Consider the following 72089-nt stretch of genomic DNA (forward strand, 5'->3'; position numbering starts at 1 on the left):
TGAAGATAATGATTGTATGGTGTGTGAAATTGACAGTGAAAAAGTGGAAAAAAGGTGAAAAGAAGAATAATATGCAAAAAAATTGAAAAAAAGTATGTGAATGTAAAAATTTATTGTGAAAATGTGTGTTGTGTAAGTGAAAATATATATATATATATATATATATATATATATATATATAAACATAAAAAAATCTAAAATAAAATTGTAAATGTAAAAAAAAACCTAAGCAGGAAGTGATAAAGTGTGAGTGGAGTCACAAAGGACTCCTGCCTACCTTGCATGTGTAAAGAACAATGTGAAGCCAGTGATGTGGTGTCTCTCCCATGATGAAGGATTGAAGAGTGATTTCCTGGCCAAACCCCAGCTGATGTACCCGAGATCTGAGGTTGCTCCCCACGTGCGTCATACCACACTCTGTTGGCTGGATTGGATCACACGTCCAGGGGGATTTCAGGGCATGGATCCGCACCCGCCCGCCCTAAAGCATAAAGTGGATATAAAGCGCCCATGCCTCCCAGTGCCACTAGGGCGCAGCTGGCAGTGCGCTGTGCATGGCGCCGATGCTCAGGAGAACACCCCCCCGCCACCACCCAATAGGGGCAGGGAGGGGGAGGCACTGCTGCACATCGAAGCTCTGGACCAGATAAACAGAAAGGAACACCCCCCCCCCCCAAAAAAAAACACATTCAGCTCAAGACTGGATTAGGACTGGTGATGTAGGCAATTTTTCTGTGTATATGTAAACTAATGCAATATATTAAAAAGGATATGGACTGATGGCTTAGAGGCGAAAAGTGTGACCCGACCTGTCTACCGTAAAAGGTTTCCATTCCTGGCTATATGAAATAGAAACAAAGAAAAAGAATAGGACTTTAAATGAGGCTTAATGCTGCAAAAATGAGTGTATGGAGTAAATATATTATAAAACCTTTATTGTATCAAAAGCAATTGCGTGGTCTAGAAATGCATGATAATGTTATCGAAATATACATACTCCTGTACAAAGGCTGACATTTTGGTAAAAATATACCATGAACACATACACTGTATACAAAGATGATACATAATTTATACATATTCATAACTGAGTACATGCTGTATAAAAGCCGAACTGTCTTGGCATATGAATAGAAAAACTACTAATTTCGTGAATCACGTTAGTACCTTGCATGTGTAAAGAACAATGTGAAGCCAGTGATGTGGTGTCTCTCTCATAGTGAAGGATTGAAGAGTGATTTCCCGGCCAAACCCCAGCTGATGTACCCGAGATCCCCACCTGTGTCATACTACACTCCGATGGCTGGATTGGACAAAGATATGGATCACACGACACAACACACTCACATAAATATATATATTTCTATATAATGTACAATTTTTATTTATGTAACAGGGATAAGGATTTTTTTTTTTTAAGAAACTCTATCAGATTTTTACTTCTGTCTGTCTTCCTGTTGCAGATTTTTGTTCGTTTCTGGTCTCGTAGAATTGTTTTCACCAGTGGCACCGCTAGGGTGGCTTTTGGGGCCATAGCCCCGAATCTGGACCTCATAGCCCTGAGTCTCTTCAAGGGTCCCCAAGGGGAGGGGAGGCTCTCTGGGCACCATGATGTAAGTGGGGGGAGGCTCTCTGGGGTCCCTGATGTAAGGGGGGGGCTCTCTGGGGATACACACACACACACACACACGTATATTACTGTATATACATGTGTATACCTGCCCAATCGCATGACTTTCTTTACTACCCTGCTATGGGCTCTAGCCTCAGATCTTTTGTAGACCTAGCAATGCCCCTGGTTGTCACTGTGACAGAAATTGAAAGGAAATCTCAATACATGGGTCGCTGAAGTTTCTTCTGTTATATTTTATTTTATTATTTTTTACAGCATATGAGCAGAAAGGTGATTTACTAAGACTGGAGAACACAGAATCTGGTGCAGTTGTGCTTAACCAATCAGCTTCTAGATTTTAGTGTCCACGTTTAATGAAACAAGCTGAAGTTAGAAACTGGTTTCTATGCACAGCTGCACCAGTTTTAGTAAATCTCCTCCAATGTGTCTGACTGCCTTGCTAGTGATCTTTCCTTAAGATACACTGAATGTTTTTCCTTAAAGCGGTTCTTCACTGCATCTGAGCATCACAAACCAAAAACGCTATTTAATTCATTTTTAATATTCAATGCAAACTCCCCCATCCACCCATGTCTCTATGCTTTATTTTGTTGAGAAATCACTCTGAAAAACACCCTCTTGCATTTCTGGTCCTGGCCATCTTGAGTACGGGCAAATGATTCATGTAGCATTTACTTCTTAGAATCCATCTACCCTTAGTTCAAGAATGCAGGCAGGAGGGAGTGCTTAGCGGAGAAATCCCCTCCTCGACTTCTGGGATATATGACATCATTTGTCTAGACAAGAAACCAACAAGTAACTGAAGAAAAGTAAAAAAAAAAGTTTAAAGGGGTTGTAAAGGTAAATGTTTTTTCACCTTAATGCATTCTATGCATTAAGGTAAAAAAACATCTGACAGTGCCTGCCCCAGCCCCCCCCCCCCCGTTTTACTTACCTCACCCCTCGAAAATCCCACGCTCGCCCCTGCCATCCTTCCTCGCCACTCAGCCTGGCCGCTGATTGGATCGATGGAATGCAGCGCAGCCATTGGCTCGTGCTGCTGTCAATGACATCCACTGACGCGGAGCGCCGGGAGGCGGGGCCGCGTGATACAGCGAGCGGCTATATTAATTTGACAAAAAGCTAATAAATAACAGCATTTAACAATCACAAAAACTCTCAGCAATTAATTTTAGAATGGAATTTCACTCTCTTCAGACCTGACATCCTGTAGTTCATTTAGCCACAGCAGGATACCTGGCTGGTCCAGGGACCAAAATCAAACACAAAGCAATAGCATGGCTGCAAAAGAAACATTGTAGTAGTAGTAATAGTATTCTCTACTTCTATTCTTGAAGCATTACCAAATCGTGCCTCATATTCTGACAGTTCATGCTCAACCCCCAAGACACTATCAGGTATTTTGTGATCAATTGTACCAGCAACCGGAACGCCGCACACCAAGATGCTAAATATTCTTTATGTACAAAAACCCTAACTAGAAAATAGAGTATATTTTGAAGGTACCATGTGTGTGTGTATATATATATATATATATATATATATATATATATATATATAAAATGTATGTATGTATGTATGTGTGTGTGTGTGTGTGTGTGTGTGTGTGTGTGTATATATATATATATAATTAATTTGACAAATGTTAAGAAATTAAAAAGACATATAAAAAGACCTAAGAATTGCATGTCAGCACTACAAATACATGGGTTTATGTTACGTTACGTATCGTCATTCATCGTTCTCACTCCACTGGGCGATGGAATGCTTGCTGTTACTTTGATGTGTTTCACGGGTCTATGACCGCTTCATCAGGAAGATAACTACAGTCAAGCTCTATAATGATAGAAGATGCATTAATCAAAACATCCATATAATAAAGTTGGTTTAACAGGTTTGTCATTCCTTATTGCAAATGAGACTGTTACATACCTGTATTTTATAACTACATCATTAACCACTTCAATACATGGCATTTATACACCTTCCTTGCCAGACCAATTTTTAGCTTTCAGTGCTCTCACACTTTGAATGCCAGTTACTCAGTCATGCAACACTGTACCCAAACACAATTTTTATCATTTTTTTCATACAAATAGAGCTTTCTTTTTATTTAATCACCACTGTTTTTTATTTTTTTGCGACATAAGTGAAGAAAGAGCGAAAATTTTGAAAAAAAAACACTTTTTTTTTAGTTTGATAAAATGTTGCAAATAAGTCATTTTTGTTCATAAATTTGGGCCAAAATGTATACGGCTACATCCCTTTGGTAAAAATAAACAAAATTAGTGGATATTATTTAGTCTCTTTGAAAGTATAGAGTGTACAAGCTATGGTGCAAATCATTGAAAATTGAACACATCTGATCACACCTGATGCACTGACGGCCTATCTCATTTCTCGAGGCTCTGAAATGTCAGGAAAGTACAAATACCCCCCAAATGACCCCTTTTTTAAAAGTAGACAGTCCAAGGTATTTAGTAAGAGGCCTGGTGAGTTTTTTGAAGTTATTTTTTCCCACAATTCTTGGGAAAAAGAAGAATGTTTTTTTTTTTTTTACAAAATTGTCATAATAAGAAGTTATTTCTCATACACAGCATATGCATGCTTCCAATTACACCCAAAATACATTCTGCAACTCTTCCAGAGTGTGGAGATACCACATATGTGGGAATTTTACGCAGGCTGGCCACACAGAGAGGTCCAACGTGCAGGGAGCACCGTAAGGGGTTCTAGGAGCATAAATGACACCTCTAATTTCCTAACGACCTATTACGTTTGTGAAGGCCCTGGAGCACCAGGGCAGTAGAATTACCCACAAAATGACCCATTTTGAAAAGCAAACACCCCAACGTATATTCTATGATGCATAATGAGTCTTTTGAACAGTTAATTTTTTTCCACAAGTCTTTGGAAAACGTGGAAAGAAAATGAAAACATATTTTTTTTTTACACAAAGTGGTCAGTTTATAAGATAATTCTAACTCAAAGCATGTACATAGCAAAAATTACACCCCAGAATACATTCTGCTACTCATCCTGAGTATGGCAATACCACATGTGTGTGTGACTTTTAAACAGCGTGTCCACATACAGAGCCCCAACATGCAGGGAGCGCCGTCGGGTGTTCTAGGAGCATAAATGACACCCCTATTTTCCTAGCGACCTATTACATTTGTGAAGGCCCTGGAGCACCAGGACAATGGAATTACACATGAAATGACCCCATTTTGGAAAACAAACACCCCAAAGTATATTCTATGAAGCATTATGAGTCTTTTTAACGGTTAATTTTTTTACACAAGTCTTCAGAAAACGTGGATAGAAAATTAAAATCTTTTTTTTTTTTACACAAAGTTGTCCATTTATAAGATATTTTTAACACATAGCATGTATATAGCAAAAATTACACCCCAAAACACATTCTGCTACTACTCCTGAGTATTGCTATACCACATGTGTAGGACTTTTACACAGCCTGGCCATATACAGAGGTCCAACATGGAAGTGGTACCTTCAGGCGTTCTAGGAGCATAAATTACACATCTCATTTCGTTACTACCTTTCACACTTTTGAAGGTCCTGGAGCACTAGGACAATGGAATTATCCACAAAATGACCCCATTTTGGAAATCAAACAACCCAATGTGTATTCTATGAGGCATGGGCTGCAAATAGGTACTCGGGTACTCTGACGGGCTGGTGACAGGTACTCTGTTACTCCGACAGGCTGGTGACAGGTACTCGGGTACTCCGACGGGCTGGTGACAGGTACTCTGTTACTCCGACGGGCTGGTGACAGGTACTCTGTTACTCCGACGGGCTGGTGACAGATACTCGGGTACTCCAACGGGCTGGTGACAGGTACTCGGGTACTCCAACGGGCTGGTGACAGGTACTCGGGTACTCCGACGGGCTGGTGACAGGTACTCGAGTACTCCGGGCTGGTGACAGGTACTCGGGTACTCAGATGGGCTGACAGGTGCTCAGATACTCGGATACTCAGACTGTGACAGGTACTCAGGTACTAGGAGTACTAAGATGGGCTGGGACAGGTACTCGGGTACTCAGATGGGCTTTAACAGGTACTTGGGTACTCAGATGGGCTGGGACAGGTACTTGGGTACTCAGATGGGCTGGGACAGGTACTCGGGTACTCAGATGGGCTGTGACAGGTACTCAGATGGGCTGTGACAGGTACTCAGATGGACTGTAGCAGGCACTCAGATGGGCTGTGACAGGTACTCGGGTACTCAGATGGACTGTGACAGGTACTCGGGTAGTCAGATGGACTGTGACAGGTACTCGGGTACTCAAATGGACTGTGACAGGTACTCAGGTACTCAGATGGGCTGTGACAGATACTCAGGTACTCAAGTACTCAGATGGGTTGTGACAGGTACTCGGGTACTTAGATGGGCTGGGACAGGTATTCAGGTACTCAGATGGGATGGGACAGGTACTCGGGTACTCAGATGGGCTGGGACAGGTACTCGGGTACTCAGATGGGCTGACAGGTACTCAGGTACTAGGAGTACTAAGATGGGCTGGGACAGGTACTCGGGTACCCAGATGGGCTGGAACAGGTATTTGGGTACTCAGATGGGCTGGGACAGGTACTCGGGTACTCAGATGGGCTGACAGGTACTCAGATGGGCTGTGATGGGTGAAAACAGGTACTTTGATGGGTGGTGACAGGTCCTCTTTATTGGGGGGTAATCAGTGTGATTTGTGTGTACACTAGGCGGTAACGAGATGTTACCGCAATCTCCTTCTCACACACGATCAGTGACCGGCTGTGATTGGACACAACCGGTCACGTGGTAAAGAGCCAATTTTATCGGGGTTGGGCTGTGTCAGGGTGACAAGCCGCATTCCCCGATCGGTGCTCTGCACGTGCCCTAGGCGCGTGCATGAGCGCTGTAACGGCACAGTACATGTGACCGGCTGTGATTGGACACAGCCGGTCACATGAATCGGGGGGGGATGGGGATGAAAATCCCACAGATCGGGGATGGGCCTTGTCCGAGGGACACAACTCATCCACGATTGCCGCGCTGTGGGCCCCTTGAAATACCGAGGCCATCATATGACGTCCACCCAGGATGGGAGATCCCATCTGTGGATGTCATATGACTATGGCCGGGTATTGAAGTGGTTAATAAGCATAGTAATAGCCACCACCATCAATTGCAATCCTCTGGAAGGAATTGATCATTTCCTCTGAGACTTGTTCACTAAAAGTGCTACGTAGGGGACCAGGCTTGTGTACTGATTCATCATGCCTGATGAAGGCCGGGAGCTTTGAACAAAACCGGAGTGGCCGGGACTTGTGAATGATCAGCTGCACAGATAGATGCCAGGGACACACATGGATATGTAATACATGCTTTTTACTACTGCTGCTATGTGAGTTTGACACCACACATTAAACCTGATGTGTTTAACCCTATGCTACATTCAGTTCAGCGCCACTTCCTTGCTTTTATTTCAAGAGTCCCCTTCTGCTCTGACAGCTGGCTGCCAAAGCTGACTTCCTAGCCATAACCTACTCATAGGTCTAGCTTGAGTAGCATATTGAGCTGTTCATCTAGGTGTATTTTTATTTTATTCCAAAGACTTACAATTTTATTAGAACATTGATATCCCCTGCAGGTGCACCAAGGGCTCCAAAAATTACCTTTATTTTATATGTACGTTATTAACCATATTAATAGCCACCTCCATCAATTGCAATCTTCTAGAAGGAATTGATCACTTCCTCTGAGACTTGTTCATATAAGGGGCCAGGCTTGTGTACTGAATGATACTGTATCCTGTTAAGGAATACTAAAAATAGAATGGAAAAGGACATAGTGGTTGTTCTTCTCAATATAGACATGAATACCAATATATGTCTACTATTATCACCCAGCGAATTCAATTCACAATAATAACCACAACATACAAAGCCATTCACAACTCTGCCCTGAGCTACATCACCAATCTTGTCTCCAAATATCACCCAAAGGTCCTCTCAGCTCTTCTCAAGACCTCCTACTCTCAAGCTCTCTTGTCCTCCTCCTCCCATGCTTGTCTCCAGGATTTCTCAAGAGCCTCTCCCATCCTCTGGAACTCACCTCAACCTGTCCGGCTATCCCCTACTCTTGCTACCTTCAGGGGGATCCCTAAAAGCTCATCTCTTCAGGGAAGCCTATCACGTCTCCAACTAATCTTTTACCACTTCCATCAGCTCATTCCCCACAGTTATATCCTTTTGTACCACCTGCCCCACCCTATTAGATTGTAAGCTTTTCTGAGCAGTGCCCTCTTAATCCTCTTGTATTTTATTGTATTGTATTGTAACTGTTTTGACTTTTATCTTGTAAAGTGCTGCATAAACTGTTAGTGCTATATAAATCCTGTATAATAATAATACTATTGGGGAAAATCAGTTTCCCATCATCTCAGGAGATATCAAGTACATTAGTTGGGAGCCCGTTTATTCCCAACTATACCCCTACTCCCCAAATTGAGGCTTTTTTTTTACAGATTTTCCCTAATAGTAGATATATATTGGTAGGGATGCACTGAAATTTTGGCCACCAAAACATTTCGGCCGAAAATGGCCGCTTTGACAATTTGCCGAAAGAGAAAAACGTCTGATATTGGAGCCGAAAATTAGGCCGGCATCCGCCCCGCCCCTGGTGCCACCCATCATGGGGTGTCCTATAGCGCAGGAGAGCCACCGTCGCCTGGTTGATTAGAGCACCGGGAACATCACAGCTTTAATTTCAATAGCTGTGTGTTCCCCGCCGTGCACCGTCACATATAGCCCCTTTCCTCTTGTCTGGGAAACTTTGATAGACAGATCACCCATCCCAGGATTTAGCGAGTGTTCTGTCTATCAAAGTGCCCGGACAAAGAGGAGGGGCTGTATGAGATGGCACATGGCGGGAAACACAGCTATTGAAATGCAAACTGTGATGTTCCCGGCGCTCTTATCAACCAGGTGGAGGCGGCTCTCCTCACTCTTCCCTTCACAGGCTGCAATGAGGACACAGGCAGAGGCTGCATCTGATGGGCACTGGTGAGGCTGCATTGATCTCTTGTATCATGTTTGCAGTCTCTGACCACCTCCTGTACCATGTCCCCAGTCTTTGACCATCTCCTGTACTATGTCCTCAGTCTTTGACCATCTGCTGTACCATGTACTCAGTCTCTGACCATCTCCTGTATCATGTCCGAAGTCTCTGACCATCTCCTGTACCATCTCTGCAGTCTCTGACCATCTCCTGTACCATCTCTGCAGTCTCTGACCATCTCCTGTATCATGTCCCCAGTCTCTGGCCATTTCCTGTACCATGTCCCCAGTCTCTGACCATCTCCTGTACTATGTCTCCAGTCTCTGACCATCTCCTGTATAAAAATGTTTTTTAAAAAAAGACGTTTTGGTAACGGTCATTTTCGGTATCAGTTTTGGTTTCCGGCCTAGAGTCTTTTTCCTTTTCGGTATCGGTTTTGGCACCAAAACCCATTCGGAGCACCCCTATATATTGGTATTCATGTCTATATCGAGAACTACCACTGTCCTTTTCCCTTCCATTTGTAGTATTCCTAAACGGGATACAGTATCATACATTACATAAGCCTAGTCCCCTATGTAGCACTTTTAGTGAACAAGTCTCAGAGGAAATGATCAATTCCTTTCAGAGGATTGCAATTGATGGTGGTGGTTATTACTATGGTTTTTAATGATGTACATATAAATTACAGCTATGTAACAGTCTCATTTCCTATAAGGAATGACAAACCTGTTGATGCATCTTTGTTATATGGATGTTTTGATTAATGCATCTTCTATCATTGTAGAGCTTGACTGTAGTTCTCTTCCTGATGAAGCGGGCATATACCCGTGAAACATGTCGAAGTAAAAGCAAGCAATCCATCGCCCAGTCAGGCGAGAACAATAAATGGCTATATGTAACATGAACCCATGTATTTGTATTGTTTATTGAGGATGTGGTACCAGACACTATGGGGTTTATTTACTAAAGCTAGTGAGTGCCAAATCAGTCACATTTCTATGATCAGCTTCCAGGTTTTATTGCCAAAGCTTAATTGAACAAGCTAAGCTTAGAAGCTGATTACTGTATTTATCGGCGTATAACACGCACCTTTTTCCTCTTAAAATGAGGGGAAAATTGTGGGTGCGTGTTATACGCCAATTCCCACAGATTTCCATCGATCTCCGCTGACTGTGAGCGGAGCAGAGCGATAGCCACCGAGATACACATAGCTGAGTGTACTCGGCTCTTCTCGGCTCCACTCAGGCCGCGTACACACGCGGGGACTGTTCGCTCAACTTTGTCCGCTGAACAGTGTTTCAGCGGACAGTTCGCTCCATACACACACACACACTACTGCCCCATACACACACACACACACACACACACACACACTACTGCCCCATACACATACACACGCACACACACACACACACACACACACACACTACCCCTCCCACACACACAAACACTACCCCCCCCACACACACACACTCTACACACACTACTGCCCCATACACATACACACACACACACACACACACACTACCCCCCCCCCACACACACACACACACACACACACTACCCCCCCCACACACACACACACACACACACACTACACACACTACTGCCCCATACACATACACACACACACACTACCCCCACCCCCCTATACACCCACCTTCACCCCCACACTACCACACAAAACACCAACCCCACTCAACCACCAACCCACATAAAAATCAATTAAACATCAATAAGAATAAAATTCAATATGCACATCCCTAACGCAGGCTTTAAATTAAACGAAAATAAAACGATAACTATCTTACCGTCGCGTGTAGCACTCGCTGCTTCCGTTCGGACAAGCGTACGGCCTCGTGGTAACGCTTTATGTATAGCGCATGCGCTCAGGCTCCGCCTGCGTCGCCCGCCCCTGACGTTCCTTGTGACCGTGTTTCCCTGCCCCTTTTACCCTCGTTCCGCTGTGGGTGAATGAGAGGAGAAAATGGCGGACGCAAATTCTAGGAGCAGCGTGAGCAGCGCGGAGGAAAGCCATGGGCCCCATGCTTCAGGAGCAAGGAGGAGATATAAGGCCACCAATATGGCCTTTGAAGAGATGGTGGAGATGGTGGCTATCTTAAAAAGGGAGGATTATGATGGGGAACATGGCCCGTACCCAAAACCTAATGTCCGGAAAAGCGCCATCTTGGATGAGGTAGTCACAGCCTTGGAGACCAAATTTGGGGTACGAAGAGGCAAGGACCAGCTCCGGAAACGATGGTCCGACATCAAGTCCAGGGAGCCGGACCAATATTACCGCATCAAAAAGGTCCTGAAAAAAGTGAGTAAACTCCGCGTTTCTCGTGACTGTGGGACATAATCGTTCGTGTAGGCATTGAAAATCTGGCGAATTTTATCGTAATCGTTCGTGTAGATAGTGTATGTAAATCTGGCGGATTTTATCGTAATCGTTCGTGTAGGTAGTGTATGAAAACTGGCGGATTTGATCGTAATCGTTCGTGTAGGTGGTGTATGTAAATCTGGCGGATTAGATCGTAATCGTTCGTGTAGGTAGTTTATGTAAATCTGGCGGATTTGATCGTTCCTGTAGTTAATAGTTCATGTAATGAGCGCATATGGTTGTTCGTATATGTGGGCGTAAATAGCATGAATTTGTGTATGGTGTAAATTTATCTGGTGTTGGATTAGATTTTAATTAGTTATTATTTTTTTGGTATTGTTCATGATAAACTGAATTGTCACGCTCAGTTTATAGGATATAAATTTTTACTAAAGTTTCATAAATTTATTCAGTGCAATGTAGACTCAATTAAAAAAATGAGATAGATAGATAAAATGCTGGTTCAACCTCTGGACTAGGAAACTTTTATAAGTGTAGTTTGGGCCATCATAGAACATTTTTGACATAATCACACACAGGTACTCCAGGCGTTGATTCGAGTGTGTCCGTCTGTGAAACTTGGACAAAAGATATACAGTATCACAGTTTGGTTAAAGGCTAGGTTCACATTGCTGCAATGTACGAGATCAAATGTGATTTGCACCGCACTGCAGTGCAAATCACATGTGATCTCTGTGTGATGCGATTTCAGCCATGCATACAGTATGGCTGAATTTGCATCGCATCCGGACCAAACTTGTACATGGCCCTTTTTTTAGTCCACAGCCGAATCGGATCACATGGGTGTTCACACCATGTGGTCCGATTCCTGTCCGAGTTTAAAGATTGCACTGTGAAATGAGAACTAATTTGGAGGTGTCAATAAAACTTTACACTGATACTCCCAGCAGGTCACATAGGGCAGTGCGAACTGCGCATGCGATGCGTGAAACCACAGTAGATTTGCAGCGTTCGCACATCGCAGCAGTCTGAACACAGCCTAACAAAAAAAAGTCATTTTAAGGATGTATTAAACTAGGATCTTGTAATAACCAGCTAATAATTGTACACCACTTCAAACCAATGTTTCATATTCAAATTTCTGAACTCAAATATCACTATGCTTAAAAGTGTTTTTTATTTTTTTTTTATTTTTTTTCATTCTCATAGGGGAACAAAGACTCAGACAAGAGGCGGAGCAGCCCAGGACCCCCCAACCTCGCCAGCCTGATTGGGCACTTAGCCCCAGCCCCGCATCAGTATTGGAGCTGCCCAGCCCAGAGGGAGCAGCCAAGCTCGGTATCCTCCGCTGGACCAAGCTCCGTAGCTCCACTGGATGAGCCCAGCCCAGGGCTAGATGTGGAGGAGGAAGAGCAGGTGGAGTTACACACCCCACAAAGTGAAAGTGAGTGTCTGACAACCCAGCTTAAGGTAAACAATTAATGGCTGTATATTTTAACCAATTTTTTATCTACACATGTTTTTAGGTGATGATCTGGTTGTGGTAGGAGAAGCCGCGGAGCCATTTTCAGCTGACAGTGCCCAGAGGCTAATTGGTGACATCATGGCCTGGAATGGGCAGATTGACCAGATGGAGAACCAGATTCTCAACATCCAAAGAGAACTGGTCACTATGAGGCAGGGAATGAAGAACATGATCGATGTTTTAGGGAGAATCTAAGCCCCTTTTCCCTAAAACACAATCGATCATGTTCTTCATTCCCTTGTAAAAACGTTTTTAATGTTTTCAAAACAGAGTTTTTAGAGGCCAAATTTTGAAGATGCACACAGTGTGTCAACATGTGCTATGTGCCATCAGAGGATCGCAATGGACGCATTTGGTGTTTGCAAACCCTTCCTCATTCTAGTATGTGAGAGGAAGGGATTGCACACACCAAACACATCCATTGATCACTCATGATGGTACATAGCACATGTTGACATTACCAATTTTTGGTGTGCATCTTCAAAATTTGGCTTTACCCCTTGTTTTATGTAAATAGTTAAAAATCTGATTTTATTTGTTTATTTTTGTGATAATTGTATTTTTGATATATCTATATATTTCTATGTTTACCAAAAAAGAAAAAACAAAAAAAAAAAAAAAAAAAAGAATAAAAAAAAAAAAAAAAACAATTTCCCAAAAAAAAAAAAAAAAAAAGAATTTATAAAAAACACAAAAAAAGATCTAAATAAGAGGCACTGGTTGGAATGTGCACTATTAAAAAATCAAAAAAAAAAAGATGTGTGTGTCTACTTCTTTCAATACTCAATACCAGTTTGGGAAGTCATTTTGTGTTTTCTGTCACAAAGGGCCTTATTTCCTATTGTCAAAAACCACTTTGCTATACAAATGCACTAGGACAGGAATATGCAATTAGTGGAAATCCAGCTGTTGCAGAACTACAAGTCCCATGAAGCATAGCAAGACTGACAGCCACAAGCATGAGACCCAGAGGCATGATTGACTTGTAGTTTTGCACCAGCCGAAGGTTGGCCAATTGCATATCCCTGAATTAGGACAATGTAGGATACAAGCAACGTGAAAAGCAAACAAGAACCAAACTTCAAAATTTGAACAGACAAGACATATTTCAAGAAAAAAAATTTTTTATTGGTCAGCTGGCATTGGAATAGCCCCCCTACCATTAAAATAGCTGACACAGCGGTCACGCACCTCACGTGCTGTTTGGGGGGCTAAGCCAGGAAGGGCATGATCCAGCCCTGTCAGTTCTGGAAGCCTGAGTCCGGCCTCAGGCCCAATAGGCTGCAGGTACTGGTTACCTGAAAATTTCCTTAGAAAATTGTGCAGAATGCAGCAGCACAGAATAACATAGTTCAGTTTATATTCTGCCAGGTTGATGGCTGTCAGTAACAGACGGAACCGGCTGGCCATAATGCCAAAGGCACTCTCCACAACCCTTCTTGCTCTGGCCAGCCGGTAATTAAAAATCCTCCTCTCCGGGGTGAGGGTCCTTTGGGGGAAGGGTCTCATAAGATGTTCACTCAGACCGAACGCTTCATCAGCCAGAAAAACAAACGGGAGCCCCTCCACATTCTCGGCATCTGGTGGCAAGTCCAGGCCACCAGTGGTAAGACGGTGGCAGAACTCGGTCTGCCTAAAGACTCCTCCGTCAGACATCCGGCCGTTCTTCCCCACATCCACATAAAGAAAGTCACATTGTGCCGACACCACCGCCATTAGCACCACACTATGGAACCCCTTATAATTCCAATAGTAGGACCCCGAATGGGGTGGGAGCACAATCCTCACATGTTTCCCGTCGATGGCCCCTCCGCAGTTGGGGAAGTCCCAACGGGCAGCGAACTGGGAAGCCACAGTCTGCCATTCCTGTGGCGTTGAAGGAAGCTGGGGAGTCAAACACATGAAACAAAAAAAAATTAGTCATTAAATAAAAACAATTCATAACAAATAAAATTCAAAAACATTTTGGAACAACAGTTAAACAGAAATATTGCAAATTTGTTTTCTGCCAAAAAAAAATAAAAAAATTAAAAAAAAGTAGGCGGACCAATTCACAGATTAATCAGCCCTCTGATGGACCAGGGGACATAAATTAGGTGGGTAAGTGGGGTGGGGGGACTAATTACTAAGTATACAACACCTGCAAGCAATTTGAGTGGGGTGGGGGGGACTAATTACTAAGTATCCAACACCTGCAAGCAATTTGAGTGGGGTGGGGGGACTAATTACTAAGTATACAACACCTGCAAGCAATTTGAGTGGGGTGGGGGGACTAATTACTAAGTATACAACACCTGCAAGCAATTTGAGTGGGGTGGGGGGACTAATTACTAAGTATACAACACCTGCAAGCAATTTGAGTGGGGTGGGGGGACTAATTACTAAGTATACAACACCTGCAAGCAATTTGAGTGGGGTGGGGGGACTAATTAATAAGTATACAACACCTGCAACCAATTTGAGTGGGGTGGGGGGACTAATTAATAAGTATACAACACCTGCAACCAATTTGAGTGGGGGGAATAATTAATGAGTTGACAATCCATATCTATATATCTCTATATCTCTCTATATATATCTATATATCTATATATCTCTATATCTCTCTATATATATCTCTATATATCTATATATATATCTCTATATATCTCTATATATCTATATCTCTATATATATATATATATATATCTATATATCTCTCTATATATCTATATATCTCTATATCTATCTATATATATATATATATATATATATATATATATATATATATATATATCTCTATATATCTATATATCTCTATATATCTATATATATCTATATATCTCTATATATCTCTCTATCTCTCTCTCTCTCTCTCTCTACACACACAGGGTGTATACACAAAAAAGGTAAAAAGCTAAAAAAAATGACACAAAAAAAAAAAATATATATAAAAAACCCATTTAAAAAAAAAAAAATGCATGCATTCATATAAAGGGGACATTCACATCATATTCCTGTCATGGATATTAAAAGTCATGATGAAATGAATACAAACATACAATGCATATAATGCATATAATGCAATATTAAAAGAACAAACTTACCTTCATATATTCCTTCTGCAGGACCCGAATAATGGCAGAACAGGTCTCTGGAATAATGATCCCCAGAGCCTGGGGGGAGATGCCTGTCGAGAACTTGAGGTCCTGAAGGCTTCTCCCTGTCGCCAAGTAGCGCAACGTGGCGACGAGCCTCTGCTCCGGAGTGATGGCTTGCCGCATGCAGGTATCCTGCCTGCTGATATAAGGGGTCAGCAAAGCCAGCAGACGGTGAAAAACGGGGTCCGTCATCCTGAGATAATTCCTGAAATCATCAGGATTATTCTCACGGAGTCATATGCGAGAATTGGTCACGCTGGCGCAACCAATTCTTTGTCCATGAACTCCTCCTCACCCTGTTCACAGACTGGGCTCGGGTCAAAGTATTAACCCCAACACCAAGCCCCAATATAGCACGAACTCGTTCCCGAGTACGTCCACACTCCATGGCTTTGAAACGGTCGGCTGGACAGACAAGCTCAACTGAACGCACTGAAGAACAGCCAGACCTATGAAGAACGACCTGAAACCCAGAAACGAGCGGACCAGAAGCGCCTAATAACAGGTACAACTGATCCACGCGTACCGAAAGACAGATACAAACCTCACAGGTAGACTGCGCCGCAGTGAACGGACAAATTAAGCTGAAGTCTGAAAAGCGCGAATCGTCTCTAACCAAACTTCTACTAACGCAAAGTCAGCAGAAGGAGCCCAAAGGGTGCTTTGCTGTGTCTTGGACTTCCTATTTCTAGTCCCGTCGTACGTGACGTACGTCATCGCGCACGGTTTCAGCGGACTGTTCGTTCGTCGTGTGTGGCCAAGTCCGTCCATGCTAAGTTTGAGCGGACTGTCCGCTGAAACTGTTTGATGAACAAAGTTGCGCGAACAGTCCCCGCGTGTGTACGCGGCCTCACAGTCACTCCCGCCATTGGACCTGTGTTCTGTCCATCATAGGGCGGGACTGGACATGACTGTGAGAGGAGCCGAGAAGAGCTGAGTACACTCGGCTATGTGTATCTCGGCTCCGCCCAGTCCCTGCAATCTCGATCTCAGCGGCGTTCGCTCCGCTACGGCAAGTCTCGTCGGTGCCAGTTTTAAATTCATCCAAGCAATGGACACTGGGGGCAAGGCTGCACTGGGGCAAGGCTGCAATAGGCACTAGGGGCAAGGCTGTATTGACAAGGCTGCAATGGACACCGATAAGGCTGCATTGATGGGCATTTAAATGTAAATTTTTTTCCTTAAACTTCCCTCCTAAAAGTTTTTTTCCTTAAAATTCCCTCCTAAACTTGGGGTGCATGTTATACGCCGATAAATACGGTAGTTTCTCTGCAAAGGTGTGACTAATTTTGTACTCTCTAGATTTAGTAAATAAACCCTTATGCCCCGTACACACGAGCGGACTTTTCGACATCAAAGGTCTGACGGAACAATTCCGGCAGACCATTCGATCGTGTGTGGGCTGCAGCGGACTTTAGATTTGTAAAAATCCGGCAGACTTTAGAAATGGAACATGTTTCAAATTTTTCCGCTGGAACTCTGCCGGACCCAGTTCCTACCGAGAAATCTGCTCGTGTGTATGCTAGTCCGACGGACAAAAACCGACGCTAGGGCAGCTATTGGCTACTGGCTATGAACTTCCTTATTCTAGTCCGGTTGTACGTCATCACATTCGAATCTGTCGGACGTTGGTGTGATTGTGTGTGGCCAAGTCCGTTCATTCGGAAAGTCCGTCAGAACTCCGTCTAAAGTCTGTCGGACCTAGTGCCTCAAAGTCCGGTCGTGTGTACGCGGCATTATGTGTCTAAGATGTAGGAAGTTCCTCAATGGAATTTCTTCTTCCCATTATTTTATCTTGAGCTAAATATTCCTCCTTTATCAAAATAGCCTTCAGAACAAGTTCCATTCTAACATGTTTTGCACTAGGCCCAGCCCTTTCTATTTTGAGAAACTGAATGCTGGAAGTTGTCCCCTCCCCACCAAAAAAAAAAAAAAAAAAAAGCAGGAAGTATGCAAAGGAGTAGTCAGCATTGCTGCCTGTGGTCTTCCTGTGGCTGATTTTTTCCCCCCTTTACTAACTTACACAGTCTTGTACTGCACTGTGTCTTTGTATGGCGGTAGTCATCTTGGGATAGACAGGTCTTTACTTTCCATGTAACAGCTTGCAGCAAGGGGAACCGTTAGCAGCACAGTAGTTACATCACCAATTCTCACCCCAAATCTGGTGGCACTAGCAGTCAGAGACAGCAGTCCTTAAACTGACCATACACCAACAGATTTATTTCATTCAGCCTGTGGCCCCATCAGATGGCGTGGCACCAACAGGGCCACCTACTGCTTGAGTTTCAGCTGATCCTTTAGGAAGGAAGGAAATTTCACTCACTGTATGGCCAACTTTAGATATTACATTGCAGATATTCAGCTATGAGGCGGCACAGGAGTGCCCAGAGGTGCACTGCTATTTTTAAGAAGGGATTCCAGACATAAGGTACATTTTCAGAGTACTGCTTAGGCACAATTAACACTTAGCCCTTGTACACACAGTCGGAGATTCCGTCGGAATGTGTCCTATCGGACCGTTTTGTTGGATATTCCGACTGTGTGTGGTATGTATCGGACTGTTTCCGTCGGAATATCTGTCCGACCAAATTTTCCAACTTGCTGGAAATATTTTCCGACAAACTGCCCCGATCGGACATACTCCGATCATGTGTAGAGAATTTCCGATCGGACAAAGTGCCACGCATGCTCAGATCAAATTCCTACATCAAAGCTATTGGCAACTAGCCTGAACGTAGTCCCATCGTAACGAAATAACGTCATCACATTCTTAAAGATCAGATTTTCCGACAACTTTGTCCGACCGTGTGTATGCAACAGTTTCGGACAAGATCCGTCGGACAAAATCCGACAGATTTGGTTAGATTTTTCCTATACCATAGCAAATCTTTACTTTGAGTTCAGGTCCACTTTAAACACTTTCTTTTGTGGACACACTTTAAAGTGGTAGTAAACTCAGTGACATCATCATGGCCCCCGGCCACTCATGTAGCTGGATGCCACAAACATGGAAGGGAGACCAGGGGAAGATGGAAGCCCTGTCAGCGGTGACAGCTTGCCGCTGGAGGGCTTCATTTTCAGGTAAGTCTCACATAATGTGCTAGTATGCAATGCATACTAGCACATTATGACATTGCCTTGCAAGGAATGTTTTTTTTTTTTTGCAGTTTACTACCTCTTTAAGGATCTGTTTTGTTCAGTGAAGTTGTGTTTTCACTCTCATCCACGCTATCTTCCAGTCTCCATTCTCATTAGAAAGAGATTCTAATTTGTATATTGCTTGTATAGATGACTAACTTGTGTTAGTAATAAATCATAGCTGCAGTGGGGGGATTTACAAGCACGGATCCCCCTGTATAGATTTTGATAAAGCAACTGAAAGCTACAGGTATCAGATCAAGCTTTGGAGCATTTTCCCAAGTACAGGTACCTGGGCAAATTCTCGGTATCGGTACTGATACTAGTATCATTATCGGTACAACCCTGACCCCCTCCTATGGACTTGTTCCAGACACAGAATCAGATTTGTTGTAGTAAAACTATTTATTTTCCCAGACCTTCAACTGTACTATAAAACATTGTCATATAAACTCTATTTATAAAAAATATATATATTTGACATGTAAAAATAATATATTTTTTAATTATATCCTTTTCTCCTAAGTGGGAGGATCCAGGTGGGGCTTTGTCCTGACCATCTGAATCAGCAAACTTGGTAAAAATGCCGGATGCATGTGGCATGGGGATTTGCTCATTTACCAACTGAAATCAGGTAGTGCCTGCTGTGTTGTCTCTTTAGTTAACCCATAATACCCTAATGCCCCGTACACACGAGAGGGATTAAGTCTGACAGACCTCCAAAGGAGTTCCGACGGAGTTCCGACGGAGTTCTGGCGGACTTTTCGACCGAACGGACTTGACCACACACCATCACACCAAACTCAGACGGAGTCGAACGTGATGACGTACGACTGGATTCGACGTAGGAAGTTCATAGACAGTAGCCAATAGCTGCCCTAGCGTCGGTTTTAGTCCGTCGGAGTAGCACACACACGAGCGAATTTTTCGAAGGGGACCGGGTCCGGCGGAGTTCCGTCGGGAAAATTTGAAGCATGCTTCATTTCTAAAGTCCGTCAGACTTTTGCGAAGCTAAAGTCCGTTGCAGCCCACACACGATCGGATAGTCTGACGGACTCGGTCTGATGGACTTTGGATGTTGAAAAGTCCGCTCGTGTGTACGGGGCTTAAGAATCCTTGATCAACATAAAAGTTACCAACCATGACATGAGTTGTTAAGATCCTGGCCGGTCTGGTCCCATGCTGAGTTGTTAGTGGCAGATTCAGTGTGTAGGAATGTGCCGGAGAGGCAGCTGACAATGGAAGCCCCCTAGTAACTCTATGGGTGATGTCACTTTCCAGGCATTTCACAGCCATTGTCATTTCCCTCCTGCACACCGCATCCGCTGCTGGAGACCGGACCTAATCAGGTTCAGAAAAGGTATGTATAGCAATTTTTTTTATAAGGTTGTATATATTGGTTTTAAAATGAGAGTAGATTTAGAGTTTTTGGCTGAACTTCAACTTTAATTCTTCCATCAAGCACCCACTTCCTGCATATCGCTATCCGAAGCTGGCCCTGTTCACACTGTTATGGGTGTAGTTTGGGAGACCACTCATAATAACTTCCTGACTTTTGTCTTTACATAACTTTCAAACTTTATATTACACTCAATATGAGTTAGGGGCTTTAAAGAATATGTGTAGGGATCATAAAATGTAACTGTTGTTCTGTTTGTCCATCCCCTACACCACTACCCAAACCAGCTTGGCTGTTTCCTTTCAATTCATAGTGGAAGCAGCCCTTCTGCTAGACAGTCCTGAACTTTTACAATCCTCACCCTAATATAAACAGTAAGCCTCGGCCAGCAATGCGGCAAAATCCATTACCTCCTTTTACTGCTTGCATCGACAACCCCCTTTTGGTCTTTACTTATTGTTAACATGACTATAGGTGATGCTAGCCTATAGATTGACTAGTAAACTGAAAGCCTTCCAAAAAATGCATTTTCCTACCATGGACCATTCTAGCATCATGTGTTTACAGCTTCTGCCCTAATTTAACTATGAATTTTGCTTTCACTCTTTCCTTCACTCATATACAGGTTCCTGTATTGTCTAAACAGGGAACTTCTTTTGGGTGGCAGGCATCCCAAGACTCTGTTTGCGAGGTTTTACTGAGATTTGTTGGGCGACAATCGCACCGTGATTTGGGCGCCATTGAAAGTAACGAGAATAGCAAACGCGCTCCGTGTTTTGCGGCGATTCCGCCTACGATCTGGAACGCCATGGTGTGAAGGGAGCCTAATAATGGAGAGTGCAAAATCTGGTGTAGCTCTGCATAGAAACCTTCCAGTTTTTTTTTTGTCAAAGCTTAATTTGAACAAATTGATGTTAGACATTGATTGGCTACCATGCACAGCTGCACCAGATTTTGCACTCTAGTTTTAGTAAATCAACTTCTTTACATCAGCGTTCTTCGAACCTCCCATGAAGCATCAAAAACAAAACAAATGATATGTACTCCTACCCAAGCTTAACCGCTTCCGGACCGCCCACGTACATTTACTGCGACATGGCGGCCACATGCGCAAAATCGCTTACCTGTATGCGATTTTGTGTACGTGGTTTAGGGGGCTCGCACACATGCCCACTGTGATTGAACACAGCAGGAGCTAATCAGCAGGTCCAGCGGCCACAACCTGATGATTGTTCACAGGAGAGATGGATCAGCCATGTGCCAAACAAAGCACACCGCTGATCTGCCACAGAGGAAAAGTGAGAGATCCTGTTTCAGCTAAGCTGAATCATAAACTCTCTTTTCCTTTCAGTGTAACACTCCCCCCACAGTTAGAAACACCTCCCAGGGAATAAATGTAACCCCTTGATTGCCCCCCTAGTGTAAACCCCTTCCCTGCCAGTGTCATTTATACAGTAATCAGTGCATTTTATTAGCTCTGATTTATGTATACATGTCACTGGTCCCAAAAAAGTGTAAAAAGTGTCCGATCTGTCCACTGCAATGTCACAGTCCTGCTAAAAATCACTGATCACCGCCATTACTAGTGAAAAAAGATAATAATGATAAAAATGCCATAAAAATTTCCCCTAGTTTGTAGACGCTATAACTTTTACGCAAACCAATCAGTATATATGTTGTTTGGATTTTTTTTTACCAAAAATATGTAGAATAATACATATTGGTCTAACTTGATAAAGATAAAGTGGAAAGTAAAAAATAGTTTTTTTTTTCAAAATGGTCTGTTTTTTTTGTCTATAGTGCAAAATATAAAAACCACAGAGGTGATCAAATACCACCAAAAGAAAGCTCTATTTGTGGGAAAAAAAGGACATCAATTCTATTTAGGTGCAACATTGCACGCCCATGCAAATGTCAGTTAAAGCGACACAGTGTTGTATGGCAAAAAATGGCCTGGTCAGGAAGTGGGTAAAACATTCTGGGGCTGAAGTGAAAAAACAATGTTTCAGAGAATTCATGTGGGAGAGCTGGAGGGCCGCCAGTTTGAGACCCCTGGTCTATAGTGTTGTACATCCTTTTACGTGTGTTTCTTCCCATTGGAAACACAAAGAAAAACTTGTCACAGGGTCATAGGGAAATGTAGAATTTTTTTTAACCTCTTGACGCCGACAGCACGCAAATGTTCGGCCTCTCGGTGGGTGGCACTAAGCTGCTGCATATTTGCAAAAACATGCTATCAGGAGCTTTCCAATCATGTGACAGCCAATCAAGGTGGTCAAATGCACATAAACCCTGCCCTGCCTCCTGGAATCTTAAACCCCTTAACTACTTCAGCCCCGGACCAATTAACAGCCTAAGGACCAGAGGTCTTTTTACAATTTCGCACTGCAGTGCTTTAACTGGTAATTGCGCGGTCATGCAATGTTGTACCCAAACGAAATTTGCGTCCTTTTCTTCCCACAAATAGAGCTTTCTTTTGATGGTATTTGATTGCCTCTGCGATTTTAATTTTTTGCAATATAAATGGAAAAAATATATTTTCTACTTTTTGTTATAAGAAAAATCGAATAAACTCAATTTTAGTCATACATTTAGGGCAAAATTTATTCAGCCACACGTCTTTAGTAAAAAAAATGTCAATAAGCGTATATTTATTGGTTTTCGCAAAAGTTATAGCATCTACAAACTAGAGTACATTTTCTGGAATTTACACAGCTTTTAATTTACGACTGCCTATCTCATTTCTTGAGGTGCTAAAATGGCAGGGCAGTACAAACCCCCCCCAAATGACCCCATTTTGGAAAGTAGACACCCCAAGGAAGTTGTGGAGAGGCATGTTGAGCCCATTGAATATTTTTTTTTTGTCCCAAGTGATTGAATAATGACACAAAAAAAAAAAAAAAGTTTACAAAAAGTTGTCACTAAATGATATATTGCTCACACATGCCATAGTTATTTGTGGAATTGCACCCCAAAATATATTCTGCTGCTTCTCCTGAGTACGGGGATACCACATATGTGGGACTTTTTGGGAGTCTAGCCGCGTGCGGCACCCCGAAAACCAATCACTGCCTTCAGGATTTCTAAGGGTGCAAATGTTTGATTTCACTCCTCACTACCTATCACAGATTCGAAGGCCATAAAATGCCAAAATAACACAAAACCCCCCCCAAATGACCCCATTTTGGAAAGTAGATACCCCAAGGAAGTTGTGGAGAGGCATGTTGAGCCCATTGAATATATTTTTTTTGTCCCAAGTGATTGAATAATGACACAAAAAAAAAAGTTTACAAAAAGTTGTCACTAAACGATGTATTGCTCACACATGCCATAGGTATATGTGGAATTGCACCCCAAAATATATTCTGCTGCTTCTCCTGAGTACGAGGATACCACATATGTGGGACTTCTTGGGAGTCTAGCCGCGTATGGCACCCCGAAAACCAATCACTTCCTTCAGGGTTTCTAAGGGTGCAAATTTTTGATTTCACTCCTCACTACCTATCACAGTTTCGAAGGCCATAAAATGCCAAAATAGCACAAAACCCCCCCCAAATGACCCCATTTTGGAAAGTAGACACCCCAAGCTATTTACTGAGAGGCATGTTGAGTCCATGAAATTTTTTATATTTTGCTACAAGTTGCAGGAATTTTACAATTTTTTTTTTTTTTTTGCACAAAGTTGTCACTAAATGATATATTGCTCACACATGCTATGGGCATAAGTCAAATTACACCCCAAAATAAATTCTGCTGCTTCTCCCAAGTATGGGGATACCACATGTGGGGGACTTTTTGGGAGCCTAGCCATGTACGGGACCCCGAAAACCAAGCACTGCCTTCCGGATTTAAATATAAAATGCTACCAAAAAAAACTGTTAGCGATCGCAGGGATCAGGCCTGACTCTGCGATCGCTGCAGTTATGTGTTTAGTGTTTTGTAAGTGACAGTGATCGATCGATACTGCACTTGGGTGGGCTGGGCAGAGGGGCAAAACGCAGGTGCCAGCAGGTATCTGGGCTGATCCCACTAACAATGCGTTTTTTTTGGAACCCTAAACTGCTGGGGATGCTAGTATAGATCTGATCAGATCAGATATTGATCTGTTCAGATTCTATACCACTACGGGAGGTTTATGCTTTGCACGTGGGTGTTAGCGGTACTGGCACTAACCTAGCGCTGCCTGGGGCGACGCAGACCCTGACCCTAAAACCTAAGTGATATCACCCGCCGGGTGATCAGGGGGTTAAACCTTTATTGGGTAATAAATGGTGGGTGCCCTGATGCTATAAAAAGCAAACTAACTAACCAGAGTTACCCGTAACACTTATACAGTGATCACTGGTGAAAGGGTTAACTAGGGGCAATCAGGGGGTTCAAATTTTTATTGGGTAGTATATCGGGGTACCTAGCGCTATAAAAACCTGGTGATGAACCCAAAAAAATAACTAGCTACCTAGTGACATCAGTGACACTAATGCAGCGATCATAAAAACGATCGCTTAGTGATACTGGCAAAAGGGGGTGAAAGGGTTAACTAGGGGCAATCAGGGGGTTAAAACCATTATTAACCATTTGCGTGCCTGTGTGTGCCTACATGTCAGTGTAGTGTTGGTGCACACTTACTTTCTGTCTTCTCCTTGTAGTCCGGTCAAAAAGACCGCCCCGAGGAGAATGATATCACTTCCTCCTTCCTGTGTTTACTATACACAGAGGGAGGAAGCTTCTCATTGGCGAGGAGCGATCGAGAGGGGATGGCCAGAATCCAACGGCCATCCCCTCATCTCAGATCGCTCCTGAAGCGAACCGGACCGCCGAATCCAGCGGGAGGGGGTCCGATTGGCCCCCCCACCCGCTGGAAGGCAAGCGCGTACATGTACGTGCTTGTGCCTGCCTGTGCCATTGCGATGACGTACAATGGCAATACGGCGGTCCTTAAGTGGTTAAAGGGCTGGGGAGCCGCCTACATCAAGGGGTTGAAAAGTGAGTCCACACTTGCGTCTTTTTTATTTCTTTATTATTTTCCCAAAAGAAAAATGTGAAAGTTAGAGTAAAAATGTGTTCTTACATGAAAGGTATAAGTGGGGTACAGAAGAAGGTAAGTGTCCTAACAGATAATGTAGGACTTTTCTCAATGTGCTTCGAAACATATCAAAAACTATACAGTATGGAGAGTTTTCCGATAACTTCTGCCCATCCTCATCGGAAGCAAATTACTTCTTATCAGGACTGTGTCTTCCTGCTCTCCATCCAACGTCACAGGTAGGTATTCTGCCGAAATCTTCAGGTATACAATGGTCAAGGTAGAGAATGTTATCAAGCAGCAGAGATGCTTACATTATGAGTGACCTACATCGGTTTGTACCTACATACTTTTTTTTGTCATCCTCCACTTCATCCTCATTTGCATGGACCAGAAGTCTGTTTTAAAGGGTTGGCAAAGCACAACATAAACACACACAAAGCAGGTCGCTAAAGGCAAAGATCATTGTCAGAAATGTGTATTCAAAAGTATTCCTAATAATACTGTTAAGAGAGCTCTACACAGCCATCAATCATTGCATTCACCTCCTCCCAAACTTGCTGCCGGCATTGATGATACATAGCATAAGGATAGCAGAGAAAATAAATCAAATATAATAGGACATTATGTGGACAGAAGTGAGACATATAAAGGGCAGTACCAAGTTATTCTGCAATAAGATTACATACAGCCAGTTTATTCTGAGTTTCTCGTGTAGCATGCTTCAGCTCATCACAGTATATACCATATATCAAAGTCATTTACAGACCAATAGTAATCAAATCTTTTCTAGTTTTAAGTAGAGTGAGGAAAGTATTGTACCACCTGTATTAATTGTCTGCATCCCAGTTGCTGAGATTGGCCCTCACTTTGTCTCTGATACCTGTCACCCAGATCAGAAATATAATGAATTCTCCTCAAAGGGGATGCAGCAATAAACATCTGAAAGGAGATTTATCCCTTCTTCACTCTACTAGAACTTTTTTTTCTTCTTGTTCTCTGTGTCTCTATTTTGGAGTCCCCCACACACTTCCTGTTTTGTTTGACACACTTTAAAACAGACTGTGGTTCTTGGGCTTAGGCCGCGTACACACGGGCGGATTGTCTGCCCAACTAAGTTCGTCAGACAATCCGACAGACAGTCCGTCCAAATTTTTTTATTTTTTTTTATTTTTATTTATTAACAGTTTTATCAACACATACAGTACAACACACATATACCAACCCCCCCCCCCCCCCCCTTAATCCCCTGTGCAGCCTTCCGACCAATACTAAATCTCATTCCATATTTCCAACTATAACAAATATTACATGTCTAAGACATCCATGACAGTACCGTTCGACCCGCATACAGAAAAATACCATACTCATATCACTCCCCCGCCCAGTATAGCAAGCCTGAAATCAAAAACCCCAGCCCCAACACAATGGATTAATTCACAGTACCATTAGCATCTAGCCAACATTGCCACACTTTCTCAAATTTTTTGGGGCATCCCCTGCTCAAGTAAGTAGCTTTATACATTGGTAGTGATTTGTTAATTATACTTTTCCAGAATGACACCGTGGGTGGCTCTGGACTCTTCCAACACAACAGAATAGCCTTACGGGCATAGAACAAAGAAAGAGAAATCATAATTCTTTGTGCCCTTCTGGGCGCCAACTCCTCCACCAGCCCGAGTAAACATGTCGCTACCGTAACAGGAATCGGCACCGAAAGCACCGTCTGTATAGTGTGTGTCACCCCCTTCCAGAATACCTGTATCTGCCGGCACTGCCAGAACACATGGTCGAAGTCAGCATGATTGTCCGGGCAGCGCCAGCACAGTCCATCCAAATTTTGAATGAACGGACTTGACCACACACGATGAACAGACAGTCCGCTGAAAACTTGCGCGATGACGTGTACAGCACGTATGACGGGACTAGAAAAACGACGTCCAATACACTGCAATGCAACCTTCGGCCATGTAAATCCTTTCTGAGCATGCGCCATACTTAGTCCGTCCAACTTGCCTACACACGAGCGGACTGTCCGTTGAAACCAAGTTTGGACGGACAAAACCAAGTTTGGACGGACAAAATTACGGAAATTCTGAAAGACAAAGTCCGTCAGACTGTCCGCTGAAAAAGTCCGCTGAAGCCCACACACGAGCGGATTGTCCGCTGAAACACGGTTCAGCGGACTAAGTTGGGCAGACAATCCGCCCGTGTGTACGCGGCCTTAGACTCTTAATTTAATCTTGGTGAGCCTGTCACTGTTTATATTTAAATAAAATTATGATTCAGCAGCAGTAAAAAATAATGATAAAAATCCTTAAAGAGGAGCTACAGTCTCTTCCCAAAATATTAGGTTGGAGTCTACAAATACTATAGCTGCTGACTTTTAATATAAAGACACTTACCTATCCAGGGATCCAGTGCTGTCCTCACGTGAGCCAATTCTTCAATCGGCTTCAGATCCAGGTGCCAGAATCTTATGGTACCTAAGTGAAACCGGCAGTGAAGCCTTAGGGCTTCACAACCAGCTTCCCACTGTGCATGCATGAGCCGCACTGCAATTTGTGAATGGTCCCGCAGTCTTCTGGGACCTGTGATGTGTCCCAGAAGGCTGTGGGGAAAGGGGGGGGGGTGAACTTCCCCTTGGATTGCTGTGGCAATCTGGCTGGAAGTGAGAGCGGGTACCTGTCAAAACCAGCTATAGAGTGATGATTACATCTGTTTACATTTATTTTGAATGAAAGCAGTGTAAGTATCCAAATGTGTTTTGGTGACGGTGACTTCACACTAGGGCTGGAGTGTGAGAGGCGGTAGATGCCAATCAGTTAATATGCTAACAAGAAGAGTGAACACAAGATGAGCTTATTACTGTGCTGCTTCCCCCTTCACAGGCTCGATGGCTCCAGGATAATCTGGGCTCAGAGGAAGTGGGTTGAATAAAGGTAACCATCAGATTGAGAAAATCTATCAGCAGAAAGAAAGTAGGAAAATAATATCAGCTGTATCCATTTAACTCTTCTTGCAGTTTTTTAATAATCAGTGAATTGACTGCATACAGTGATGTCTCCAAGCCACAAGCAATCTTCCATTTATGTGTTTCACCACTTCTGGAGAAAGTACTGAAGGGGAGGTCTCTGGATTGAGGTTAAATAATGCAGTAAAAGCTTGTTTTATCATATCTTTTAATGGGCTATTTATTTGATCTATTTGAGTTCAAAATCAACTTTTTTTTCTTATTATTTTCTATTGAATTTTTTTATGTGTACAAAAGTAAAAGCACCAGAACATATATAAATTGTAAGTAGCACAGCAACAAAAGGCCTCCAGGGCTTACCTCTTGTACAGACCCCCCCCCCCCCAAAAAAAAAATGCAATACAGTCCTCACCATGAACCCCGGTTCTGAGTCCAACACATTTCAAGATGACCAAGGTAAAGTTCCCATTTACACAGAAAGGGCCATCTGGATTACAATCTATTGCCAGATCAACAATGTTGTTACATGTCAGACGTAAAAGCAATACATGTCATTGAAAACTACAGAGCTAAATAATTAAGTCCACACAAGTCCTCCCAATATTACCCCCCACATGTAACAGTGCCAATCATACCACTCAAATGGCTTGGTACATTCAAAGAACAATGGAAACCACAGACAGCCAGCATTGCCATATCTTATTGAACTTCTTTGGGCAACCTCTATTTAGGTCAGTGTTTCTCAAATCCAGTCCTCAGGCCCCCCCAACAGGTCATGTTTTTAGGATTTCCCTCAGATGAAACGGCTGTGGTAATTGCTAAGGCAGTGAAACTGATCAAATCACCTGTGAAAAATAATGGAAAACCTGAAAACATGACCTGTTGGGGGGGCCTGAGGACTGGATTTGAGAAACACTGATTTAGGTACATGGCCTTATAGAATGGAATTGCTGTGAATTGCCTAATCCTTTCTAAATAGTCAACGATGGGGCAGTAAAACCAACTTTTTAAAGAATCAAATTCTGACTTTTTGGGTTAAACTAAAAAAAAATGATTTGGGGTAAATCTTTAAGGTAGAACTCTTGTTAGAGCAATTAGTAGTCAGCCATTGCAAGCAGCACCTTCTAAAAATGCTAGATGCATGGCTATCATGCTTATGCTGTGCCTTCATCACTTTGAGTCACTGATTCAGAACAAAAAGAGAGAAAAAGAAAATCACAGCTCCACACCTGATTTATTGATCGTGACCACCAATAGTAGATTTATGCAGTTGTAGTAAGAAGCCAGTGGAACCTGGCATAAAACACACAACAAAAGCAAAATACACAGAGCACAAAAACTGCATACCAAGGATTAAAGTATAAAACCCATAGAAAGTCACTAGAGGTAATAATCCATTGAATCAAATCGGGAATATCAATCCACTGGCCACAGTGACAGACAGCACTAAACCCAAAGCACACTGGAACCACAATCCAATGCTAGCCAGTGGCAGTAGGCTTTTGGAGCTGACAGAGGACAACAAGGCTCCAATCAATGGATAGAAAAGAAAACTCTTTATTAAAAAAGAATATCCACTTATACATGGTGATGTTAAAGGCAAGATTGTTTATTTTGTATAAAATAACAAACATGTTATACTTACCTGCTCTGTGCAGTGGTTTTGCACAGAGCAGCACGGATCCTCTTCTTCTCGGGTCCCCCACCCTCGCTCCTGGCCTCTCCTCCCTGCCATGGGCCCCCAGAACAAACCGCATGCTATGGGGAACCCAAGCAGGCTCGCTCCAGGGCTGCGACTCTGCATGTCCATTCAGACACAAAGCCGCGACTCAGCCTCACCCCCTCTCTCTTCTCATTGGCACACTGTCAGTGATTGACAGCAGTGGGAGCCAATGGCACCTGCTGCTGTTTCAGCCAATGAGGAGAGTCCCTTAAGAGCCAAGACTCTTGTGCACATCACTGGATTGTGATGGGGCTAAGGTAAGTATTAGGGTGGGCTGCATGAATGCACAGATGGTTGAGCTTTGGCGGTGGCCGCTGAGTCCTTCTCTGACTTTAGCTTACCTTCCTCCCCTCCAATGTGCTGCTTCCTCCTGCCATCTCGAGGCTACATCTGCCCTTTACCTCCCTGGCCAGGAGTGATCAAATTAACTCACCTGGGACCCTCCTCAGGCATATGAGCTTTTTAAATATGTAGATGGATATTTTTTTTAATAAAGTGTTGTCTTTTCTATCCATTGATTAGAACTGTGTTGTCCTCCGTGTCAGCTCCAGAAGCCTACTGCCACTGGCTAGCATTGGATTGCGGATCCTATGCGCTTTAGGTTTAGTGCTGCCTGTCACTGTGACCGGTGGATGGATATTACTAACTCTCATGGACATTTGATGTAATGGATTATTATTACATACATGGATGTTTCTAACAGTGATTTTTAGTTACTGTCTATGGGTATTATACTTTAACTCGTGTTCAGTTTTTACACTGTGTGTATTTTGTTTTGGCTTTGTGATTTAGAACAAGTACAGAGATAAGGAATTACAATTTCTTGAAGTTTAATTGGCTTTATGCTTATTTGTGGCCTGTGACTAGGCCGTAGTGGAGCGTGATAGAGCTAGATGACTATCGTTTTCATAAGCAGGCTAGCAATGGCAGCTCCCATATTTCTTATAATTCAGGACAAAGGTTCTTCTCAAAGCTCTGACACCCTACCCCACTCTACTTCACCACATTCTCCCACTGCCCTGTTCACCTGTTATAACTCTCAGAAATATTCAGTGTTTTGGGGTACTGGGGAGCATGTTACCTCCTTCCTTCCTCATGCTTGAATGATCATTTGCCAGGTGATATCATGAAGGATAGGGGAAAGGTACATTAACTTTATTAAGGCCTGACACTGAGCAACACATAGCCCAGTGTTTCCCAACTCTAGTCCTCAAGGTGCCCCAACAGGTCATGTTTTCAGGATTTCCCTCAGAGGAAACGGCTGTGGTAATTACTAAGTCAGTGAAACTGATCAAATCACCTGTGCAAAATAATGGAAAGCCTGAAAACATGACCTGTTGGGGCGCTTTGAGGGCTAGAGTTGAGAAACACTAACGTAGCCTATACAGGCTAATGATACAGTGGTGGAGCTCCACAAAGATGAATATCTTGTGGGTGGGTGTGGTTGTAGAGCTTGTAAGAGAACCTGTTACATTTCCTTGAATGGGCAAAGTAACATATTTCCTTTAATTGGATAACTATATGGATGAATAAAATATTCTCTTGTATAATCTTATAAAGCATATAACTAAGATAATGGATGCCACTGCAAAAATTATGAAAATTGTGATCTCCAACCAAGAAGTTACACAAGATAATGACACTTTGTACAACTCTGTTCCCACTAATGAAGGTGGAGAACCACATACTGTGTTTTCCTTGTCCATAAACAATTTGCTGTTGCTTTTATACCAGGATAAAAAGTCAATGTTGGAGCATGAACAGTCAATGGGGTTGTGACTTAAATTGATGGTGTTTTGATATGAAATATTTCTTAAGAAATCAATAGGTATGGTTGTGATATAGTTAAAAGCATAATTAAGGGACATAAATGTCAAATTCGCAAATAGGTTTGTATTAAAGACTGTAAGATTATTGTCACTTAGGTCAATGTGTTTCAGTTGCCTCAGATTTTTGAATGCCTGATCCTCGATTTCCCTTAACTTGCATTTAGTTAATATGAGAGTTTCAAGTTTTAAAGTGGTGGCAAACAAGTTATCATTTGTGAGAACACCATTTTGAAACAAACTTTTCTCCATGTTTAAGAAAACAAGGTTCTGAAGACCTTTAAACACTTGTCTGTTGCTAGTATCTATATAACTGTTGGACAGGTTGAGGACTTTTAAATCTGCTAAATTACTAAAAGGACTGAAGGCTTTATCAATATATAAAAAACTATATGAGAAGTCTAGAACCTCTATCCTGTTGGTATCTGGTAAGGCTGGGTTTTGTAATGTACGTTGGTTTCCATGACTCATATTCAGAAATTTAAGGCTGGCTAGTCCCATGAAGTGGCTGCTACAACATATTAGTTGCATAAAAATATTCAGACTCAGGTCCAAATGAACAAGGCCGGTTAAACTTTTTAAGCATCCATCTCCCAAATCTAGTGTCTCCATGTTTCTAGCTATATGAAGGTGGGTGATAAGTGGGTAAGTTTCTGAACTTATATTGCAAAGCGAGGAGAACTTGTTATGGTTTAATAGCAGTTCCTTTAATATGTTGTCTTTGCTAAGCCCTGGAAATCTATGTAAATTTGTAAAGGTGAAATCCAGTTTTTCAATCTTGGCCAAACATGGAAATGTGTTACGATCATCAGAAAAGGTTTGATATTGCAGACTGAGCTCCTTCGTTGATAAATTACAAAGACAATTCATATCCAATGGGGATACATCCTTGTCAACATCCATGTCTTCAAAGGTACCAATTCTTAGATTGTCAGCTATTAAGCCATTTAATCCTTTTAAAACAGATGACAAATCAACGTTCCAGGCTGAGCCAGTCAAATCCAAGCAATGTAAGGTACTTGAGTTGAAAGAGTTTGGTTCAATGTACTCAATATTATTTCCCTTTAAAATGAGGTTCAAATTGTGGGTGTGCTTGAAAATGTTTGAGTCCTCCACCGTTATTCTACTAATATGATTTAACTCAAAGTTCAAAGTCTTCAATTTGGTCACAGGGGTTTCATCAGGAAGTTGTATAGAGGTGATATAATTGCTCCCCAAATGCAAAGTTTCCAGATTAGACAAGCTTTTCATTGGTATAAGCCACAAGTCCGATATAAATGTTTTCTGTAAGTAGAGGTGTTGAAGCGATGTAGCTCCTAAGAATGCTCTTTCAGCAATGTATACTATACTATTTCCAGTGAGTACAACTGTAGTTAGCCTTGTATTGTTACTGAAGGCATCATCATATATCCAAGCAATACCGCTTCTGGGTAAAAAACAAAAAAACAAATGGGAACAAATTGTGTGAGAATTTTTTTTCTGACTTTTGAAGTATGTATGCAAAGTAAGAACAATAATCAATATGTGTAAAATGTTTAAAACTAAACTCCAGTCAGATATCTTAGTGACATTTTAGTTACTATAAGGTCTCTTTCACATGGGTGATCGGAGGGAGCCATCAAAACGGGCAGCCCCTGGCCACCCACCTGAACTATAAAAACAGCCAGACAGGGCTGTTCACATGCCAAGTCCTTGATGCTTTGCCTCATGGCCATGGCATATTATAACAGAAGACTACAGCTCCAGGTCAGTCCTCTCTATCCACACCTCACACACTCGTCGGCAGGGTGATCACCCAGCTTGCATGCTGTGCATAGACACTACAGTAAAGGAAAATCCAGGCTGCTGCACCCCAAAGCAATCCACTTTATTAAAAAATGTTAAAAGCCCAAAAATGGGACAACATACAGTGGGGGAGAGAGCAAGCTTGATGCGTTTTGTGCATTAGCGCTTATTCATAAACTAACAGATCAGATTACCCAGCACATTTACACTACATTGCTAAAAGTATCGGTACACCTGCCTTTACACACACATGAGCTTTAACCACTTCCTTACTGGGCACTTAAACCCCCCTCAGTCCCAGACCAATTTTCAGCTTTCAGCGCTGATGCACTTTGAATGGCAATTGCGCAGGCATACAACACTGTACCCAAATGAAATTTTTATCATTTTTTTCCCACAAATAGAGCTTTCTTTTGGTGGTATTTAGTTACAGCTCGGAGTTTTATTTTTTGCTAAACAAACAAAAAAAGATGCAAAAAAAAAAAAAATCATGTTTAATAGTTTGTTATAAAATTTTGCAAACGGGTCATTTTTCTCCTTCATTGAAGTGCGCTGATTAGGCGGCACTGATAGGCTGCACTGGTGGGCACTGATGGGCTGCATTGGTGGGCACTGATAGGCTGCATTGGTGGGCACTGATAGGCTGCACTGGTGGGCACTGATAGGCATAGTTAAGGTGGCACTAATAGGCACAGATAAGGCGGCACCGATGGGCACAGATAAGGCGGCACTGATGGGAAAAGATGGGCACGGATGAGTGGCACGGATGGGTGGCACGGATGGGCACTGATAGGTACCACTGATAGATGGGACTGATGGGCACTGATAGGTGGCACTGATAGGTGGCTCTGATAGGTGGCACTGCTGGGCACTGATTGGCGGCACTGCTGGGCACTGGTAGATGACACTTATGGGCACGGATAAGTGGCACTGGGGTGCAGCACCTTTGAGGCAGATTGTGGGCACTGCTGGGTGGCACTGTGGGCACTGCTGGGTGGCACTGTGGGCACTGCTGGGTGGCACTGATGGGGGGCACTTTTAAAACATTTGGCACTGCAGGGAGCAGGTGGGCACTGGCAGGGGGCAGGTGGGCACTAGCAGGGCTGGCCGTGATCGGCTTTTTTTTTCTCCTCGCGCTGTCAGTGCGAGGAGGAATAATAGCCGATTACCGGCTCCGTTATATCACATGATCAGCTGTCATTGGCTGACAGCTGATCACGTGATAAGGGGTCCGGATCGACCCCTTGCACGGATCGGTGATCAGGCGAGTCTCATGGACTCGCCGATCACAGAGCGCGCTGCGCGCGCCCCTCAGGGGGCGCGCAGGCCACTCGTGCACGGGACGACGTCAAAGGAGATCCACGCTGTAGCCGTCATTTGGCTATAGCGCGGATCTCAAGTGGTTAATTTGCCTCCCAGTCTTAGGCAGGCCATACATGGGTCGAATTTTGAAAGAATTCTCTTTCGCAGATCCTATCTAAGAATTTAAGTTTGTATTTCGCACCATTAGTGGGCTGCAGCAACAGCTGATATTTGTGCTGCCATCGAATTTGAGTAATCGGACATGTTAGAAATTTTTTCAAAAACTAACGATTTTCTAATCAATGATGGGAGAATCGTGCAAGAAATGTAATTGAAAAACAAATGCGCATGTGCGAGAAAAGAAAATTCCTGGAAAGAAAAGAAGATTCCCAACCACGAAAATTATTTTCTGTAGCAACAAGAGGTGAAATTGAAGGCTTTGTTGGTCGAATTTCGAAATCAATGTTGGCACCATCAGATCACAAAACGCACATTTTCTGATTTTCAAAAGAAAACTCTTTTAAAATTCAACCATGTATGGCCAGCCTTAGTCTGCAGGGTTCAATATTGAGTTGGCCCACCATTTGCAGCTTCAACTCTTCTGGGAAGGCTGTCCACGAGGTTTAGGAGTGTGTATATGGGAATGTTTGACCATTCTTCCAAAAGCACATTTGTGAGTTCAGGAACTGATGTTGGACAAGAAGGCCTGGCTCACAGTCTTCGCTCTAATTCATCCTAAAGGAATGATTATGGTATGGGGTTGTTTTTCTGGGGTTGGGCTTGGCCCCTTAGTTCCAGTGAAGGGATCTCTTAAGGCAGACCAAGACATTTTGGACAATTTAATTCTCCCAATTTTGTGGGAACAGTTTGGAGATGGCCCCTTCCTGTTCCAACATGACTGCACACCAGTGCACAAAGCAAGGTCCATAAAGACATAGATGAGGGAGTTTGGGGTGGAAGAACTTGACTGGCCTGCACAGAGTCCTGACCTCCACCTGATCCAACACCTTTGGGATGAATTAGAGCCGAGACTGTGGGCCAGGCCTTCTGCACATCCGTGCCCATGTTTGCATAGTGGCTGGTTTCAAACATGTTCCCCCTGTAGCTCCCTCTCCTTTTGCTGTGACAAGTGATAATGGTAAGAACAGTATTGTCGCAGTCACATTTGCTATAATGTAGTCAATTTGTGTTTCTTGACCCAGCTGGTTCTTATATATTGCTTTAAGGTTTTATTTAATCTAATGCAGACAACCATCCCCCTGAGCGGCTGGCAGCACCCCCCCCCCTCACCCTGCTGTCAGTGGGTGGTGGGCAGCGTGCAGCAGCTCCGTGTCCTCTCTTCCATAGGCTGTTTCCAGCGTATGGCTCCTCTCCTCCTCCTAGGTGTCCAATATGATTGACAGGTGACGGGTCTCAAAACCCACTTCCTGATTGGCCGGATGGAGGAATATTCATTGTTCATGTTGTAACACACCTGGGTGGGCTCTGTTCACCTTCTCTTGGCTCGAGCCAACCCTATTTTGAAGCCTATTAGAGCCTCTGACTCTAATAAGGTGCTTCAAAAAACACCCCACTGTTGTAATTGATGTATCCGGTGTCCTGCAAGGGGCCAGATGAATGGATAGGGGAGGCGGCGCCCATGCCCCCTTAACAACTTACTGCCCGGGCTACATCCCCCCAGAATCGCTCTTCCACATGCCCCCTGGGGCGCGCACCCAGGAATGTCCATGACCACCAGGTCCCCCAGACCCGGTGTGTCACAGATTGGGGTAAAGGGCCAATGACAGCAGCCCTTTACCACGTGATGATGCCTTCTAATAACAGCATGATCACTTGTAAACAAACTGAAGCATGTCCGGTTCAGCTCCCCCCTCTCCTCACGCTGATCCGTACAGTGTGTGAGGAGAGGGGGGGAGGGGGAGCTGGGTGCAATAGCACTGTGGGCTGATCTGAAGTGCCCACAGCACTGATCTGTGCTCATACATGTCTCATCCATCCATCCGTGCTCCATTCATGGCTCATCCATCCATCCATGCTCTATCCATGGCTTATTTATGCTTCACTCATGCTCCATCCATACTCCACCCATGGCTCATCCATGCTCTATCCATACTCCATCCATGGCTCATATATACTCCATCCATGGCTCATCCATCCCCATCCATGGCTCACTCATGCTCACCCATCCACATCCATGGCTCATCCATGCCACATTAGTGATCCTCCATGCCACATCAGTGATCATCCATGCCACATCTGTGCCACATCAGTGCTCATCTGTGTCACATCAGTTCTCATGCGTGCCACACCCATGCCACATGAGTTCTCATCCATGCCACAATCATGCCACATACATACCATATCAGTTCTCATCAATGCCACATCTGTTCTCATCTGTGCCACATCCATGCCACATCATTCCTCATCTGTGCCACATCCATACCACATCAGTGCTAATCCATGCCACATTAGTGCTCATCCATGCCACATCCATACCACATCAGTTCTCATCCGTGCCACATCAGTACTCATCCATGACACATCAGTTCTCAACCCTGCCACATCCATGCCACATCAGTTCTCATCCATGCCACCACCATACCACATCAGTGTTAATCCATGCCTCTACAGCGCCCATCAGTGCCTCACAAAAGTGTAATATGTAGTCAAATTAGATTTGAAATTTATGTCCGTAGAACACTGGATGGTGCTAACTGCATGCTGGGCCTCTGTGGCCAGGCTGTAGAAAAGCCTTCTACATGTGGTATCGCCATACTTGGGACGAGTAGCAGAATGTATTTTGGGGTGTAATTTTTGCTATGTATGTGCTAGGTGTTAGGAATATATTATAAATGTACAACTTTGTGTAAAAAAAATGCATTTTTATTTTCTTTCCAGATTTTCCAAAAACTTGTGGAAAAAAATGAAATGTTCAAAAGACTCATTATGCCTCATAGAATATATGTTGGAGTATTCACTTTCCAAAATGGAGTCAATTTTGGGGCGTTTCTATTGTCGAGGTGCTCCGGGACCTTCAAAAGTGTAAGAGGTAGTCAAGAAATGATATGTGTAATTTCGGTCCCTAGAACACATGACGGTGTTCCCTGCATGTTGAGCCTCTGTATGTGGCTAGGCTCACACATGTGGTATCGACATACTCGGGAGGAGTAGGATATGTTTTGGGGTGTAATTTGTGGTATGCATGTGGCGTGTGAGAGAAATATCCTGTTAATATGACATTTTTGTGAAAAGAAAAAAAAATCTTCATTTTGCAAAGAATTGTGGGGAAACAGGTCATTTGGGGGGTATTTGTACTATCCTTGTTAGGGTCTCAAGAAATGAGCTAGGCCTTTAGTACATCAGGTGTGATACATTTTCAATGATTGGCACCATATCTTGTAGACTCTAAAGCCCCATACATACTATCAGATTTTCTGCTGATTTTTATCTTCAGATTTACCAAAACCATGTAGTGCAAGGACTCGACAGCTTGCATACAAATTGAAACTCCTAAGGTTTGACCTCATATTATATGGTTTTGGTAAATCTGAAGGAAAAAATCTGCAGAAAATCTGATAGTGTGTATGGGGCTTTAGAGTCTACTCGGTATGGTGCCAATCATTGAAAATGTATCACACCTGATGTACTAAAGGCCTATCTAATTTCTTGAGACCCTAACAAGCCAGAAAATCTGATAGTGTGTATGGAGCTTAACTTTCACAAAGACCAAATAATTTACACTGATTTGGGTTATTTTTACCAAAGATATGTAGCAGTATAAATTTTGGCCAAAATGTGTAACGACAAATTACTAATTTGCAAAAATAACAAACGAAAAAAAAAGATTTTCTTTTACAAAATTCGTTTTTTTTTTTCATTTATAGCGCAAAAAATTAAAAACTCCGAGGTGATCAAATACCACCAAAAGAAAGCTCTATTTGTGTGAAAAAAGGACAAAAATGTCATATGGGTACAGTGTTGCATGACTGAGTAATTGTCATTCAAAATGTGAGAGCACTGAAAGCTGAAAATTGGTCTGGTTAGGAAGAAGCGGTTTAAGTGCTCAGTGGGCAAGTGGTAAATGGATGGGCCGCCCCTGTTTGTTCGGCTGTAAAGCAGAACTCCAGGCATTTTTAACCACTTGCCACCCACCACATAGCAAAATGATGCGGCAAAGTGGTTTTAATATCTTGACCGGACGTCCTATGACGGCCAGGATATTAAGCCGTTGCGCACCCCCGGGGGCACACATTGCGGCGATCGTTGTTGCGGTGTGTCAGTCTGACACACTGCAACTCCAATCTAGGTAAAGAGTCTCTGATGGAGACTCTTTACCATGTGATCAGCCGTGTCCAATCACAGCTGATTACGAAGTAAACAGGAAGAGCCGGTGATCGGCTTTTCCTCATTCTCGTCTGTTAGACATGAGTAGAGGATAACCGATCAACTGCTCCTCTGACAGGGAGGGGGTCTGTGCTGATCGATTATCAGCGCAGCCCCCCGAAGATGCCCACACCGGACCACCATGGATGCCACTAGGACCACCAGGGATGTTAGCACCAGGTATGCCACCCTATACCACCATTGATGCCAATCAGTGCCCAAAATGGGCATCACTGATTGGCAGGCATTATTGTTTGGCACTGATTGGTATCCATCAGTACCATACATTAGAGTACATCAGTGGCACCTATCAGTGCCCATTTGTGCTGCCTATCAGTGCCCATCTGTGCCGCCTATCGGTGCCCATCAGGGCCACCTGTGTGTACCCATCAGTGCTGCATATCAGTGCCCATCAGTGCCACATATTAGTACCCATAATCAGTGCCCATCAATGCTACCTCATTGGTGCCCATCAGTACAGCCCCATCAGTGAAGGAGAAAACTTTACTTATTTACAAAGTTTTGTAACCAAAACAAAAAAATATATTTATTTTTCTAAATCTTCAGTCTTGGTGATCAAATATCACCAAAAGAAAGCTCTATTTGTGGGAACAAAAGTTTGGGTACAGTGTAGCATGACCGTGCAATTGTCATTCAAAGTGTGACAGCGCTGAAAATGTATCTGGGTAGGAAGGTGTATAAGTGCCCTGTATTGAAGTGGTCAATGTTGTGTTTGTAAACGTTAGTTAATCTCCTGAGTTGTATCCCATAGCCAGACCACCACTTTGTCTTTTTGATATTACTTTTTTATATACACTGACTAGTACAACCCTCGCTATATTTTTGGTCACTGCTGCAGCTCTCATACGTGGACAGGATACCATCATTCGACCAATAATACTGTAATTTCCAATTACAATCATGTGAATGCTGTGATTGACTGTCACAAAATCAGAAGCTCCCAGTCACAAGTATGCATCAGGAGCTTCCTGTGACAATTTAGTTACTATGTGGGGAGTGTGCTCTCAGCATAGTAAACAGTTCCCCATGGCCACATATATGCATAGACTCGTTGGGAACAGGTAAAAATGCCTGGAGCTCTGCCTTAAGTAATAGAAGGAGCAGCTCTGGATGACAAGTAAAAAATCATCTGGAAATGCTAATGTGTTGTTTAGGAAGTGCTGTAGCTTGGCTGAAGTCAGATGTGTGAGGCTTTTCGCAATACTTCTGTGCATGACCTTGCAGCCTTTTGTAACAGCATTGTGCAACCTCCCACTAACACTCTAGTGTGTGTAAATAAGCACTGTTCTCTCTTTTTCCTAGTCAGAGCTGTCTAGATGCAACCCACCAGCTTCTTTGAATTTTACAACCCAGCTTTGAATCCAGTTTATTTGTAGAAAGATCTAAAGACTGTGCCCAGGTATGTGTGCAGTTGTGTTTATTTATTTATTACAGGCACAACAGGTACAACAATTTACATGTATATTGTACATTAACATCAGTGCCTGCCCTCAAGGAGCTTACAATCTAAGGCCTCTACTTACATTCATACATACACACAGGGCCGGGACATGGGGTGGGCAGATGCCCTGGGCACAGGGTGGGAGGGGGGCGCCAGGTTGTGAGCATGCAGATAAATCAGTCCACAAAATAATCTAGCCATCACGCCATTGTATGCCCCGTGTTGCCTGCCCAAAAACAGAGCAGATGCACCCTTTCTCTTAGCCTGCCTTCTATCTGTAGCAGCAGCTACGCCCCTTTCCAGAAGGAAAAAGCTCTCTCCTGGGCTCTCTCCTTAAAGCTAAACTCCATCTTTGGTTAGCCTGTGTCATTTGTGCAGGAAAAAAAGTCTTTTAAAATCACTTGCGGCTAAATTGTCGGCTCCCCGTAATACAGAGAACACTCAATGAGTGTTCTCTGTATTAGCCGACAATTCATTCATTCATTGATAAAAAAAAAAGCGTGGGGGTTCCCCTAAATTCAATTACCAGGTCCTTCAGGTCTGACATGGATATTAAGGGGAACCCCGTGTCAAATTTAAAAAAAAATTGACGTGGGGGTCCCCCTAAAAATCCATACCAGACCCTTTATCCGAGCACGCAACCTGGCAGGCCGCAGAAAAGAGAGAGCGGCCCCCCCTCCCTCCTGAACCGTACCAGGCCACATACCCTCAACATTGGGAGGATGCTTTGGGGGTCTGTGACCCCTCAAAGCACCTTGTCCCCATGTTGATGAGGACAAGGGCCTCATCCTCACAACCCTGGCCGGTGGTTTGAGGGTCTGCGGGCGGGGGGCTTATCAGAATCTGGAAGCCCCCTTTAACAAGGGGACCCCCAAATACCGCCCCCCCTGTTTGAAATGGTAAGGGGGTACAAAAGTACCCCTACCATTTCACAAAGAAAGTGTCAAAATGGTTAAATAAGACAAACACACTTTTGAAAAATTCCTTTATTAAAAATAAAAAAAAGATTCCAGCGGTGCTAATCCACTCTTGCTATCCAGCGACGGATCTCCGGGGTCCAGCGATGGATGATCATATCCAGCGACGGGGGATCTCTCAGTCCAGCGCTGTCCATACATCCTTCTTCTGTCTCCATTGCGGAGACACTGCAGAGATCCCAGCGCTGACGTTTCTTATATTAGGAGGGCGGGGCCACTCGTCACCTGACCCCGCCCCCTCTGACGCTGGTGAAGGGAGCCAGGGGTTCCCCAGTGACGTATGGGTGACCCCGCCCCCTCTGATGTAACGGAAACCTGCGTTACATCAGAGGGGGTGGGGTCACCCATACATCACTGGGGAACCCCTGGCTTCGCTCTCCAGCGTCAGAGGGGCGGGGTCAGGTGACGGGTGGCTAATATAAGAAACATCAGAAACGTCAGCACTGGGATCTCCGCAGTCTCCGCAGTGGAGACAGAAGAAGGATGTATGGACAGCGCTGGACTGAGAGATCCCCTGTCGCTGGATATGATCATCCATCGCTGGACCCCGGAGATCCGTCGCTGGATAGCAAGAGTGGATTAGCACCGCTGGAATCTTTTTTTTATTTTTTTTATTTTTAATAAAGGAATTTTTCAAAAGTGTGTTTGTCTTATTCAACCATTTTGACACTTTCTTTGTGAAATGGTAGGGGTACTTTTGTACCCCCTTACCATTTCAAACAGGGGGGGCGGGATCTGTGGGTCCCCTTGTTAAAGGGGGCTTCCAGATTCTAATAAGCCCCCCGCCCGCAGACCCTCACAACCACCGGCCAGGGTTGTGAGGATGAGGCCCTTGTCCTCATCAACATGGGGACAAGGTGCTTTGAGGGGTCACAGACCCCCAAAGCACCCTCCCAATGTTGAGGGTATGTGGCCTGGTACGGTTCAGGAGGGAGGGGGGCCGCTCTCTCGTCCCCCCCTCTTTTTCTGCGGCCTGCCAGGTTGCGTGCTCGGATAAAGGGTCTGGTATGGATTTTTAGGGGGACCTTCACGTCAATTTTTTTTTTTATTTGATGCGGGATTCCCCTTAATATCCATATCAGACCTGAAAGGTCTGGTATGGATATTTAGGGGGACCCCCACGTCAATTTTTTTTTAATTTGACACGGGGTTCCCCTTAATATCCATGTCAGACCTGAAGGGCCTGGTAATTGAATTTAGGGGAACCCCCACGCTTTTTTTTTTTTTTTTTATCAATGAATGAATGAATTGTCGGCTGATACAGAGAACACTCATTGAGTGTTCTCTGTATTACAGGGGCCGACAATTTAGCCGCAAGTGATTTTAAAATACTTTTTTTCCTGCACAAATGACACTTTGTGCAGGGACAGTTCTAAGCACCAGAAACATGCACCCCTTCACAGGCATACTATAGATACCCCCCAGCTACGAAATTTAAAGGAATATTACACTTTTATTGTTTCACTTTAATCATTATTAAAATCACTGCTCCTGAAAAACGGCAGTTTTTGAAACTTTTTTTTTTGCATTGATCCATGTCCCCTGGGGCAGGACCCGGGTCCCCAAACACTTTTTAGGACAGTAACCTGCATATTACCCTTTAAAATGAGCACTTTAGATTTCTCCCATAGATTTGTATAGGGTGTTCCGGCTTTTCGAATTTGCTGCGAACAGCCCAAATTGTTTACTGTTCGCTGAACATGCGAACAGGCAATGTTTGAGTAGAACATGGGTTCGACTCGAACTCGAAGCTCATCCCTAATATACATACACACATACAGTACAGACCAAAAGTTTGGACACACCTTCTCATTCAAAGAGTTTTCTTTATTTTCATGACTATGAAAATTGTAGATTCACACTGAAGGCATCAAAACTATGAATTAACACATGTCCAATTATATAGTGAACAAAAAGTGTGAAACAACTGAAAATATGTCTTATATTTTAGGTTCTTCAAAGTAGTCACCTTTTGCTTTGATTACTGCTCCGCACACTCTTGGCATTCTGTTGATGAGCTTCAAGAGGTAGTCACCTGAAATGGCTTTCCAACAGTCTTGAAGGAGTTTCCAGAGATGCTTAGCACTTGTTGGCCCTTTTGCCTTCACTCTGCTGTCCAGCACACCCCAAACCATCTTGATTGGGTTCAGGTCCGGTGACTGTGGAGGCCAAGTCCTCTGGCGCAGCACCCCATCACTCTCCTTCTTGGTCAAATATCCCTTACACAGCCTGGAGGTGTGTTTGGGCTCATTGTCCTGTTAAAAAATAAATGATGGTCCAAATAAACGCAAACCGGATGGAATAGCATGCCGCTGCAAGATGCTGTGGTAGCCATGCTGGTTCAGTATGCCTTCAATTTTGAATAAATCCCCAACAGTGTCACCAGCAAAGCACCCTAACACCATCACACCCCCTCCATGCTTCACGGTGGGAACCAGGCATGTAGAGTCCATCCGTTCACCTCTTCTGCGTCGCACAAAGACACGGTGGTTGGAACCAAAGATCTCAAACTTGTACTCATCAGACCAAAGCACAGATTTCCACTGGTCTAATGTCCATTCCTTGTGTTCTTTAGCCCAAACAAGTCTCTTCTGCTTGTTGCCTGTCCTCAGCAGTGGTTTCCTAGCAGTTATTTTACTATGAAGGCCTGATTCACACAGTCTCCTCTTAACAGTTGTTCTAGAGATGTGTCTGCTGCTAGAACTCTGTGTGGCATTGACCTGTTCTCTAATCTGAGCTGTGGTTAACCTGCGATTTCTGAGGCTGGTGACTCGGATGAACTTATCGTCCGCAGCAGAGGTGACTCTTGGTCTTCCTTTCCTGGGGCGGTCCTCATGTGAGCCAGTTTCTTTGTAGGGCTTGATGGTTTTTGCCACTGCACTTGGGGACACTTTCAAAGTTTTCCCAATTGTTCAGACTGACTGACCTTCATTTCTTAAAGTAATGATGGCCACTCGTTTTTCTTTACTTAGCTGCTTTTTTCTTGCCATAATACAAATTCTAACAGTCTATTCAGTAGGACTATCAGCTGTGTACTGTATCCACCTCCTGCACAACACAACTGATGGTCCCAACCCCATTTATAAGGCTTGAAATCCCACTTATTAAACCTGACAGGGCACACCTGTGAAGTGAAAACCATTTCGGGTGACTACCTCTTGAAGCTCATCAACAGAATGCCAAGAGTGTGCGGAGCAGTAATCAAAGCAAAGGGTGGCTACTTTGAAGAACTTAGAATATAAGACATATTTTCAGTTGTTTCACACTTTTTTGTTCAGTATATAATTGGACATGTGTTAATTCATAGTTTTGTTGCCTTCAGTGTGAATCTACAATTTTCATAGTCATAAAAATAAAGAAAACTCTTTGAATGAGAAGGTGTGTCCAAACTTTTGGTCTGTACTGTACATACAAACACTCACATATATACTTAAAACCACCCATTTATGTACCTTACAAGTGGTGTATTCTATTAATGAATACACAACTTCCTCTGATTGGCTGAGTCAGAGGTTATGACATCATCAGCCCACCTCTCTAATGCTGTGATAGGCCTTTTTTATTTTTTTGAAAGGTGTTTATTTAGTTTTAAGCAAAACAAAAAGAATAAATATAACATCCTACATGGAAAATATAAAAGTGTACCATATAAAAATATATACATTTCCTGTCATGTAGGCCGAAAGGGCTCAGGATTAGAGGTCGACCGATATATATCGGCCGATATTTGGCATTTTTTAATTAATCGGCATCGGCCGATTGTGCTGATAAAAAAGCCGATTACATGTTCAGCGTGACTTGCAGAAGACTTCTGTAATAGAAGTCAATGTAAGTTGCCTGAAGACATCAGTGAAGAACTTTCCTCCTCTCTGGGCAGGCTGCCAAGAAAAGATCAAAGTGATACAATGTTTCTTCTTCAATGGGCTGAACTCCCTGTGTAGAAGTTCTCAGTTTAACCATTTAAAGACTAAATCTTTTCTGACACTTGTTGCTTACAAGTAAAAATCCTGTATTTTCTGCTAGAAAATCACTCAGAAGCCCCAAAAATTATATATATTTTTTTAGCAGAGACCCTAGGGAATAAAATAGCGGTTGTTGCAATATTTTATGTGACGCGGTATTTGCGCAGAGGTCTTTGAAACGCAAGTTAGCCCTTTTTTTTTTTCGTCCAAAAGTTTTGAGTACCTGTTTTTGTGTATTTAATAAATAGGTTTTTTTTTTTAAATCTAAATTATACATACAAGTGAACTGATTGGAGGTTTGTTTTGTTTAATAAATGTGTAAGAACTTTTCTGCATCACTTATTAAGGCTGCTTTCACACTGGATCGGGCAGGCATTGACGGTAAAACGCTGCAAGTTTTAGCAGCGATTTACCGTCATTTTAGCCCCGCTATTCGGCTGCTAGCGGGGCAGTGAAGCACTGCTGCAAAATCGCATTGCATGTGCTTCAGCAGTGGTGACCATTCATTTCAATGGGCAGGAGTGGTGGAGGAGCGGTTTACACCGCTCCAAAGATGCTGCTTGCAGGATATTTTTTATTTTTTTTTAACGTCCTGCCAGCGCATCTCCTCATTGTGAAAGCACTCGGGCTTTCCACACAGACTGCAGGGGAGCCGTTTTGAAGGCAATTTACAGGCGCCATTTTTAGCCCAAAATGGCCTGAAAAATGCCCCAGTGTGAAAGGTGTCCAACTTAGATTTTATGAGATGAAGGGGGAAAAAAAAAAGAGGAAAAAATAAATAAAAAATCGGCATCATATATCGGCCATCGGCTGCCACAATTTCTAAATATCGGCATCGGCCAGAGAAAAACCCATATCGGTCGACCTCTACTCAGGATAAGCAATAACAAATACTGTAGGTACATTTCCAGTGGACTAACTAAAACCACAACAACAACAAACATACAAAGCAAACACTCACCAGTCATACACACCTATGTCCCATCAGTATCTCAAGGTGCCTGGAACTCCGTCTCCACCAGAGATATATAATGTACCTCATAGCATATGAAACATTCTCTTTTCCAAATTGTTATATATCCTTCTCCGGGTCATTCTATCCCAAGCCGATCAGATTCGATTAGAATCGATCCCGATCAGCTCAGCTGAGAGGATAAAACTGTACCCCAAAAGGAGCTGGAAACGTCTAACCATGGTTGCCATACGTTAACAAAATTTTTTTTTTTGTGATAAGACTGTTTATACTGCACATCCTGCGACCTCACTTGTTATTGAGGGACAGAGTTTGTTTGGGCCAAGCTGGCCCAAATGAACTGTGTAAATTCTAACAAAAGATAGAATTCAGCTTTAATCTCCTGCCAGTCCAGCCAGCTGGATTGGGGCTGTCACAGTCCCAGAGGCAGTACAGGTGGGTGGAACAAGAAGAGAATTGCAGCCCTGATCATTGCTTCCCAGGTAGAAGACACCAGAGCTGTCCCTGGGGAAGAGGGAAGATGTCAGAACATGGATGGAAGACTATCTTCTCCCTCTGTGAGTCCCGACCTATAAACCTTTATTATGAAATAGAAAGAGACTTGGGTCAGGCAGGTACATAAATGGGTTGCTTTAAAACGGTTGTAAGCCCTGCTTTGTTATTTTTACCTACAGGTAAGCCTATAATACCACTTACCTGTAGGTAAAATGAATGTCTCCTAAACGAGCATCATTTAGGAAATATTCATCCTGCATGCAGCCACTGCTGTCAGCAGCGCATGCGCTCTGAAGGTCCGGCATACTGTGCCCGACCTTCAGCGCTTTTTGCCAGAACCGAGCGCTCCTGCGTCGGAGTGACACCAAAGCAGCTCTGGCCACACACAGCGCCCTGGAAGAAAGGACAGGAGAAGATGTCAGCCCTCTCAGCGGTGAGCGGGTGCTGCTGGAAGGGCTTTGTTCTAAGGAGAGCATTTCATAATGTGCTGCCATGCGATGCATACTAGCACATTATGCCATTGTCTTGCAGGTTAATTTTTTTTTCAGCAGTTTACAACCGCTTTAAGAATATATGTGAGTGTTTTTATGTATGTGTGTATACATGGGGGTGCTGTTGTGCACTGGACGGTATATACTCCTGGTCTCTGCACTCTGTATTTTACCCACTCCTAACTCCTGAACATTGTATAATACAAACACCTTACTGCTGCACGTTGTACATTATCTGCTCCTGATTAAGGATGAGCAGAACACTCCCCTGTTCGGTTCGCACCAGAACCTGCGAACAGACCTAAACTTCGTGTGAACTTTAGGGGGATATTTAGGGGGACCCCCACATCAATTTTTTTTATTTGACACGGGGTTCCCCTTAATATCCATACCAGACCTGAAGGGCCTAGTAATTGAATTTAGGGGAACCCCCACGCTTTTTTTATTAATTTTTTTATCAATGAATGAATTGTCGGCTAATACAGAGAACACTCATTGTGTGTTCTCTGTATTACGGGAGCCGACAATGGAAAGTGATTTTAAAAGACTTTTTTTCCTTGCAAAATGACACTTTGTGCAGGGACAGTTCTAAGCACGGGAAACATGCGCCCCTTCACAGGCATCCTATAGACACCCCCCATATATGAAATTTAAAGGAATATTACACTTTTATTGTTTCACTTTAATCATTATTAAAATCACTGCTCCTGAAAAAACTGCAGTTTTTAAAACTTTTTTTTGCATTGATCCATGTCCCCTGGGGCAGGACCCAGGTCCCCAAACACTTTTTAGGACAGTAACTTGCATATTAGCCTTTAAAATGAGCACTTTAGATTTCTCCCATAGACTTGTACAGGGTGTTCCGGCTTTTTGAATTTGTTGCGAACAGCCCAAATTGTTCACTGTTCGCTGAACAGGCGAACAGGCGATGTTCGAGTCGAACATGAGTTCGACTCGAACTCGAAGCTCATCCCTACTCCTGATTCATGCACCACATTGGTTCTTGGCTCTTACAGTTTGTAATTTATCCAATCCTGATCACTGCACTCTATATGTAGGTTTAATGATCAAGTGATGATTGGTCATGTGCAATACGGGGGGTGGGGGGAAGCTTGGCATGTTTGCCCTGGGAGCTGGATGACCTTGTCCTGGCACTGCATACACTATGGCCAATTTAGATAGGAGCCAATTAACCAACAGCATGTCTTTGGAGTGTGGGAGGAAACCGGAGTATTCAGAGCTAATAGCACAGGGAGAACATGCAAAATTCCGGGCAGTTGTTTTCTTTTTTAATGGCAAATAGCCAAATTGAGAAAAAATTAGGAAGGAGCCAACCCCATGTACAGTGGGACCCCAAATTGGCCCTCAAAATACATGTGGTTTGCGTATTCTATATTTCCTGCTGCATACAGTTTATCCACATGTAATAATAATAAACATAACAAAAATGACATCTTGTTTTCTGGTTGCTATAACCAATGATACAATTTAAAGTGTTACTAAGCCCACAATAGTAAAATCAGTCTGTATATGCAGTAAAGCACGCTTGTTAAACTCACAGTGGAACCCAAGGGGTTAATCCTCTGCATTCTTCAAAAGGGCTGTTTGATCCTGTCTTCTCTGATCCTCCCCTTCGTCCACAGTCCCTAATCCATCTCCTGACAGAACAGAGCCTAGGGGGCACTCTGCACGTGCTCAGTTTGATGTGTATTACTAGAGAGTTGTTTTTTTTTCTTTTTGTTCTGGAGGTTGCATGTGATCAACACAGGGCCAATTAGCACTGTCCAGACATAGGGCCAGGGGTCATGCAGCCTCTTAGGACAGTCAGAGGAGAATGAAAATTCCTCCTACAAGCTATAACCAGTGCTTTTTTCTGGGCACTGATAGAAGTCACAAGAATGCTATATACTGCTGATGAGAAAAGGTATTTATCAGTTTATATTTACTAAAATAATTGCATTCCCATGTTCTTTGTACTGTGGGAGACCAGATATAGTGAATGCAGGGTCCTGGGTTTAGTAACACTTTAGATTAAAGGAGAAGTCCAGCCTGAGCTCGTTTGGCTGGTCTTCTCCTAAGGGTCACAGGAATGCAATGCTGTGCAATGAATGCACCATTTTACACACATTACAAAAATCAGTCCAAGTACCATGCCATCCCGACAATGAAAGTCTGGATCCACCAGGTGACTGTATTGGTGGCTGTCTCAACCTCCTAGCGAGTCGCTGAGAGCCTGAGAAGGCCGCTCTCCACCCCGCCACAGCTCAGCAAGTGGAGGAGCAGAGCAGGGAGCTGCTGATTGACAGTTATACACATATAATATCTTACCTTGCTAAATCCAAATACTCCAGTTTATCCAGTCTGCTAAAGGTGAAATGGTAGATGGCAAACAGAGAGTTAAAGCTGAAATCCAGAATCTCTGTAGAGTCGGGGATGCTGTCAGGAAGTTTTTGTAGTCCCAAGCCTTCACAATCGTAGTTCTTACCCGCAGTCACCTAAAAAATCAACACACGCCACCTCGGCTGTTTATTGGTGTCATCTTTTGGAATCATTCTCCCTTTCCTTTGGAAATACTTCAACAAAGGCGTCTGTTTATAAAGATTAGCTAATATTTGCATTTGGCTTCATTATACCACACTCTTTTTGTTGCTAACATTTTCTGTAGTCTAAATGAAAAACCAGTAATGTTGAGTTGAAGCTAAAAATAATATAAAAAACAATAAAATATGGGATTGGTCAAACAAAAATACACCACCTTGACAACATATCTTCCATTTTCTCTCCACTAAAAATGATGGATCCCATCTACTTAATGGTACCATAAAAGTACAATGTTCAACACAATGGGCAGCACAGTGGTGTAGTGGTTAGCACTCTCACCTAGCAGTAAGAAGGGTCACAGGTTCAAATCCCAACCACGACACTACCTGCCTGGAGTTTGCATGTTCTCCCTGTGCCTGCGTGGGTTTCCTCTGGGTACTCCGGTTTCCTCCCACACTCCAAAGACATGCAGGTAGGTTAATTGGCTTCTGTCCAAAATTGGCCCTAGTATATGAATGGGGACCTTGGATTGTGGGCTCCTTGAGGGTAGGGACCAATGTGAGTGTGCAATGTACAGGGATAGGGACAATTGTAGACACTCACTCAGGTTGAACTGGATGGACTGGTGTCTTTATTCAACCTTACTAACTATGAAACTATGAAACTAACTATGAAACAATATTTTAATTTGATTTTAATATTTTATTGAAACTTGGCAAAATGAATGGAGAAAGCTGCCCAGGGTTAGTCTATGGAGAGGGAAAACTGGAGGATGTGATAGAAGCCATAAAAATGTTCAAATAAACATTTTGACCTTTATAAATAGACCCACACACTGAAATGTTATTTATACAGAGGAATGTGCTTCATATTCATAAAAAGAAGATATATTAAATAACACATGGGCACAGCCAGAGGCGTACTTACCACAAGGCAAACAAGGCGTTCTGTACCGGGATGATTTATAGCTGCAGGCATCACCCCAGTATCGTTTTTTTTAAAGCCGGTGGTCAGCTCCCTTGTAATATCAATGTGAACGGCTTACCAGTCAATCGATTGATATTACAAGCAGCCAAAAAGCCCCTTCTGGGTCTCTCCCGTCCCACCGGGAGACCCAAGCGGCCAGTCGGCACATCTGCCACCTGTCGGGACATCTGCCACCTGGCCAGACAGCCAAGCAATGCCAGGATAGGATTTGCTCGGCTGTTCATAACGGTAAACTGGAAGCGATGACATGACATCACTTCCGGTTTATTTGGGAACCATCAGTGCGAGTTTTGAAAAATCTAAAGCATTCAGAAACACTGATCTTGGTGTTTTTAATGCTTTTAAGTGCAGAGGAGGGATCTGGGGTCTTCTAGACTCCAGATCTCTCCATGAAGGGTACCTGTCACTGCATATTGCAGTCACAAGGATGTTTACATTCCTTGTGACAGCAATAAAAGGGATTAAAAAAAAAAAATTAAAGCAACCGTGTAAAAATAAAAAAATAATAATATGTAACCATGCAAATCTCTGTTGGATATTTCTGTATATTTTTCTGACCATTTCAATAAAATGTCAATAAAATGTTTTGACAAAAAAATAATAATAAAAAATAAATAAAGTGCCCCTGTCCTCCTATGAATGAATGAATGAGTGACTTGTATAGCACTACCTATGCGAACTGAATCGCCTCAGGACGCTTTCTTGCCTCCATCTGCGGCTTTGCATGGTCCTTTACCCCGTAAGGTCCTGATACGCTTACAAACACATACAACATTGACATACACATACACACATATTAAGGCCAATTTTTTTAGACAAGGTCTAATTAACCTACCAGCATGTCTTTGGAATGTGGGAGGAAACCGGAGTACCCAGAGGAAACCCACGCAGGCACAGGGAGAACATGCAAACTCCAGGCAGATGGTGTCGTGGTCGGGATTCGAGCCAGCGACCCTATTGCTGCTAAGTAAAAAGTGCTAACCACCACACCACTGTGCTGTCCCTCTGATCACATGCAAAGGCGAATGAGGGTATTGGTCCCACGAGCATACAAACAGCGATCGTCAGAATGTCAGATCATAGACAGTAATTCCAGCACCAGTCGCCCTCTGTAAATCTAAGTGGTAATCTGTAAAGGCTTTTAAATCATTGTCTATGGATAGTAAAATGTAAATTGTTTGCCGCCGTTGCACGGGTGAGTGTAATTTTTAAAGCGGCTGGGGTGGGACAAATTTACATGGGGGGGGGGGCTGGGCATTTTTAGTCTTGCCTAGGGCAGCACAAAACCAAATACACCACTGGGCACAGAAACTACTATCTATATTTGTGCCAGATTAATTAAATGTTATATCTGATTGGTTTCTCCAGTTTACTGCACTTTACATTGTTCCAACTATTAAACTCTTTTATTACGTGTTGATCCTGCCAATAGATCCTTTTTTTACGGTTCCCTTAATGGTGTGACAACTGTGTTGGTTCTGCAGGAAATTGTGCAGTAACATTGTTACCCCATGGACAGCATAGTCTTCAATAGCCATGTCATTTTTAAGTAGAAGACAACAAAAAATATTTAGCAATTTCGTATTTCAACTAAAGTTTAAATATGAATAAAAGCTGAATGCTATAAACACCACCAGCAGTGTTTTATGGATTTCCCCAACTGTCACTTTTGCTGGACAGCTTGCTCTGCATGTAAATTTGGACAAACATCGAAATAAAGTCCAGTGAAATAGAAAACGTAATATAATAAATACTATCAACACAGATATTAACCACAGATAGTGATCAGAATAAAATATTTTTCGCTATAATGACCACATTAGGTAACTGTTAACAAAAGGTTCAGTGCGGGTTACCAATTTAATTCAGCATCCAGAGAGCAGGGATTTGTGGTACGTTAGTTCACTTTCTAAATTCTCAGAAATGACTATACATATGCTGTACTATTTTTCCCACAAACTGCATGAATTTCAGAAATTTGTAAAGCCTATGCAGGTAAGTTATACTGTATCATATCTCAGGAAGAAAAATTTGGTTACCTCCGTGCACAAAGGTTCCTCTCGAATTTCAGCTTTGGAGAAAACATGATATAACATGAGCAGTAGAGCAATATTTGAAGTGCAGGCCATTGCTGATACACAGGCTGCTGTCCTGGTGAAAGCAGTATTAATAGTCGCCTCAAAAAAGGGAAGCATTAGTAGATAAGACGGAAGGAATTGGTACAGAGAAAGCCTGCAAGTGAAATGCTGAGACGTCATATATCGGCCTCTCTGATGGTAATTTATGAAAATGGTGTCAGAAAATCTCTGTTCCCCTTTCTACAAAACACACAGCATGTTCCCTATTCATCAAGCTGCCATTGTATGTAAAATAAAAAAAATAAAAATAAAATTAATTTATTTATAAATTTTGGGTTAAGTAAGGAAGGGTTGGATTGTGTCGCCTTTTTTTATTGCAGTTGCAGTGTCCCTGTTAAGGAGATTCACATTTTTATTTTACAGGTTACAATTGTATCATAGTCACAGAGGCAGAAAGTGATGGATAATCACAAATTTGTGCTTTGTCATATGAACTGTCAGGATTGCTTAAGTGCGCCTGCTCCTCATTCCAGCATCCGAGTTTTGGCTATTGTATTCTTCCTGTCTGTGTCCACCTGCAAGGTGGTTGCTATGGTCAGTCACCTGTTATAAGTAAGCTAAATGCTCTGCCCCTTGCTTGTGATAGAGTGAGGCCGCGTACACACGCGCGGACTGTTCGCCCAACTTTGTCCGTCCAACAGTTTCGGCAAACAGTCCGCTCAAACTTAGCATGGACGGACATGGCCACACACGACGGACGAACAGTTTGCTGAAACCGTGCGCGATGACGTTTCGGCACGCACGACGGATCGAAAATTTCGACGTCCAATACACTGCAATGCAACCTTCCGACGTGGAAATCCTTTCTGAGCATGCGCGAGACTTAGTTGGCCGAACAAGCCTACACACGAGCGAACAGTCCGCTGAAACCTTGTTTCAGCGGACAGTTTTTCGGAATTTCCGTAAGACCTTGTTCGGCCAACTGTCCGCTGAAACTGTCCGCTGAAGCCCCACACACGAGCGGACTGTCCCCCCAAACACTGTTCAGCGGACAAGGTTGGGCGAACAGTCCGCCCGTGTGTACGCGGCCTTAGTGATACCTGTGTTGTTGCTGATCGAGCTCCCTATCTGTCTGCCTTGATTTACTACTTTGGATTTCCCCGTGTATGAATTCAAACCAGATTATTGGACTATTGAAAGGGAACTCAGCCTGCCTTTTACCTGGACTGTCATAGAACCACGCTATCTGTCTGCTAACTGCAAGTAATCTGTTTGCTTAGTTCGCATCTGCCTGACGTGGTGGCCAGGCACTATAGCATTGTGTAAAAGGCCTGGGGGTAGCCAAGTATCGGTAGGCCTGCTTGCCTTAAGTGAAAGGGGGCTGCTATAGGAGAAGCACACAGTAGCCATCTATAGTGTCTGAGCACCTGTGTTGGGGTAGACGTGGCATGAACAGAGTTAAGTTTAGAGTAAATCTTCCAGTAAAGACTTACATCAGGCATGTCCAAAGTCCGACCTGCAGGCCAATCACGGCCCACGGACCTGTTTTAAATGGCCCGCCTGGTTATCTAAACATATATATCTTTTGTGGCCCCCGACGATCTCCCAGCGCCAGGGCCACAAAAGATATATAGGCTCGAGCTCATCTCTTCAACACACACAGCCACAAAGGCAAGAGAATTCTTGTTGGGCCGTGTATTAGTGTTTGAACGAACACACTTAGACCAAATTTTAATGGTTCAAAGAATGTCAGGCAAAATGGTCGGCCCTCACGCTTGTTCACTTCATCAAATCTGGCCCTCTTTGAAAAAGTTTGGACACCCCTGACTTACATGCTCTCCTGATAATATCTGTCTGTGACGAACCCTCAATAGGACTATGTCCGCTGTAAATGCTTCCTTTGTGCAGAACCAGCACTATCCAAGACCATTTAGCCCACCCAGTCACTAGTCGTAACACAGTGTAGGGTGAAAAACAGCAGACTCTATTTATTCAAGCACATGTTACCACAGATATACAACTCAGAGACACTCCTCCCCACCCTTGGATTCAGGGCGGGGTAAATTGTCCAATAACAATAGACATATAGGTCAGGTGTATTCAAACTACTCATCAGTAAACGGTCTTATAAGCAGGGAGAGCTGTTGGAGGAATCCCCCCCCCCCCCAACCTGCAGGCCTTCTGCACACAGATGGTGTCCAGAACTTCTCCAGAAATGTAATTTCCTGATTCTTTCCCAGAAGCCTGCACTAAGATACAAGTAATATTTTAGGTATCCTCTGCAATAGGAATTCTATACCTTATGGGATACACCACCATACATTATTTACTTTTAAGGTGATTCAGACACTGCAACTTTCCTCATTACAAACACTGCATCGATGTTTCAGCTAATTATATTGAACACAGACACTCCCATTTAGGAATCAGTATTTCAAGGCCAAAGTGAAGCAAACAGCTTTTTTTTTAAAGTATAACTAAAGGCAAACTTTTTTTTGTTTTGGACAAAGTGGAGAGGAATTAGAAACCTGTCAGCTTTTTATTGCTGTCTGTGCTCCCCGTTAGGGAGATTCGCTCTCTTTATTTGTCCTGTTTACCATTATCATTGAAAGTGAAAGTATAAGGAAACGCCAAATTTTGGGTTGTTCCCAGAAAAGTAATCTTTCAATGAGAACACTAGTTTTGGTGACCTGTGGGTCCCCAAGGAATTCCCTTAAATTGCAAGAATTTCCTCTTACTTCCTGTTTGGCGATGGGACAGGAAGTGAAGGGAAATCTCCCCAATAGGACACAAAAGGAATAAAAAAAGAAAAATTATAACCTCCGCTTACTCTATCCAAATGGAAAAAAAAAAGTTTTAGATAAACAGTGGAACCTTGGTTTACGAGTAACGTCGTTAACAAGATATTTGAAAGACAAGCAACGTAATTTAGTGCGGGGGCTCTGGGGACACTCGGATTAGTTCAAAGCCATTCGGAAATACTTGGAATGACTCAGAAACACTCGTAAATACTCAGTTCAGCTGAGCTGTCCCTGAGTATTTTTGAGGCTCTCCGCCCCCCCCCCCACCTCTGGCCACATGCGTTATTGCATGTAATAGAAGTCAATGCGTAACAAATTATCTTCGTTTCCATTGACATCTATGGGGAAACTCGCTTTGATATGCGAGTGCTTTGGATTACAAGCATTCTCCTGTAACAGATTATGCTCGTAATCCAAGGTTCCACTGTAGTTCTACTTTAAGCCTCATACACACTACATGTTTTTTTTTTCTTGTTCAACCCATCAGAGGTGAACGGAAAAAAAAAGACCACTCAGGTCGCAACTGCTGTACTAACAATCCAATGTTAGTACAACAATCTCCCCTGCTGCTCTGTTGTGTGAACCCCACATCAGAGCACTCTGGTCAATGCTCTCAGTCCATTGGCTATTAGGCATTTTTTTCTCAATAAAAGTTGGGTAATATGCACTTGTTCCTACTTTGCTCTACATTGTAATGACTGTGTTATTTAAAACTTTAATAAAAAAAATGAATAACTTGATAAATGAGTCTGCTGTTACATATATTTTCAGAGATTCTTTAACATATTGATAAATAATTATTTAAAAATCATTCTACTGTCTAATGCAATGCTGTCTAGCCGGACCGCATGTAATCTCTGTGGGCAGCCGCAGGTTTATAAGAAGGAAGGGGACTGATTCATTCGATTTTTTTTTTTTTCCAGTCAGCTACATTTTAAAGCAGCAGGAGTTTTCTAATTTGTGACCATCAATTTCCCATGATACAATATAGGAAGGGTTTGTAGGCAGCATTGATTTTCAGGTCAGTGACAACTCCCGAAGACATGGTGAAGGTTTACGTTAGGGAAAGAGAAGCTACACATGAGAAAAATTTGTAACTGACCAAATTGAAAAAAATTTCACATCTTCCAAATTACAGTTGGTGCAAGTAGGTGATTCTTCCTACCCATTTTGTACAGAGGGAAATATAATATGTACACTAAATGACTGGATTTGTATAATCTCATTTGTGTATGATATTATCATAATGAGGCAATGTTGTATTTCCATTTTTGTTATTGGCACAAGGTGCTTTGGGTGGGGGCCCCCCCTGCGGTCCCCCCCACCCAAAGCACCTTGCCCCCATGTTGATGAGGACAATGGCCTCTTCCCGACAATCCTGGCCGTTGGTTGTCGGAGTCTGCGGACGGGGACTTATCGGAATCCGGGAGCCCCCTATAATAAGGGGGCCCCCAGATACCGGCCCCCCACCCTATGTGAATGAGTATGGGGTACGATGTACCCCTACCCATTCACCTGGTGAAAAAAGTATAAATAAAAAACACAACACAAGTTTTTAAATTCATTTATTGGACAACTCTGGTGGTCTTCTCTTCTTCCATCTTGGGGGGGGTCTTCTCGCCGGACTCCTCTGCTATCTTCTGCTCTTTTACTAGCTCTTTTACTAGCGGAGGAGCATGGCTTTCTTCTTCCCTGCCGCCGTTCGGGGGTCTTCTTCCGACTTCAGGGTCTTGTCCCGCTCTTCGGGGGTCTTGTCCCACCTTCAGTTCTTCTACCAGGCCTCTGCTATCTTCTGCTAGCTCTTTTACTAGCGTTGACCCGGTCTTCTGTTGCTGTTGCCGCCTTCTTCTCTTCTTCCTTGCGATGTTGACTCTGCGCTCTCTCTGGACGCAATGGCAGGGATGCGTTGTGCAGCGACTTATATAGGGACAGGGGGCAGAGTCACCGGGTGATGTCACATGGTGACCCTGTCCCCTTATGATGTCACGGTCCCAGCATCCTCCGGGGCCATGACATAAGGGGGCGGGGTCACCATGTGACATCACCAAAAATCAGTCTAATGCCCTGTACACACGACGGAATAACATATGTGACATCACCAAAAATCTGTCTAATGCCCTGTACACACATCGGAATAAACTCTGGAATAAAAGGTTTTTCCGACGGAGTTCCGATGGAATTCTGCTCAAGCTGTCTTGCATACACACGGTCACACCAAAGTCCGACCATCAAGAACATGCTGACCAGCCAGAAGCTAAGCAGTCCTCAAAGTTCAAGTTTTACAGTTCCAGGGTATCCCATACTCCCTATCCCTACCCACATTCAGCGTTCCTCAATAAAAACACAAAAAGAAACCCTAATGCCGCATACACACGAGCGGAATGTCTGACAGAAAAAGTCAGACGGGAACTTTTCATCGTATATTCCGATCGTGTGTATGCCCCATCAGACTTTTTACGTCGAAAATTCTGACGGACCTAGAAATGGAACATGTTCTACATATTTCTGACAGAACTGATTCCTATCCGGAAAACCGCTCGTCTGTATGCTGTTCCGACGGACCAAAAACTACGCACACTCCGAAAGCAAGTACGAGACGGAAGCTATTGGCTACTGGCTATTGAACTTCTATTTTCTAGTCCCATCGTATGTGTTGTACATCAGCATGTTCTTGACGGTCGGACTTTGGTGTGACCGTGTGTATGCAAGACAGCTTGAGCGGAATTCCATCGGAACTCCGTCGAAAAACCTTTTATTCCAGAGTTTATTCCTATGGGAAAACCGGTCATGTGTACAGGGCATTAGACTGATTTTTGAGCCAGCGGTAGAGTGGCGCAATGCCATGTGCCTGGCTGTGTGTGCTCTAAGAGGGGCATTTCAGTTTTTTGGTGGGACTTTAGTTTCTATAAGCATTTAAGCAACCGCAAGGTGAAAGTCTAATGTTTGTTGAACATGGGGACAAGTCTGTATTACTAAGGGAAAAGCTACACTCATTTTTCAAAGTACTACTCAGTTTTGTGAAATATTGCATGGTGCTGGAAATAAAGTTAAAGTTAAATTTAAGGAACAACATTTTTCATTTAAATCTATTCCTTTATAGCAGGGGTGCCCAACCAGTGGCCCGGGGGCCAAATGTGGCCCGCAGAGCCCTCTGATGTGGCCCCCGACCTCCTGCTCTGGGATGGTGAGTTGTCAAGCCCAGATTGCAGGCTGTCTACCCACCATGCCAGAGCAGGTAGAGGGAGCAAGCAGCTGCAGAGCAGAGCCGCATAAGCCAATGCTTACTGTATAGCACCAACTCCTGTCATAGGTGGAGTGATACAGATTGCACTCTGCCTGGGACAGAAAGTTTATTACTAAAATCACAGTGTATATATGGACATATCTGTTCTGCAGTGGTTACTGGGCTGCTTTTAAACTGATCCGCAGGTGTACGCAGTGTACCTGCAGCTTACCTGCACTGAGCCATAGACTTCTGGTTTTACCTGTGGGTTTGGTGCACTTTCAGAAGGTGCACCAAACCTGCAGGATATGATAGAATTCTATGGAAAAGTACAGCTAACCTGCAGGAAAGTCACAGGTGCGGCTAGACCGCAGACCATCGCTGTAAAAGTAGCCTAATGCCACGTACCCCCGACCGGACTTTTTCGACGGACGAGGTCTGCCGGTCTTCCCGACTGACTTTTGGCAGAGTTCTGACGGTTTTTCTGAACAAACGGACTTGGCCACACACAAGCACAGCAAACTACGATGGATTCGAACGTGATGGCTTACGACCAGACTAGAATAAAGAAGTTCATAGTCAGTCGCCTATAGCTGCCCTAGCTATGGTTTCCTCTGTCGGACTAGCATACAGACGAACTGATTTTTCAACCGGACTCGAGTCCGTCGGAAAGATTTGAAACATGTTTTATTTCCAGGTCTGTCTGACTTTTGGGAAAAAAAAGGCAGCTGGAGCCCATACACTATTGTAATATCCAAAAGATTCATTCTGTCGGACCTAGTCCATCGAAAAGTCTGGTCATGTGTACGTGGCATTAGGCCCCTTTAACATGATCTGTCTGACTCAATCAGACCCTCCATTCACCTCTATGGAGTGGCAAATGTAAACAGTCTTGTGCCCATTTACACCTGCCTCCTTCCAATCCGATCTGCTAAAAAAACGAAACGTGGATCCGTCCCCTTCTATTTGATCAGATGAGAGGGCCTATAAAGTAGAGTGGGCTGTGTCTGTTTCCGCTTTGCATACGCAGAGTGTACGCAGAACGGTCATCTGCTCATTGTGGCCCGTGACTGGTTACTAAGTCGCTTAAGTGGTCCTCACTCTTCCAAAGGTTGGGCACCCCTGCTTTATATCCACAGAAGACATACATTCCCCTTTGTGTACAACAAATGCATTTACAAACCCAAATATTGTAAAAGTGACCTCATTATTGTGCTGTACACAGCCTGTGCAAAGATCAAAGATGTGCTCTGCTACAGGCTGCCTGCAGAAAAACCTACAGGAAGGGGCGGAGACAAGACCAGTCACCCTGCACATGTAGCGGGAGCAGCAGTAATTGGTCTTAATTACAGGAAACCCCTGCACAGAGGTAAAATGCATGCCTTGCATCCTGCTAGATCTGGAAGATATACACACAAACATTCAAAAAAGGAACGCTCTAGTATTTAGACAACATTTTTCCTGAAGTTCAGCTTTAAACAAGATGGTCATACATTAAACCAGGTAAAGGACACAAGAGAGACATTTGTTATTGACCACAAACTTTATTATTCCCATGTAATCAATCACTGTTACTCTTCTCCATTTGCAAGTCAAGCTCAGAAGATGGATGTCTGGGCTATCAGGATAGAATAATAAAAGATTTCATAATTGTTTAAAAAAAAATGCATGTAAATCCAATCTATTACTGTCACTGGTTCATCTCAAATCTTGTTGCAGTGGACTATAAATTGGCATCCAGCGAAGAAATCCCAGGCAAAAAAAAAATCATTGAAGAAGTAGTGTTATCTCTTCTCCGTTAATGAAAGAGAAGTCATATTTATGTAATATTTCATTCTTGGCAGTTCAAGATTACTCATGGTGACAACATTCAGCAAAGAAGTATCACAGTCTGGTTTACTGATTACATTTCTTGTTTGTAGTCAAACCAAGATGATGCCAACATTACAGGGTAATTGTACCTGGACAATTTATCAGACAGATGGAGGTTGCAGATTTAAATAAAGAGTTTAGTTTTAATGTATATGAAATGGATAGCACATTCTCCTGTTAAATGACCTTCAAGTGCTGAGAAATATGTTGGAAGTAAACAATAAGCCACATAATGAAAATTGTACACAAGGAAAATTAACCAGAAAAGTATGGTGGCTTTTGGGGGGATACTGAATGGAGGGGCAAGCCTTGAAAACTCAGGTCTACTTTGTTGCGTGATAAATCATATTAGCTGTAGAAAGTAATAGTGATCTGTAGGGTCAACCTTTTAGTTACAAAGCAAGTTGTATTCAGAAAACATCCAGAATATGTAGAACACTGCACATTGGAAGACTACACAGAATGGGTCAAGGGTCATCCATCAATGGAAACACGCCATGTTTTCAATCAGCCCTTTCAACCTTACTGTCTTAAAAAGCTGAATTGTGATTTCAGCCAATAACATTGTTGTGCTACCCCAATAGGAGATTCTATAATGCATAATTAATTAATGCAGTGGCAGCCAGGCACACAGCAACATTTCTCTCATTCTGGCTCAAAAATCAGTCTAGAGGATGTCTTTTAGGATTTTTATTTCTGAAGAACTTGGAATGGGATATGAGGTGATATCGGATACTCCCGATTCTCTAAGTCTTTGCAGGAGGTCATTGCACCTTGCTAAGGCTCTCTGAGTAGTCTCTATGTAAGAACAAGTACAAATGGCAGAGCCTTAGCCTCCTTTTAAAAAGCTATCCCTGGCAGGAATACTACGGGCTTGTCAACCCAAGGGATATGGCACACAGTCACTAGTACCCTGAGTCCAGGTCAGTACTCACAATGTCACAGGATCACTTGATGCCTCTTTCCAGTATCCACAACCACCAGACATTCTTTAGTAAGAAAAAGGTTAATGCTCACAATGCCACAGGACTGTCACATTCCTTATAACTTCAACCAGGCACTCTTCAGTGAACATTCCAGACCAGGTTCTAGGATAAGCATTCCCTTAATTAGCTTCAAAAGTGGATCTTTAGGAATAGCCCCCCCCCCCCATTCATCTCCGCCACAGCTGGGTAACTGTCAATGAATATTAGCTGGAACCAGGAGAACTACTGCAGGTGGGGGTAACCCACAGATGGGTGGATTCCCTCCACAGGGAACAGAGAGCCCCTTTGTTCTAAATCTTAGACTATTTATGTGCCTCTCCAGCCACCTTCTGGGCACACCTCCCCCAGGGATTGATTGGAGCAAACCAAATATAAGGCTGCCCATTTGCCTTGCTCAACCCTCTATGTTCCAGAAGCCTCCGGAAAGCAGGGGAAGCAAAAAAAAACTGCAGCCTATAAAATCCAAAACAGCCAAAAACAATCAACAACTGCTCCTCTGACTACAGAGAAGCTTCCCGACAACCTAACTAGGAGGGTGTTACATCATATTTGTAACTTCTTTTTTTTTTTTGCAAATCTAACACTTATTTGGGTCCTAATAGTTCATATGTGTAATAACTGTCATGAGCTTTTTTGTCAGGTTAGTAACAAAAAAGTGTGTAGGTTTGCTGCTAGAAATATATACAAACTTTTAGTTGAAGCTCTTAAGACATAAAGGGCCCTCAGCTCAGCAACTGAGCCCTACAGATTGACTCCTGAGGTCCTGAGGGTCAGCTGTCTTTTTTAATTGTCATAACATAGCGCAGCCTCCAAGTTTACAGAAAGAGCAACATTTCAATGAATGAACCTTTACTCAAGGCAACCGGAGTAGTGGTAGTAATGGCTTGCAGTGTTGAGCAAGTGGTATAACCTCAAAATAAAGGTTTGCCTGTTAAAGCGCCCACTGTGACCACTGCAGGTGATGTGAGCTCATCTAAGTGATAGAGTCTAAGCACCAGTGGGTTTTCACCAGAGCACCTGATGGTGGGGATGGGTTTCACTGCATGATCCTATTAGGTCATGGCCCTCAGGATGGACCATTTAGGGGTGAGAAAAGACAGGAAGGCTATGGCATGGAGTCAGTACACTGGATGTTAGGGTAACAGAATAGCCAGATCCAGGTAGAGGTCAGGCAGCAAGATAGAAAGTGGGCAGGTCAAGGCAAAGGTTGTGGGTAAGAACAGGCGATAGGGTAGTCAGGTTCAAGTAGAGATTGTAGGAAGACAGCAGGCAAGAGAGTAGTCAAGTCGATTCGGGTCAGAAACAAAACAAGCAATTAGAAGTGTGAAATAGCTCTTTTGTACAACGCATAGTATCTTGCAGGAAGACACAGCTTAAAGAAGAATTCAGTAAGGCCCGGAGTGAGATAAATAAAATTAAAGATAGTACAGGGCTGGCATGACAGGGTGAGAAGGGGAAGCAACTATGAGGTTAAGGATTGTAGGTGGAGAATAGGGGAGAGGTAGGATTGGTTAAAACAACAGGATGAGGATGGGTTTGTTGTAGTTTATTTAAGGTATAGATGGGGCCTCCTGGGCAGCAGAGGAGGGACAGGTGACAAGCAGGCAGTTTATTCCACACTGCTGCTTGTCACAAAATATTGGAGCATGGCCGAGGTGAACAGGATCCTTGCACGGCTGCGGGTTGCGGCAGCTTCCAATGGGCCAGAGAGGCTTCAGAGCCAGGTATCTGCCCTCGTCCAGGTCAGCAGCGGGGTCAGGACATCTCACGCGCCCAGTGGTTTTGGCCACTGGAGCGTTTTCCTCCGAATCCTCCCCCGACAGTGTAGCCCCACCTAGGACCCGTCAGGATCACTGGCGAAGCGATCACCAGCTTCCGCGGGTGGTGGGCCTGGATGGAATCCTCGGCGTAGGTGGAGCTTGGGGTGCGGAGCATCAGGAAGCGTGCACACACCTCCTCTGCTCGCCCGGCATCACTCTCCGGAGCTAGCGGACTCCTCCCCCTTCAGATGATGTGGAAAGGGGGAGTCTCAGCATGGGAGGAGCAATGCCATGACCGCTGGGCCATTACCAGCCACAGTCGGCAGCTCTAATGTGTCGGCGGTGACCCCTAACAGGAGAGAGATGGGTGGAAATGGCAAGGAAAAGGCGGAGACAGCAGTCTGGGGTACTGTACGTGCTGGAGGTCTGCGCAGCATATTGATGGGCGGATCTGGTGTGGGGTGGCAGAGCCAGGTACGGCACAACTCCACAGCATCTGGGCCTTCCTTGCCTGGGATGCATCAAGGTGAGGAACCACAGATCCCAGAAGTGAGATCAGAGGGTGAACTGTCCTGCTCTGAGGAAGACGAATCACAGGGACATCTGGCATCGGGGGATTTTTGGAGCGGTAGCTGTTGGGGGTCAGCCTGGTAAGTAGACTAATTTAATTAGTCACCGGGTGGGGTCTGGCCCACAGGTGGTGGGTGTTGCACCTACTGTGTCCGGGACAGACGCATAGTTGCGAGATCTTTTAGGGGGGCTGTGAGACTTGGTGCACCGGTTTGTGCTTCCCCTGGACAATCGGCCACTAAGAAGTGGGGTTTCTGTTGGCAGTACAATGAGGGCTCTTGAAAGTTTGCAAACTTCTGTCATTTTAAACTCGACTGCTCCGGATGTAGAGGTTCCCATCCTGGGTCCTAATGTTTTAAAAAAGGCAGGGAAGGTGGCGGGGAGTCTGCAAACAAGAGGGAAGACGCCAGTGAGGGGGTAAAGGATGCAACCTTTCCTAAATAGGTATCCAGACCATTAGGCTGCGTGGTTGCTGCGGGAGGGGTTCTTGGAGGGTTTTAGGATCCCTTGTTCCTTGAGTGCTGTTCTGCCTATGGCACAAAATTTGCGTTCCGCATTACAACATCCTGTGGTGGTCTCTGAAAAACTGGGTAAGGAAGTAGCGCTGGGTCGCATCGGTGGGCCTTTCACGGTGAAGCCTTTACCGGATCTAGGAATTTCGACTCTAGGGGTGGTGCCTAAGAAGGAGCCAAACAAGTTTTGCCTTATTCATTACCTATCCTTCCCAAAAGGAGGTTCGGTCAATGACGCCATTGATCCGGAGGCGTGTACAGTTTCGTACACTTCTTTTGACGCAGCATTTGGCTGGGTTCACCGCTACGGCAAAGGGGCTCTGGTTCCAAAAGCAGACATTGAATCTGCTTTTCATTTGCTCCCTGTCCATCCGGCAAGATAAATTTTTATGTAGATCGCTGCTTACCCATGGGCTGCTCAGTTTCCTGCGCTTTATTCGAGATGTTCAGTTTCTTTGTTGAATCGGTGGTCTGGGATGTATCAGGGATGAATTCCGTCATCCATTACTTGGATGATTTTCTTCCTTCTGCTAAGGTGTGCAGGATACTTTTGTCTACATTACAGCAGATTGCGGGCAGATTCAGTATTCCCTTGGTGGAGAAAAAGACAGAGGGAATAGTGATAGATTTGGACACTATGGAGTGTTGGTTGCCGGAGGATAAATTGTTGGCCCTCAAAGCGGAGATCTGGGGGACATTGGGACTGCACAAGATCCAACTTGGGAAGCTACAATCCCTGTTGGCTAAATTTAATTTTGCATGTCACATTATCCCCATGGGCAGGGTTTTTTGCAGATGGCTATTGGTTGCTATTGCCCCCTACACAGTTTATCCATCTTAATCGGGAACATCTGGTGAGTAATTTCGACTTTTACGGATGCTGCAAGGCCATCAGGTTATGGGGCCTTCTACCAGGGTCATTGGCCGTGTTCCTGGTTAGATGTGGGTTTTTTCGGCAGCATGGTGCTCCTGGAGCTTTTTCTGGTAGTGCTGGCCATGAAAATCTGGGGCGAGTTGTTTCGAAACTTGAAAATTTGATTTAATTGCGACAACATGGGAGTGGTTCAAGTCATTAACCGCATATCAGTATTGTCACAACCCGTTCTACTGCTGTTGCGCCACATGGTGCTCCGCTGCCTACAATTGTACATTTTTCTGTATGCTGTTCACCTCTCTGGGGTAGACAATACTTTAGATGACTCATTGTTTGGTTTCAGTGGCACAGGTTCCGAGAGCTAGCACCAGTGGCCGAGCAACAGGGGGTTCCTTGTCCTGGGTGGCAGTTGGAGCCGTCACTGGATGGATCAGGAAGTCGGTGAGTGTGGCTATGGTATGGTAAGTGTGGCAAGTTTGGCAAAGTATGGCTGGAGTGGTTGGAGATGTGGCGGCTAGCTAGGGTAGATCAGGTAGATTTGGAGGTAAGGTTGATGGTCCTTTACTTCGTCTCTAGGAACATGGAGCAGGGTGTGTCTGTGTCCGCCATGAAGCTGGCTGGCTTAGCATTTTTCTTTCAGTTACAGGACGGGGTGGATTTTACAAAATATTTTTGGGTTCAACAGTAAAAGGATATCGAAAGTCCCATAAACATAAGGATGCTAGACAGCCTGTGTCCCTTGCTAATTTGCAGGCCATTTTTGCGTGGCTGGGATCATTAAGTTCATCCAGCTACGAAGGCGGCTTTTTCACTGGCCTTTATTTGGGGAATTTCAGATCAGCGAGCTGGTCAGTCTGTCTAGGAATGTTCAGGGGGGTATCTGGGTACAGAATGTGATCTGTAGTAGGGACAGGTTGCGCATATTGCTGTGCAGGTCAAAAACCAACCAGGAGGGCAAGGGTGCATGGGTACAATTATTTCCCTTGCTACGTTCCCCTGTTTGTCTGGTGCGGGTGGTGAGGGAGTTCTTGGAGGTTCGCCTGATAGTGGGGGGGGGGGGGGGCTGTTTCTGTTGCATGGGGATGGATTTCCATGTCCATGTTTAAGTTTGTAAGATTATTCATAGGGGGGGGTTTGATTTGGGGGAATTTATGCTGGGAGGGGGAGATTGAAGTTGGGGAGAATATGTGTACTAGAATGGGAAAAGTTTTGCCCTAGTTGAAGACCCTCTAGTGTCGAAACACATCGGGCTAGCATTTACTGCACCCCACATTGCTTTTATATACAATTTTATACTTTTTTGTGATCACATTTATCATGTCATTTGTTATATATGACACATTTCAGTAAACCTCCCGGTTTGACCTGCACTATCTGGAGTCCTCTTTCCCCCTTTTTTTGTCCATATACCTGTTTGGAGCCTATGAAGAGCTGTCTGCATAACACCTTGCCTGTGGAAGTATCTGTGGAGCCTTGGGACAAAATGTCAGGGATCCCATACCGGATTGGATCGACCGTCTCCTTGGTACAGGACCAGCTTCAGACCCCATAGGGCCCTGAGGCTCTTTTTGACCCACTGTCATATGTCATGTGTGTCCACCCCAGTCGGTAAGAGCATTCATTCACTTACCTTTGAAGTATCGTTGAGAGTAACTACAGACAAGCTATTTTCGTGTGTCCCCAGTTGGTTTGGTGTCACCCTAATAAGAAGAGCATCTTCTGCACTTGTACACTTGTGTGGACTGATTACTTTGTATTGATTTATGCACTTTTGGAGTCCTTATACTTTTATCATTGTTACCTATAAACAATGAGTCCTTTATTGTATTGAGATAGATGTATGTACTGTACTTTACTTTACCCACTAGAGCTACACTTTTTGATCCACCATTTACATTCAACTTTGTTTGAGTATAAGCAGCTTTTTCACTTATTTCTTTTTTGATTCTTTCCTTGTGTTTTTAGCGCAATCTTTCCCCTGCACGAGCATCATAATCTCACTAAGCAAGGGGCTTCTTTTAGCATTGTATCAATGACGATACAATGCTATAATTAGGAAAAATAAATTCTCAACCCTGATTATAATAAATAAAATATATAGCAAAAAGCTATGAATTCAAACCTTTCTCTAACATGTTTTATGCGAGAAGTATGTTTCTGTCCCTATTTGCTTATAATAGAATTACTTTTTCATGATGTCCTACATCACGTATGGCACATGACTTGGTTTGCACATGCAGAGTCAGGTCAGTGATAGCATTACAGAAGCCTGTGAACAAGGCTATTTGCCAAAACATGTAAAAAAAAACAAAAAGGGAAATGTCCCCCAAAATTATTTGCCAAAACATGTTAGCATTATACTTACTCCTGTGGGAGATACAAGTTTATATGGGCTTAGGAGTTGCTGGTCCTTCTTTCTGTTTAAATGTAGATAGCATTACACTTTCTTTGCCTTGAGATGCTGTGGCTAACACTGCTGATTTTTTTTCCATTCATTTTCTCTCCTTTCACTTTTTTAGGCTTAACTTTCCATTTTCACTCATGACCGCTATTGTGTCTCAGGAGGTCTCTGAGTGATTGAGTTCTATTTATGGGTGTAACTATATTGTTACTATATACAATAGTAACAATATTTTAATACAATCTTTTAAGTAAACATTCAATATATAACAAAACATTCCTAGAGCTCTATGGGTTAGCTGAAGTATGGCCAAAGCTTTCACGACCATACTTCTCTTCTAGGTCACAGGAGCACACCTACTTGTACTCTCCTGTGACCCAGAATCATTCAAAGCCCCTAGTTGACTGACATCACAGAGCTGCTCCAGGCTCTGGAAGGATCCCGGCAATATTGTCAGCGATCCACCGGAATGCCTGATCTGTAGCTGGCAGCCTCTAGGCATGCAGCTGAGAGCCTGAGCCAGCTGCTCCTGTAAAGTTTGGAGGGGCAGAGCTTTATGTAGAGCAACAATTCTTTTTTTCAGATCCTCAGAGAGCTCTTTGCCATGAGGTGCCATGTTGAACTTCCAGTGACCAGTATGCGAGAGTGAGAGCAAGAACACCAAATTTAACACATCTGCTTTCCATTCGCACCTGAGACCTTGTAACACTAATGAGTCACATGACACCGGGGAGCGAAAATGTTGAATTGGGCCCAATTTGGACATTTTCACTTAGGGTGTACTCACTTTTGTTGCCAGCAGTTTAGATATTAAAAGCTGTGTGTTGAGTTATTTTGAGGGGACTGCAAATTTACACTGTTTTACAAGCTGTACACTCACTACTTTACATTGTAGCAAAGTGTAATTTCTTCAGTGTTGTCACATGAAAAGATATAATAAAATATTTACAAAAATGTGAGGGGTGTACTCACTTTTGTGAGATACTGTGTAAATAATATGAAAAGTGGTTGGAGGGAAGTTTCAGAATGGCAAAAATGTTTTTATTTCAAATTATGTGAGCAGCTTGCAGTTCCTCTTTAAAGAGGAAGTAAACCCTGATGAGTTTTCATTCCTTTTTTTTCCCCGCAAAGTAAAAGCACAATGGGCTAATATGCATCGCATACTAACCCATTATGTTGCACTTACCTGCAAACGAAGCCCACAATGTCCGCAATACTCCTGCTGGTGGCCACATCCATTTTCACCCTTCTCTGGCCGGAGTCACATGACATGCGTGCAGGAGCCACTAGTTACGGCGCGAGGCCTTCAGAAACAGCACAATCGTGCCATTTCTTGAGTGTGCATGCGCCAATGACGTTGGCGCAAGAGTATACGGTAAAGGTTTAGGAGATATTTCCAGTACCTACAGGTAAGCCTTATTATCACTTACTTACTATCAGGAAAATAGCCCAGAGCAGGGGAGCTAATAAGGCAGTACAGTCAGCCCTCCTGTACAGGCCTCATCAGTTCAAAAGAGGGACCCGGGCATCTGTTGAACAGGAGGGCCAGCTGCACTGCCTTTCTGCTGACCCTTGTGTCCCTTGTTGATCCCCCTGTAGCGCTGCTTGCTTTTCTACTCTTCTTTCTCCCTCCAGGTGCACTGTTCTTGTATCTGCACCCCCTTCCACCTGACATCTGGCACCCTCTGTGTGCCCCCTCCCCTGCAGCGCTTTCGGCCCCTTCCTCTAGGCCCCATTCACACCTCAAAGCTCCAAAAAAAAATCTATTATTCTCTGTGGAGATGGTTGACCTCTCTACTCCAAGTCACCTGAAGCTCAAAAAAGTTCTGGAGCTATTTTATGTAGCTTGAATCAGGCAGATTTTAGCATTTTTATTCCTATAGAAATGCGCCAATTGCACGTTTTGATGCGCATTTCTGTGGGATTTTCTGCTCAAATTAAAAATTGTAAAACATAAAATAGCAATAATATATAAATAAATAAATGTAAACTAATTTCACAAATAACTAAAAATAAATCATCATAAATAAAATAAATTAATAATATGTAATAATACATTAATAATAATTAACCCCTAAACTTAAAATAGAGTAAATAAAATACTATAAATAATAATAAATATTAAATAAGCCCCCAAACCCGATTAATAATAATAATAATATTTTTTTTTGTGTTAGGATTAGGGTGTTTAGGTATTTATTAATATTGTTTTATTTTTTAAGGGTTAGGGTGAATGTTAGGGGTTAACTTTTACTTAGTATTCATTTATTACATGTATTATTTATTTTATAATTATTTTTAGTTATTTGTGAAGTTATTTATTCATTTATTATTAGTAGTATTATTAACACGCTAACCCTAATAAAAAAAAATAAAAAATCTAGGAAGCTATTTCAGCTAATACTAATTCTCATACAGCTAATGCTAATTCTTCTGCAGCTACTGCTTATTTCCATACAGCTTATGCTTGTGCATGTGTATAAGCACACAGATGAGCTCATTGTGCACTGACACGTAGGCGCCTCCTGACCACCCTGCTGTCTTACTGTGTATGACCCCGGCTCACCTTGACGTCCCTGACTGTGGCAGTCACCTGCTATCAATCTACTGGCACCTGTGCTTCTGTGAGCCTCTGTCACTAAATTCAGGGGTGCTCAGGCCAGAGCCACAAAGGAAACCCTCTCAACCATCCCAACTCCTAATCCTAACCTAACCTTAACTCTAACCCCTTACCTTAATGAAAAAAATAATAATAAATGAATACTAATAATTAAATAAAAGCTAAGGAAAAGGCTAAAAAAAAGCTGAAATACTGAGCAACAAATGATGACTGTTCTCTTTTGTCTAAAAAAAAATAAAAAATAAAAAAAAAGGCAAACCTCAAAAACGCCTGCAAGTCACGCATAAAAATGTGCCAAAATCATGCATAAAAACATGTGAAAAACTTCGGCAAAAATGCTCCAAGGTCCTACGCTCAGGTGTGAATGCAGCCTTATTGAATGAACACAGTAAGGGATCAGTATTGATCACTCCTATGTCCATTCATCATAGAAGCATAGTAAACAATGTTTACTGTGCTTTTACTTGTGAACAAACAGTCTCAGAGCCCTTCCCATTCATTCACTGTCCAATGCAACTGAGGCGGCAGAGAAAGGGACTGATGAATCTGTGAAATTGGGTGTCTGTTTAGACCATATTTCATCAAAGCTCCCCAAAAGGCTAGGTAAAAGAAGAACAAATAAATAGAATTCTAAAAAATTGTAAAAAAAAAAAAAAATTATTCTAAAAAGTAATTTAGAAAAGAAAAAGAAGGACTCGTTCAAATGTACTTTAATCTCTGAAGAGCAGCCAACATTTGTCTTGCTCTTCAAAGAACATTTGACAGGCAGTGAGGACGGAGGCATATTTTCTCTTCACTACCTGCTTTAACCTCACAGTAGTGAACCTCCTTGCAGAGAAGTGCTGTTCAGCTGAATGGGTCCCGTTCGATGGTGGTAGAGTTTCTGCCATGGCAGAGAAACAGAGAATTGTTTGTGGCCGTGGAATTTTAGTGAAAATATCATTTGATATTTTCAAAGGGAGGGGTGTCAGGTAGGATGTACGGGGCCCCGTGATTTCTAACAGCAGCCCTGGCCCCGAGTAATGGTGGTGGCACTACAACAAAAAATAAAAAATAGTTTGTATGTAATACACAATACCATCCAATCAGGATTTAGATCTTTTTAACTGTAGAAACGAAGCAAAGTGTCATTATCATTTCAGAAGCACCGCTTGTAACATAAGCACAGTCACTACTGTAATAAATAAAATACAGAAGTGAATGTTCACTTAATCCTTCTAATAGATATTGTCACATTAGCAC

At 43.3% G+C, this 72089-nt stretch overlaps 1 protein-coding gene across 1 annotated transcript; it reads right to left on the bottom strand.

The window, feature by feature from the left end:
* Window positions 1–29458: 29458 nt before the first annotated feature.
* Window positions 29459–53341, bottom strand: CD180 (CD180 molecule). Its single transcript, XM_077462660.1, has 3 exons — window positions 53190–53341; window positions 49951–50117; window positions 29459–33218 (listed from the first exon to the last, which is right to left on the bottom strand). The coding sequence occupies exons 1-3, from the start codon at window positions 53277–53279 to the stop codon at window positions 31484–31486; spliced, it is 1992 nt and encodes a 663-aa protein (XP_077318786.1). The 5' UTR covers window positions 53280–53341; the 3' UTR covers window positions 29459–31483.
* Between the last annotated feature and the right edge of the window lie 18748 nt (window positions 53342–72089).

This window comes from Lithobates pipiens, unplaced genomic scaffold (assembly GCF_037356315.1).
Source record: "Lithobates pipiens isolate NorthernLeopardFrog02 unplaced genomic scaffold, aLitPip1_a1.2 Scaffold_3, whole genome shotgun sequence".
Classification (NCBI taxonomy): domain Eukaryota; kingdom Metazoa; phylum Chordata; class Amphibia; order Anura; family Ranidae; genus Lithobates; species Lithobates pipiens.

Bases quoted from the DNA above. Each gene is read 5' to 3' on its own strand.
- CD180 (XM_077462660.1), bottom strand. From the start codon at position 53,279: ATGGCCTGCACTTCAAATATTGCTCTACTGCTCATGTTATATCATGTT. The intron at 50,118-53,189 runs GTAACCAAATTT...TTGATTTTTTAG, and splicing joins AGGAACCTTTGTGCACGGAG to GTGACTGCGGGTAAGAACTA. The intron at 33,219-49,950 runs GTAAGATATTAT...TTTTTTACCCAG, and splicing joins GAGTATTTGGATTTAGCAAG to AAGCGGTATTGCTTGGATAT.